This window comes from Musa acuminata, chromosome BXJ2-6, assembly GCF_036884655.1.
Source record: "Musa acuminata AAA Group cultivar baxijiao chromosome BXJ2-6, Cavendish_Baxijiao_AAA, whole genome shotgun sequence".
Lineage (NCBI taxonomy): Eukaryota > Viridiplantae > Streptophyta > Magnoliopsida > Zingiberales > Musaceae > Musa > Musa acuminata.
In genome coordinates this window covers 9,210,743-9,278,944 of record NC_088343.1, presented here as the reverse complement: position 1 = coordinate 9,278,944, position 68,202 = coordinate 9,210,743, and the positions used below count along the sequence as shown (strand labels likewise).

At 40.0% G+C, this 68,202-nt stretch overlaps 9 protein-coding genes and 1 pseudogene across 13 annotated transcripts in view; 5 read left to right on the top strand and 5 right to left on the bottom strand.

Annotated features, from left to right (window-relative positions):
- The first annotated feature begins 2,100 nt into the window (after positions 1–2,100).
- LOC135614662 (sucrose synthase 2) lies at positions 2,101–7,819 on the top strand. 3 transcript variants are annotated; one of them, XM_065112257.1, is made up of 16 exons: positions 2,101–2,248; positions 3,328–3,459; positions 3,648–3,777; positions 3,861–4,012; positions 4,108–4,303; positions 4,681–4,799; positions 4,958–5,174; positions 5,253–5,348; positions 5,476–5,649; positions 5,759–5,875; positions 5,958–6,124; positions 6,210–6,434; positions 6,509–6,827; positions 6,914–7,158; positions 7,256–7,394; positions 7,484–7,819. In XM_065112257.1, the coding sequence occupies exons 2-16, from the start codon at positions 3,362–3,364 to the stop codon at positions 7,535–7,537; spliced, it is 2,448 nt and encodes an 815-aa protein (XP_064968329.1). In that variant the 5' UTR covers positions 2,101–2,248; positions 3,328–3,361; the 3' UTR covers positions 7,538–7,819. The 3 variants fall into 3 exon arrangements, with proteins under 3 accessions (XP_064968329.1, XP_064968330.1, XP_064968332.1); XM_065112258.1 differs by having other exon boundaries at positions 2,138–2,292; XM_065112260.1 differs by lacking the exon at positions 2,101–2,248 and adding an exon at positions 3,024–3,042.
- Positions 7,820–10,220: 2,401 nt separating this feature from the next.
- LOC135613471 (ethylene-responsive transcription factor 1-like) lies at positions 10,221–12,278 on the bottom strand. Its single transcript, XM_065110501.1, has 3 exons — positions 11,955–12,278; positions 10,756–11,622; positions 10,221–10,656 (listed from the first exon to the last, which is right to left on the bottom strand). The coding sequence occupies exons 1-2, from the start codon at positions 12,205–12,207 to the stop codon at positions 10,763–10,765; spliced, it is 1,113 nt and encodes a 370-aa protein (XP_064966573.1). The 5' UTR covers positions 12,208–12,278; the 3' UTR covers positions 10,221–10,656; positions 10,756–10,762.
- Positions 12,279–14,465: 2,187 nt separating this feature from the next.
- Positions 14,466–27,564, top strand: LOC103987499 (1-phosphatidylinositol-3-phosphate 5-kinase FAB1B-like). 3 transcript variants are annotated; one of them, XM_018827595.2, is made up of 12 exons: positions 14,466–14,852; positions 15,015–16,012; positions 18,026–18,757; positions 19,401–19,554; positions 19,659–20,003; positions 20,808–21,695; positions 21,782–22,113; positions 22,202–22,325; positions 22,430–22,588; positions 22,679–24,202; positions 26,107–26,373; positions 26,969–27,564. In XM_018827595.2, the coding sequence occupies exons 2-12, from the start codon at positions 15,417–15,419 to the stop codon at positions 27,296–27,298; spliced, it is 5,451 nt and encodes a 1,816-aa protein (XP_018683140.2). In that variant the 5' UTR covers positions 14,466–14,852; positions 15,015–15,416; the 3' UTR covers positions 27,299–27,564. The 3 variants fall into 3 exon arrangements, 2 of the variants coding, with proteins under 2 accessions (XP_018683140.2, XP_064968328.1); XR_671900.3 differs by lacking the exon at positions 26,969–27,564 and adding an exon at positions 25,493–25,648 and having other exon boundaries at positions 14,466–16,012; positions 26,107–26,246; XM_065112256.1 differs by lacking the exon at positions 20,808–21,695 and having other exon boundaries at positions 14,466–16,012.
- A 1,376-nt stretch (positions 27,565–28,940) lies between these two features.
- Positions 28,941–34,142, top strand: LOC103988339 (proteasome subunit alpha type-5-like; annotated as a pseudogene).
- Positions 34,143–34,312: 170 nt separating this feature from the next.
- LOC103988338 (pectinesterase-like) lies at positions 34,313–36,372 on the bottom strand. The gene is made up of 3 exons (XM_018827594.2): positions 35,349–36,372; positions 35,099–35,259; positions 34,313–35,010 (listed from the first exon to the last, which is right to left on the bottom strand). The coding sequence occupies exons 1-3, from the start codon at positions 36,248–36,250 to the stop codon at positions 34,313–34,315; spliced, it is 1,761 nt and encodes a 586-aa protein (XP_018683139.2). The 5' UTR covers positions 36,251–36,372.
- A 799-nt stretch (positions 36,373–37,171) lies between these two features.
- On the top strand, positions 37,172–44,667 carry LOC135586451 (pumilio homolog 23-like). Its single transcript, XM_065112255.1, has 11 exons — positions 37,172–37,346; positions 38,018–38,315; positions 38,480–38,843; positions 38,915–39,220; positions 39,307–39,474; positions 40,076–40,219; positions 40,448–40,567; positions 40,704–40,883; positions 41,712–41,860; positions 42,588–42,770; positions 43,861–44,667. The coding sequence occupies exons 2-11, from the start codon at positions 38,044–38,046 to the stop codon at positions 44,393–44,395; spliced, it is 2,421 nt and encodes an 806-aa protein (XP_064968327.1). The 5' UTR covers positions 37,172–37,346; positions 38,018–38,043; the 3' UTR covers positions 44,396–44,667.
- Positions 44,668–46,997: 2,330 nt separating this feature from the next.
- Positions 46,998–48,256, bottom strand: LOC135614661 (E3 ubiquitin-protein ligase EL5-like). The gene has a single exon (XM_065112254.1). It carries the CDS (start codon positions 47,918–47,920, stop codon positions 47,135–47,137), a length of 786 nt encoding a protein of 261 aa, XP_064968326.1. The 5' UTR covers positions 47,921–48,256; the 3' UTR covers positions 46,998–47,134.
- A 619-nt stretch (positions 48,257–48,875) lies between these two features.
- On the bottom strand, positions 48,876–49,415 carry LOC103988337 (RING-H2 finger protein ATL60). The gene has a single exon (XM_009406881.3). It carries the CDS (start codon positions 49,413–49,415, stop codon positions 48,876–48,878), a length of 540 nt encoding a protein of 179 aa, XP_009405156.2.
- Positions 49,416–54,810: 5,395 nt separating this feature from the next.
- On the top strand, positions 54,811–63,936 carry LOC103987495 (serine/threonine-protein kinase VIK). Its single transcript, XM_009405818.3, has 11 exons — positions 54,811–55,242; positions 56,738–56,812; positions 58,482–58,598; positions 59,947–60,041; positions 60,642–60,762; positions 60,854–60,933; positions 62,697–62,756; positions 62,856–62,977; positions 63,061–63,146; positions 63,231–63,346; positions 63,661–63,936. The coding sequence occupies exons 1-11, from the start codon at positions 54,862–54,864 to the stop codon at positions 63,785–63,787; spliced, it is 1,380 nt and encodes a 459-aa protein (XP_009404093.2). The 5' UTR covers positions 54,811–54,861; the 3' UTR covers positions 63,788–63,936.
- Positions 63,937–64,990: 1,054 nt separating this feature from the next.
- LOC135614658 (cystathionine gamma-synthase 1, chloroplastic-like) overlaps positions 64,991–68,202 on the bottom strand; it is a 4,968-nt gene continuing 1,756 nt past the window's right edge. Inside the window, exons 5-11 of the mRNA XM_065112252.1 lie at positions 67,190–67,249; positions 66,894–67,097; positions 66,734–66,820; positions 66,532–66,639; positions 65,713–65,808; positions 65,513–65,631; positions 64,991–65,349 (exon numbers count right to left, since the gene is read on the bottom strand). Coding sequence (XP_064968324.1) covers positions 65,223–65,349; positions 65,513–65,631; positions 65,713–65,808; positions 66,532–66,639; positions 66,734–66,820; positions 66,894–67,097; positions 67,190–67,249 — 801 coding nt within the window. The 3' untranslated portion in view covers positions 64,991–65,222. The remainder of the gene's footprint in view (positions 65,350–65,512; positions 65,632–65,712; positions 65,809–66,531; positions 66,640–66,733; positions 66,821–66,893; positions 67,098–67,189; positions 67,250–68,202) is intronic.

Genomic DNA, 68,202 nt, shown 5'->3' with positions numbered 1-68,202 from the left:
CAGCTAACACAAGCGTGGCAGTGTGCAGGTGATCCAAGCCATTACTGGTGCACGGTCGCTGTCTCTCCACCGCAGACACAGGCGGGCAAGCTATCCAAACACCCGCCTTCACATGGCGGGTGCAAAGTATTTACCTCCGATCATGAAGCTGGTGCGAATCTTGATGCGATCGTAAGGTTGTAATTCACATAGATCCTGATCTTGTTTGTGGACTCCATCACCCCCCATGAAATCTAGCTGGTTAGCCTGCCAAGATTGTTAGGTAAGTTAGGTGTTCCAATTCAACTCTACCCAAGAGGACGATCATAATTATAAAATATACACACACATATATATATATATATATATATATATATATATATATCAATCGAACACTCCACGGCGAGCAATAAGCTATCAGGACCTTTATTTATCGTCCTTACCCAAAGAGCATATGCTATCATCGGTCGATAAGTCATCGTCGGTGGTGGTGTAAGGATCTGTGACCTGTTCTTTGGATAATTGCAGGGCCTTTTCGTGCAATTCCAGTAACGTGGGGGGGGTCGCGGGGCCCACAGCGGGGCGGGGTTTCAACCGTCCGTTGCGTGACCCACCCGAGCCTTTTATGATACGTCATTGCGTCGAGATCAAGCTTCGATGTTGGAATGCTGACCGTACCATTGACGAATCATAGGTTACATAATTGGGCGACAAAAGATAAAACAGAGTTAAACTGTAATTATTCTCATATTCTCCAATATAATAATAATAATAATAATAATACTTTAATATTATTATTTTTAATAAATATAAATAAAAAAGGCAACCCCGTATGGCCATAATCATACTTGTTTGTGTGTGGAGCCCGCTGCTTCGACCGACATGTTCTATATCGTGTGGGAGGAAATGGATAAGATCAAATCGACCACTGACTCCTTGCAGCTGCTCCCAATTTGGCTTGGTGCCAGATTAGCTGAACGATAGTCGAACAGAAGGCAGGAGAGGAAGTGATTCGCCCGAAGCTAAGGTAAAAGATGCAAATCTTGCTCGAGTCTTGCAGTTTCACATTATATATATATGGCTTTTGATCATGTCATCGTTCACATGATTCCATAACCTTGGAGCAGGCATAATGACATCATATTTTCATTGAATCATATACCACGCGCGACCATCCATCCACATTATTGTGTTAGATATGTTGTATTGTCATGAATATTCGTGCTGTGACATCAATCACCTTCTCCCGTGAAATCATGTGGCACGCCTGATGTAGCTTTCCACTCGTCATTCACGCAACGGCGTTGAGACTGGGACCCAGAAATTTAATTAGACGTGGCCCTATTTATCGGTACAAATATCTCGCTAAGTAATCAATTCCGATCCGACCCGACCGGTTCTGAGTTTATTTACCGGTCCGATTCAATTGGACCGACAAAGACCGGTTTATTTCTATACGGACACATAGGCCACCGCACGTGAGCTCGGAGAAGCGGGACCCGCTTCGGGGTCGGATTCTGAGCCCACTGGTTTGTCGGGTCGGCGACAGCTCAGCTTGCAGGTCGAAAAACTCGGTCCCTTTTGTCCGGAGTATGAAGGATTGAGTGATATAAATTATATTCAAATATATAAGAATAAATACACTAATTCTGATAAATGAGTAAAAGCCTCATACTGAAATGGACACAAGTAAAGGCTTAAGTTCCTATGCAAAAGGGGAGTTCATGAAACACATTGCGTGTGAGATGTTTATGCTCTCTGCCTCTTCCTTTAAGACCGGTCATCAGTGGGATTAATGTCCTTCCACTGTAGAAACACTTTCCTTCTATGATCAAGATTTCCTAACGAGCCCTGAGAATGCACGTCACATACCTTCCCTCGCCATGGAAGAGAGGGTGAAGAGTGGACGAAATCAAAGTTGAAGAGATGATGATGGAGCAAAAATGACTGCTTGTAGCTCGAGAAATCCAAGGAGGAGGGAGCAAAACCGGATGAGCCCACAGTGGGGAGAGAGAGAGAGAGAGAGAGAGAGAGAGAGGGAGGTGGGTCGATGAAATCGAGAACAGGGTGGCGCCACCTACCATTTCCTTGGTTAAAGAAAGCCAAAGGTGGGACCTTTTTTCCAGTATAAAATGGGGCGGGGAGTCCAGTCTCTTCTCACCAATCCATCCCGACTGCGTTTATTGCGTTTTCTTGATTTCCACTGTTTGCGCTGCGTCTGTCTCCTTTCCTCCTCCTCGGCTTCTTCGTTTTGGTTCTCTTTCCGAGGGTAAAGTTCTCTTCTTCGCGCCTCCGGAGAACAGATTGTTTGTGGTAGTGTTTCTCCCACAAACTTCTGGTTTTGGTAGTCTTGGTGTAGCGGAATCAAAGATTAAGTTTTGTTAGTAACGTTACCTGCAAAAGATTCTGCGCTCTCTGTTCTTGAAATCTTTCGACCACTATATACGGCGGAAACATAACATTCTTGGGAGAGAAATGAGAGAAAATTTCTGGTGAAAGCATCTAATTTCCCCCCTCGTTGTCAAAACGAGGAAATCATGCTAAAATAACTTCATGTTTTGTTGCCTCTGCTCGATTTTTTCGTGGGTTCTCAAGAAGATTTTGTGCAGAGAGAAGGTTTCGCATCTTTCGCTTGCTCTTTTCTACCAAAACCTGCCCAATCTTTTCTGCGACTGCCGTTGCCTGCAATATTTCGTGTCGGAAAGCAGAGAAATCAGAGGAAGCTTCAATCCTTTTGCATGTAGATACTGAAACTCCTCATTGAAAACCTCGGAGAAGGCAAGGAAAAAGACGACTTTGAAGCCTGAAACCCTTTCCTTCTGCCAGTGCGTCATAACACGTTTCAAATGTGAAGTAGATTTCTCCCCTCTGTCAGTAACCCGGACGCCTCTCTCTCTCTCTCTATGCTGACTGCTTAGCAGAGCTGATTACATCTTCTTTTAGAATATTTCTCAGACAAACACTGCTGTCAAGTTCTCTTGTTTTCCCCTGCTTTCTTCAAGATCTAGTCTAGTACCTTTGCATGCACTTGCCAACTCAACCTCTGAACCTTTTCCAATATATGTAATCCTTTCTTCCCTGTCCCGTTCTTGGATCTGTTATGGTAGAATGTTATTCCTGTTTTACGGCAAAATTGAGATTTTTTCCTGGGTATTTTGGCTGGTCTTTTGTGCTGTCATCAGCATCTCTTTCCTCCTCGTTAAACTGTATTATGCTTTCAATTATCCAGTTATTTTTGGATGATCTGCCGCGTGATCTTTCTTAGATCTTTCCCTGTTCTCACTCTGGATCTCAGCTACATCTTCCACATCTGCCTTGCTGACCTTCTCTGGCTTTCTTGCACTGCAGGCTTTTTGAGGTTTGAAGGAGATCAGCGGCAGCGATGCCTCAGCGAACCTTGACTCGCGCCCACAGCGTTCGGGAGCGCATTGGCGACTCTCTTTCTTCCCATCCCAATGAACTCGTGGCCCTTTTCTCAAGGTTTGCAGCCATCTTAGTTAGATCTTGCGTCTTGCTTTTGTAAATGGATGTCAGATCTATGCATGCATGCTTAGATAGCTGCAAAGAATGACTGCTCTACCTGTGAACATCTATGATTTCTTGCACTCGCGACCATTAGCATTCAGATTCGTGAAAACGTGTTTACGATTGCATGATTCATTCGGCAGGTTCATTAATCAGGGGAAGGGGATGCTGCAGCCTCACCAGCTGCTGGCAGAATATGCAGCTGCGTTTTCTGAAGCAGATAGGGAGAAGCTGAAGGACGGGGCCTTTGAGGATGTCATTAAGGCAGCACAGGTATATAAGTTGGACGATGACACATTCTCTTTCATTCCACCAATTCATCTGTTTTCCTGAACATTACATTAACTCCAATGCAGGAAGCCATAGTCATTCCTCCATGGGTTGCTTTAGCCATCCGGCCGCGCCCCGGAGTCTGGGAGCACGTCCGGGTGAACATTAGCGAGCTTGCCGTGGAAGAGTTGACTGTGCCCGAGTACCTGCACTTTAAGGAAGAACTTGTTGATGGAAGGTGGGTGATCCAATATCAGGAAATAATTGTCCAATTTTTTTTGCCGTGAAACAAAAATTTGATCTTCTTGTTGCATCTTTCTTATCCTCTTTCAGCTCACAAAACAATAACTTTGTGCTGGAGTTGGATTTTGAGCCCTTCAATGCTTCGTTCCCTCGCCCTTCATTATCAAAATCCATTGGAAATGGAGTGCAGTTCCTTAACCGACACCTTTCCTCAAAGTTATTCCATGACAAAGAAAGCATGTACCCCTTGCTAAATTTCCTGCGGCAGCACAACTACAAGGGCATGGTATTTATTTCTTCTCTAGATCTATATAGCACATATAGTTATCTCACATTTTTCGCTAGTGGTTATGAATTTGGTTTTAGCATTCTTGTTCTGTCCGGTGAATATATAAATATCAAATTTAATATTCAGGAAAACCTATTTAAGCATCTAATAAAAATTTTAGAGTACCTTCAAAACTATTTGTAGTTAAGGGTAAGAAATTGGTGCCCAAACATAACTAATCATGCTCACTACATAATTGGTACTTTTACACTGAAGATTTAGCCAAGTATAACTGTCAATACTCATGTTAAAATCAAGTGCTGCTCTTTTCTGTGATATCGTATTGTTTAAATCATATATATCATTAATTTTATTGGAGTTTGTGATCCTTGCAGTCGATGATGCTCAATGATAGGATACAAAGCCTTAGTGCTCTTCAAGCTGCATTAAGGAAGGCTGAGCAACATCTATTGAGCATCCCATCTGCCACCCCATACTCAGAATTCAACCACAGGTAAATTGGTAGTCGATCATTTTTTTTCCTTGTTCGATTTTCTCTGGCTGACTATTTATGAAACTGGAATATATAATGGAAGTCTCTCTGTGATGCAAAGGTGGCAACTTTTTTACATGTTGTGTTTGATCAGACTCTTTCAATTTGGCTGGTTTCAGATTTCAAGAGCTTGGCTTGGAGAAAGGTTGGGGTGACACGGCTCAGCGTGTGTACGAGAACATTCATCTGCTACTGGACCTTCTGGAGGCACCTGATCCTTGTACCTTGGAGAACTTCCTTGGGACAATTCCTATGATGTTTAATGTTGTGATCCTTTCTCCGCATGGCTACTTTGCCCAAGCTAATGTCTTGGGGTATCCTGACACTGGTGGTCAGGTATGACTAGATCTCAAAGAATGTCAACTCTCGTAATAGTCAAATTTCTTCTGCTTCTCACAAGACCTTTGTTTGCAGGTTGTTTATATCTTGGATCAAGTCCGTGCCTTAGAAAATGAGATGCTGCTGAGGATCAAGCGCCAAGGGCTTGACATCACACCCCGAATTCTTATTGTAAGATTTGAGAGGAGATTAGATTGGCTTCTTGCACTGTCATTAGATCTTATCTAGTCCTTAGACATTTTAAGGAAATTTATGGTCGATGCACCCTGCCTGAGATTAAATTGCTGGGATGATGCAGGTTACCAGATTGCTTCCTGATGCAGTAGGCACTACTTGCGGACAGAAACTTGAGAAGGTCATTGGCACCGAGCACACTCACATTCTACGAGTTCCATTTAGAACAGAGAACGGAATCGTCCGCAAATGGATTTCCCGTTTCGAAGTGTGGCCTTACCTTGAGACCTATACTGAGGTAAATCTTAGTCTTGTAAGCTTGTTTTCAGTATCTCAGTGGCTTGGGCATGGATCTGCTTTGATAAACTTGTGCGTGAAAGTTTATCAATGATGTTTTTTGATGATAGGATGTAGCAAATGAGTTGGCTGGAGAACTGCAGACCACCCCTGATCTGATCATTGGAAACTACAGTGATGGAAATCTAGTTTCGACTTTGCTAGCACATAAATTAGGAGTAACCCAGGTTTGAATCACTTAGTTTGCAACTGCACATTAGACGGTATGAGATTTCTGCGTCACTGATGCTTATTGTCTTTCACATGCAGTGCACCATCGCCCATGCACTGGAGAAAACGAAGTATCCTAACTCGGACATCTATTGGAAGAAGTTTGAGAATCAGTATCATTTCTCTTGCCAATTCACAGCTGATTTGATTGCGATGAATCATGCTGACTTTATCATCACTAGCACCTTCCAGGAAATTGCTGGGAGGTACTAATCATCCTTTGTTTCAATCGGGATACTAGAATGGCTATTGGAATCTAAGAGAATTTCTTCATATCTTGTATTGTTTCAGCAAGGATACCGTGGGGCAGTATGAGTCTCACACCGCTTTTACTCTTCCTGGTCTCTACCGAGTTGTTCATGGAATCGATGTGTTTGACCCAAAGTTCAACATTGTCTCCCCTGGAGCTGATTTGTCGATATACTTCCCGTACACAGAGAAGCAAAAGAGACTCACTTCCCTCCACCCCGAGATTGAGGAGCTGCTCTTCAACCCTGAAGATAACACTGAGCACAAGTATGACCTGTTCTTTCAACTAAATTTGTCATTCTTCCCGGATCACACAGTGACTAACTCAAGAGTCCTTGCAGGGGTGTGCTGAATGACACAAAAAAACCCATTATATTCTCCATGGCAAGGCTGGACCGAGTGAAGAACTTGACAGGTCTGGTCGAGTTCTATGGCCGGAATGAACGTTTGAAGGAGTTGGTGAACCTTGTGGTAGTGTGTGGAGACCACGGGAAAGAGTCCAAGGATCTCGAGGAACAAGCGGAATTTAAGAAGATGTACGATCTCATTGAGAAGTACAATCTTAATGGGCACATTCGCTGGATCTCAGCCCAGATGAACCGTGTTCGCAACGGCGAGCTCTACCGATACATTGCTGACACAAAAGGAGCTTTCATTCAGGTACTTGCTACTCTTTTTCTGTAGAAACAATTGCATGCCAAGCTGAAGTTTCACCAACCTGCATCTTTTGCTTTGGTTTTATGTAGCCTGCCTTCTACGAAGCCTTTGGACTCACCGTCGTCGAGTCCATGACCTGTGGGCTGCCCACCTTTGCAACTGTTCATGGAGGACCTGGCGAAATTATAGTAGATGGAGTTTCTGGCTTCCACATTGACCCTTATCAGGGTGACAAGGCTGCTGAAATCATCGTAAATTTCTTTGAGAAGTGCAAGGAAGACCCAACCCACTGGGACAAGATCTCGCTAGGAGGGCTGAAAAGAATTGAAGAGAAGTAAGATCCCGTCTTGGTAACCCCTTCTTGTCTTGAAGGCCAATTTCGGATCAGTATCAATTATCTTAACCTCTTCATTAAAATCAAATAAAATTAGGTACACTTGGAAGCTCTACTCGGAGAGGCTGATGACACTCTCTGGAGTTTATGGTTTCTGGAAGTATGTCTCCAACCTGGACAGGCGCGAGACTCGCCGTTACCTCGAGATGTTCTACGCTCTTAAGTATCGCAACCTGGTAAAAGCCTCACACCTGGATCAGTCCATTTGAGAAGCTTATCGATCGTGTCATACGACTAATGTTTGCATTGACTCCTTTCATTTCAGGCAAAGTCTGTTCCTCTGGCAGTCGATGGAGAAGCCATTAATGGCTCCAAGTAGCTCGATCTGTTTGTTTGCATGTCTGAGATTTAGAAGGTAGAGTCTGTTCCTCCCAGACCCTGCATCGGCGGGAGTCTTATCCATTGGGTCCGTTTGTCTTCTTAGGTTTTGTTCTTCACGAGTTTCATGTCTCAACTAATGTGAGGGTTGCGCCTTTTCTTTTCTTTGGCAAGATTGAAACTTGCTGTTGTCTTCGAGGTTTCCAGTGTGAGGTCTAAGGCTGTAATGTCATGCCATGCCATGGCATGCTGCAATAAAAGTACCTTCCCTTTGATTCCAAAATAGTACTCGGACTATGAACATGTTGTGGACGATTTCCTTATTTCAGCAAACATCACACAAGCATTCAAGAATGCAGTGGTCCTCGAATCAAAACTGCAAGAATAACACAGGAAAATTTTCTCTGGTTCAAACTTATTGAATAGTACATTAACCATCAACTCGGGTTCAGATCCAAGTGAGGCAAGCTATGTGCTGTCACTTCAAACTTGTGAATGGTGGATGCATCTGTCGTTCAAGGGAAAAGCAGTCATCAGCTTTGGCAAGCCATCGACTTGCAGGTTCATCTTGAATGGCTGCTGTCACAACAAACACAATCTGCTACCATTAAGCAGTGTAGATTTTGGCCATGGTTATAAAAATATGTTTTTCCATACAGAAAGAGACATCTTATAATCTGATGCAGACAAGCTAACCCTGTAGCAGCAGAAACAGTGTCAGGATCTTATCCAACCATCATCTGGAGGAACATTGATGCCCGGATCTATCTTATACGATATATTGGTGGTCTGAATGTAGTAGGTGGAATCCAGACAGATAGAGATAGAGAGAGAGTTGGAGAAGACAGCTCTGATACATGGTCAATTGAAGGCACAGATGAAGTTGGCCACCTGTTACATGTGCCTCTTGAAGGCCTCAGAGGACACATGGCCGACGATGCTGGGGAAAAGCGAAAGAGCAAACCAAGAAGAAGCACGATTCCAGGATCCACTTCCATGGTTGAATTCTGGAGGGAAGACTTCTTCTCCGAGGAAAAGGACCATTACTGGAGCTACAGTAATTAGTCCTCGGTGAACTGTAACAGGTGATCGGTACAATCTGACCCATGGGACTTCCACTATGGGAAGACTATTATTGATGACAGCAGGCAGCTCAGCTCCTACAGAACAACGAAATCCAGATTGTGATCTAAATTATACCTCCTGAAGTCAAAAAAGCTTCATGGCCTTTCCACAAAGTTTCTGCAGGTGGGTTGTAATCAACTCCATCTCCAATACTGCAAGTGCTGGTAAATGATACTGACTCGCCACCTTGCTGAGTTCTTCCATTTGTTTTCTGTCAAAAGTGGGGGAATAATAGAAGATTGCTGAATCATTCAGGCAAGCATGCATCAAAGACTGCTTGAGTGATCATTTTGGGTGAAGTGTTATTTGATGCTTGCCCAAGAGATGTTGTTGCCCTGCAAAGCAAATCCCTTCTCCTTGGACATGCGAACCCACCTCAGTTTGTGATTCCTTGGACATGGGAATCAGTACTGTTCCTGTTTGGATCAATCCATGTTCTCCTCCTGTGGATCTTGATCAGATCTTTTACAGGGCATGTGTTGTGGATCTGGGAAGAAGACAACGTCACACTCCTCCCTCCATGCACAGCTTTGAAATCAAGTCATAAATGCTACTTGTATGCCTCTGATAACAAATCAAAGAAATGTGGCTTTCAGTTGTACAGTGCACTCAACCTCTGCCCATCAGATTGATTGATTCCTTGATATGAAGATAAAAATTCAAATATCAATAATCAAAATAAAAACTAAAAAAATCGATGTAAGATTTTTACAATATCATTTGATAAGAAATTGATTGCTTTAGGATGGACTCAGGCATAGTTTGTTCTTGTATCTCTTATGATATCTTTAACCGATGTAGGATTAAATATGTTTATCTTAGATCTCGTTAAAACATACCTAAACCTAATTCAAGCGGGTTGAGTAGGCCCGAACGTTTGAGATCGACCACAGATAAGATTTTCTAGCTAAGAGAGTCAGCTTGTGCTGCTTCTGTATGTAAATTAGGTTAACTTATGTGGTCAAGAAAACAGAATCCTAAGTTGATCAGATTCCAAAAAGAGATCAAGGAAACAAAAAAAACACCATCAACTTGAAAGCAATAGTTCAAATTCTTGTGATGAGTAGCACATACATTTATTTCAGTAAACAACTGCAACTTGCCTTTAACAAAAACCCCCTATTGGATGGAGTCTTCAACATAGCTCAAACAACTCTCAAAGTGCATCATCATAGCATCAGAGTTTCTCTGGTATACCAGTAGATGTTCCAAAACTGTCAGAAGAAAAACCAGCTCTTGTGTTTTGCATGCATGTGTGCATCACTTGATGTTTTGGCTGGATGAAAAGATGATGATCCTGCATCATGGTCAAAACTCAAGAATCTGAAAACCATACAGCTTTCTTTGTTGTTTCAGTCATTGCAAAACAAAAACCAATCAAACAAGTGCAAAAGATGAAAATTCAGACAAAACCAGCATCAGCAGCACATTTAATTTAAACTATTGCCAAAGACCACCAAATCCTAAATTGCTACACATGAGATTGCATGTGGTTTTAGAAAACCATCTTTCGTCAAGCATTATCCGTCATTCGCAAACAAAGATCAACCAGATCTAACAAAGGAATAATACGGACATAATTAGGAAATCAAACTCTGTAGACCTTTAATAAGTGAGTTTGAATTCTCACTAACCACAAAAAGTTTTGAAACAATGGCCATTAATATCCAGATTTATTTCAAATTCTCATCATAGACCATACACTTTAATTGCAGCAACCTTGTGTCCGCCATCTCCATGACCTCATAACCGATCTAGTATTTCTGGCCATGACTAGCAAAAGAAACCAAGCATGCTCATAGCAACATGAGTTAACTTGCAAGAAGCATTTGTTCATCATCGAATGAAAAGCTTGTCCAAAAACTAAAAATTGAAACACCTAACTAGGCAATTATAAGAACCATCCTTGAAGACACCTTTGCAAGACAAATCACAATGAATTCATGATAGCCAGCCAATGTTTCCAAACCTCCATATCCTTCATCAACATGGTTCCTGAGAAAGGAAACAACATGTAAGGGAAGGCTTATTTCCAAAATAAGATATACACTTAGCATTGTTCAACAACCTAACTAAGATAATTGTAATTCTTACATTTATTTTAGTAAGCACTGGCCTCCATGGGCAAGCCATCAAAATTCCATAGGTCCAGAACATCCACACCACCCTGCACCAGTTCACCACCAAATAGGATGTCGATTGAGGCATCTGAGCTCCTCCCAAAGTAAGGGGCAGGGAGAAACTTCATGCATGGTTCATAAGGATATAACTCCTCAGAGAGTTCAATTGCAGAATTTTTCTCAGCTGGCATGGTCTCTACAGAGCAATTATGTTTCAGTTTCTTCTGAGCACCACCATCTTCGTATATATCAGGTTCAGTGGGAGCAAGAATCAATGTGATCTCCGGGGTCCTGGCCTCGAGCTCCCATACAAAGTCGGTATAACCAAAAGAATTACTTCCCTCATCAGAATAAAAATTCAGAGAAGCTCCGTCTGGAGGTGCTGAAGAATTTACTGTGATAAGGGGATTCATCATGTGAACAGGCTTGGTTAGTTCCCTGTCTATCATGAACCTTGAACATTCAGACTCTTGGTCACTCCAGTACTTGGATGTCTGATCGAAGTCAAGTTTTTCCAATGCAGTTATTTCTGGAATTTCTGAAGCAGTAGGCTTTGTTGAGCATTTTCTTGAACCCGATGATGATGCAGTTGCTGCTGTTGGGAAGTTCACCTTGGCTTTCCTACCCCGAATCCGGCGGGCTTCAGCATCATAGCCTCTGGCAGCCTCTTCGGCAGTATTGAAGGTTCCAAGCCAGACGCGAATTCCTTTGCGAGGATCCCTGATTTCAGCTGCCCACTTGCCCCATGGTCGTTGGCGGATTCCTCTGTATTGATTCTTTCTCTTTCTTTTGGCTGATTTAGCAGCAGATCCATCAAACCTTACAGACTTAGCTGAGCCCTCTGCAAACCAAGCAAAACTTTGAAATGCTATTATGAGAAACATCAGTGATACTAATGTAAGATCAAGAAACACTCATTTCTTGCAAAGTTCGTTTTTTGGATAAACACACAACACTAAGACACAGCTTCTGATTTTTTTTTTTAATGTTTGCTTTCGATCATTCATCACATTGGAAAGAAAAAGGTAAGCAAGATCCCGTCTTTTCTTAGTCAATCCCCCATACCTACACAACGAATAAAACCCTCATCTCAGCATGGAATGCTACGAACACTACCCATTCCTAATCACAGAAGAAAAACAACCACTTTCTTGAAATTTCGCTCTCAGTTACCTCGGGTGAAGCGGGCTTTGGATCCAAAACCAAAGTGCACGGCGTCAAACTCATCCGCCTCCGTCTCGCCGCCATCGAACTCGTCCTCCTCGGCCTCGTCGTTGAAATCCCGGAAGTCAGCCTCAAAGTCGTCGTCGTCATCCCAATGCCTCCCCTTCTTCAGCTCGCCCTTCTCGCGGCCCACCCACAGATGCTCCGCGGTCACTCGCCGCGACGCCGGAATGAAGTCGGAGATGATGGCGCCTCCACACATCTCTAAAACCCCCTCCTTCCCAAACCTAAAAATCCCTCCTTTATTCCTACTTCTTCTTCTTCTTCTTCTCTTCCCTTCTCACGTTGCATACAGGGGAAGCTCGAGAGGTCCCCATTTTATAGTCCTAACGTGGAGAGGGGATCAAAAGAATAAAATAAATGGCCAAAATTATAATATTACATATTACCCCTTAAAATATTTAACGATAATTCATCCTTAAATCCATAAATTAAATATATTGAACACAGGCTTATTATCATCATCATAAGATTCTTAAGAGCTTAAATCTCATCTCACTCATTTATTTTCATTAGAAAAAAAATAATATACGATTTAGGATCGATGGGTCAAATTTTGACCGATAAAAGAAATAAATAATTGGGAATAAGAGAAGGTGAATCCACCTAACCATGCTTGATATCACAGGCCGCCGCATCACACGGACACGATGGGAATCTTTGAGACTCGTGCCCACCTCTCTCCCTCTTACGATGGCATGTCTCATATATTTAGTCGTAGAGCTGCATGCGTGCACCGGCGACGACGAGTTCACGGAAACCAATCGGAGTTTGCAACCTACGAAAAGGACACAAATCTTGTGACCACAAGTGATTCTTTTACCGCATGGAATAACATTATTACGATGGTAAAAACAATATGTATCGTTTGCGATCCGAATAGACGAAGAAGAAATACATCACTATGGAACATTGTCATCTCGATGGAGGATGGCAATGGGGTTTAGGGTGCAAATATCTTGTGACTTCTTTTGATCATAAAGAAGAGTCAGCAAAAATATTATCACCTCAATCCATCACCAGACACACTGTCAAAAGGCATGCTTTGGCTGGCTCTCTAACTTGAACGAAGAAGAAGATGCTACCCTCAATTGTTGACCATTTCATTGACTTGCAGACATCATTGTAATAGCATAGGACCATACAAGTTTCCTGAGGTGACTGCAACCTGGTAATTATCCACTCGATTTCAACCATGACGGCCATTTATAACCTAGGAAGTGGTTAATGTATATTACCATTAAAATATATTACTAAACTCTATTTAAATGGACCTAAAAATATTCTATTATTATCATTATCCATAGGTTAATTGGTCCAAATACTAACACACTCGTCGTATTTTTATAAGTTAATCTATTCATTTTCGATGTAAAACTAATTGAGACATTATAATTTATCCATATATTTTTTCTCTTCCGAACCTAATAGGCTCATTGATCCATCAACTTCGTTTAACCTAAATTATCGATCAAAATATTTAAAATTAAATTTGATAATATTCATTATATATATATATGTATTTATGATTTGTTGAGCATATTCTTCCTCCTATTACAGTCTCTCCCCACCAAAGGTAGACTTCCCACGTGACATGTTCATTGCTGCCTCAGGGATGAGCATGCCATGTCATCATTGGGTGTTCCCACATCCCCACCTGCAAGAATCGTGAATCCAATTCACAAACTCATTTAATCTGTATGAGTATAACTCATATTTAATGTGTTTATAAAACATAAAAAGTAATGAAAATGTGAATATATATATATATATATATATACTCAATTATGATGTTATTGAAAGATCATATGTTTATTAGACTTGAATCAGAACTTTTTTTTGGTTTTAATAGCATTTTATGTTGGAAGTCGATAATTAGTAATCCTTAACGACGAGCGCATTGTTTCCTACCTTCCGTTTGATTGGATCAACAACTGGGTCCTATCTGTGTCCGACAGTGTGTAACCGTCGAGAAAAAGAGGGACGGAATTGAGGAAAACGACAAATTCTTCCTACCTTCTCTTTGATTGGATTGACAGTTGGGTCCCGCCTACGCATTCCCCTAATTATGGGACTGGCAGGTGACGGGGTAGTCCATTAATGTGCCTCGGTTTCTACGAAGATCGCAATGACTCGTTGTTCTCTACCTGACTTTTTGATTGGACATAAACTTTGGCCCCATCCACATATTACGTTGTATCCAATCATGAGACTGGTAGATTTGACGGTAGGACGTCAACGTGGAAGTAAATCAGCGCTCCATTCTCCGTGGAGAAAACGAGGAGTTATTTCCTCTTTTCTTACTGGCATTATGTCCCACAGTGCGATCCAACCACGAGTCTGGTAGAACTGTGGGTAGTTATGCAACGTGGCGGTGAAGGAGAACTCCATTTTCTGTGGAGAAGAGAGAGAAAAGAAAAATAACGACGCCTTCTAAACGAAATGGAACGAAAGATAGAAAGCTGAGTGGGGGGGAGTGAGTGAGAAGCGGAACGGACGTTGAACAGACAAAAGTCGCATTTTTCATCTTAATTCCCTTTTCTCGTCCCAATTTTTGTTGTTGTTGTTGTTGTTGGAGACTTCGCCTCTCGATTTCTTGTGGTTATTTCGAATGCAGTTTCGATCTCTCGATCCATTTCGACGCGAAGCAGTAATTTGAGGCGGAAACGAAGGAGTTAATGCCGGGGGATTCCTGCCGCCTGACGATCCCCTCCTTGATCTTCGTCCCTCGACTTTGGGTTCGGTTTCTTGGTGTCGTACCGATTCCCACCGTCGACGGGATTGCCTTTGACTTTGGCAAAGCATCCTGGGCGACTCTCGTGCTGTGAATTCCCTGCGCCATCGGAGGTATCGAGTCTGCCCTGGCATTTTGTTTGATTCCGTCGATTTCTTTTGAATTTGGATGAGAAGCGATGCGATCTGTCGCCGTTTGTCATGGGAATCCTGCATTCCGGGGCGGGGATGGGGGTCCTGATGGTGCTTAGGTGGCATTTGCTGCTGTGGGTGCAGACGCTGGAAAAGAAGGGCCTTTTTGTTTGATTGGCTTTAGGAAAGGTGGCATTCCGGACATCGAGTAGCATGGAAGGAGATTGCGTTCCTTCAAACGTTTGGTTCTCGATTGTCCTGGCATTTCGATCGCGAGGGAGATCTTCTACCTCCTCCTTGATGGGCTGCCGCTTGATTAATGTTTGTAGTGTATGATCCTCCGATTGTCTATGTAGCATGTTGGAAGCGCGTCCACTGGATGCAAGAAAAGCTGTGTCTTGGTCCTTCTTCGAGAAGACAACATGGATCGCTTGTTGCACAATTTGAGCGGAACAGATCTTGAGTGTTTGTGGAGTGGAAGACAACAAGCTTATCGGCTGCATATGCATTATTCAGAATGAGTGAGGTGGAGAGAGATCATCCTCGATGGAAAATTCCGACAATGCATTCTCTGAATTGGTTAGCATCGTGAAGTCCTGGATCCCTCGGCGGTCTGAACCGCCAAATGTGTCAAGGAACTTTTGGATGCCCGACCATAGTTGCAGGGTATGTTATGAGTGTGATGCACAATTCACGGTTTTTAACCGTCGACATCATTGTCGACATTGCGGACGCATTTTCTGTGGAAAGTGCACAGCAAATTTTATCCCTGCTACATCTGATAATTTGAGGAGCACTAAAGAGGTAGGTGAGCGTGAGCGAATTCGGGTTTGTAACTTTTGCTTCAAACAATGGGATCAAAGGATATCATCAACTGATAATGCATTTCAACAGTACATCAGTCCTGCTCTTTCCTCAACAAGCATTGTCAGTACCAAATCTAGTGGGACTATTAACAGCAACTTCAATGTTGAATCTTACTCGTCAGGACCTTACCATCTTATTCCTTATGGTCCTGCTCCTAATCCATGCCAATCTGTTCTGTTGGAGCCATGCTCAGATAAGCCAGACCTGCATGTATCTGCAAGGAGCATAGACGCCGTAGAGATTGGTAGTCATCGGTTTGGCTATGTTATGAACAGGTATCCTTGTCTTTCACTTAATTGCTCTGATTTATGGCACTTGCACACGCTATATCTTCCGCCATGGAGAAAATAAATCATTTACTGGGAGAAAATATATGGCAAGATGTTATATGTTCATTGACTTATGCGTGCTAAACTATTTTATAGTTTTTACTCTTTAGGCCAGTTGAGAAATGGTTATATCGTGATGATTTTTTTTATATAATGTGGGCTGTGCATTGCTGATGGAGTGAAGTTCCAATTTTTCTTTTGAGAACCATGCCTATATATATTCATCTTGTCATTTTTTTCTCGCCAGCATTAGGCTTCTTGTAACATTCTACATATATGAAAGTTATTTTCGTGTTCAAACAACTTTTAGGTGGTTCCTTGGTTGCATGACTTTTAATCATCATCACAAAGATGGATTTTCATATCAGCCAACTTGCCTTGTATGTCTCAAGGCAATTCCTTATCTGCATGGTGACATAGGACAACTTATATCGGTCCAAATTTTAGGGAAGAGACATTGATGCAATCCTTCCTGACTAGCTCATGATGGTAGTTGAGGTTGTTCCACTTGTCTTTGATGGTTTGCTACTCTTGTCACATCAGTCATTCAGCAACTTGGAGCCTTGTTAGTTCTTCTAGTCAAAAGTATAAGACAACAGGTCTACTGTATGAGTCTAGGCATTTCGAGACTTAAGTAATTGTGGAAGAGAAGAACAATTAGACTATTGGAAAGGACCTAGTAGATAGATAGTATCTGAGGCTCCAAATTCTCTAAACTCACTTTGAGGAGATGAATTTCACCATGCATCACTTAGACATCTTGTGGAAAAAAGAGTTTTTGTTCATTCAGTCTGCAATGATCCAGATTACAACTCTTCCTGCCCCCATATTTCATGTAAGTTGAGAAAAGTGAAAAAAAGAAAATTATAATTATGAAATTTACATCCCTTGAATCAAGGCTTTTCAACCTATCCTATTTCTTTATTACTCACAAGTTTGCATTGAATCAGTTGATAGACAATCTTCCTCTTTTACATAATTGATACAGGCTTCTTTTTTTGCAGATTCTTTGATCAAGCTTGTTGGATGGAATATTTAATAAATAGAATTCTTCAATCTAGTCCAGATCTGTCTTCTTTCAAACTTTTATTTTGACTTCCCCTTTTTTCTTTTCCATAGACAATCTAGATAAGTCGGAACAAAAGAGATGCTTCCACATGGCAACTTATGATATTTGCAAACCCCGTGAAATATCAATTTCTTTTTTTGCAAAGTACAATAAAGATAAGATGTTCAAAGATAAAAATATGATCAAACCAATTCATATCTAAGTTCATCGCAAATATAAAGGAATTTGGGTTGACTTTTTTTTTTTGCCTTTTGTTCCCAATATAGACTTAGAATGTGCCTCGTTTCCTTTGGGGAGGAATATGAAATCAAGTTGAGAGTTAATGTTGGGTTAATAGACGGTAAAAAAAAATCAATCAGATTTCAAGTGGAGCGTTACTGAATAACTTTGTAGCTTATATCTATAAATGGTCAAAAGCTTGAAATACATAATGATGTTGTGAAAGATTGCTTTTCCAAATGACAACTATTTTTTTTTTGGTATTCAAACTTCTTAATAATTTGCATATTTTCATCTTGCATTTTACTTGAGTGTTAACTTCACTACTTTTTTGGTGTGTCTTACTGTTACTTCATTTTATTCAAAGGTTTTTTTTTTTAAATTAACTAGATCTAGTTATTCTAGCATTGACTTTTCCTCCTTGACTTTCCTTCACTATAGTTCAAGAATCTCAACATGACATTATTTTGTTGACTATGTATTGGCTTCATGCTGAGTGTTTGAAGGACCTGTAAAATTCTATAATGTTCTTTAAACAGATTCATTCTTTTACTATAAGATGCATTCCTGATAGTTGGTAGTCCATTTACCAGAAGTAAGACTCGGTGTTAAATCTAATTATGAGGTTAAAGTGATATCAGCATTAATGAAGTCCTGTTGTGGGTTTGCAGGAGTGATGATGATGATTATGAATATGGGGGGTTGCATGATTCAGAAACACAACATTTCCAGCATTATGATGACTATGGTGGTCAAGATGAATTTAATGGAGTGGATCAGGATTGCTATTCAAATAAAATGATTCCAGCCGAAGTTGATATCAATTTGGAAAACGTCTGCTCCCCAGCACACAACACACAACTCCATGCTACTGTAGATGCTGATAAGATGGATGAAGAAAATGAACCTGATTGTAGCTATGAATGTAATGCTTCTCCTTCCATATATGAGATAGAAAATGCAGATGCAGAGCCTGTGGACTTTGAGAATAATGGACTACTCTGGCTTCCTCCTGACCCAGAAGATGAAGAAGATGAAAGAGAATCCATTCTGATTGATGATGACGAGGATGAGGATAGCCCAACAGGAGAGTGGAATTATGATCATTCATCAAATGGCTTTGGCAGTGGTGATTTCCGGACTAGGGACAGATCAATTGAGGAGCATAAGAAAGCAATGAAGAACATTGTTGATGGACATTTCAAGGTGTTGATAGCTCAACTTCTACAGGTTGAAAATCTTTCAGCTGGTGAAGATGACAGGGGAAGTTGGTTGGACATTGTTACATTCTTGTCATGGGAAGCAGCAAATTTCCTTAAGCCAGACACTAGCAATGATGGAGGAATGGATCCTGGTGGGTACGTAAAAGTCAAGTGCCTGGCTTGTGGACATCGCAGTGAAAGGTGAATAGTATTTTTTAGTCTTTTAACTTTATTTGGCCTTATATATATACATACATATATATATATATATATACATACATACATATATATATATATATATATATATACATACATATATATATATATATATACATACATATATATATATATATATATATACATACATATATATATATATACATACATATATATATATATATACATACATATATCTGCTATTGGTTATTGTGGTTTTATCAACTCTCTGGCTTTTGTGTGTTCCTTTCAACATACACAAGTTATACTAACACGGTTTCTACCTTCTCTTTCTTGTCTTGTCCTTGCTAATATATATAGGAGTTCAAGTCACTTCATATAAGCATACCAACAATTAACATCTTACTGAGTTGATATGCTTAGTATGTTTGCTGTACTTTTTTGTCTAGTCTTTTGGCAAGGTGTTAACAACTCGCTGGATTCTGTGTGTTCTCCTTTTTAACCTGCACAAGTTATAGTAACACAGTTTCTGCCATCTCTTTCTTGTCTTGTCCTTGCTAATGTATATAGGAGTTCAAATCACTTCATATAATCACACCAACAACTAACATCTTACCGAGTTGATATGCTTAGTATGTTTGCTGAACTTTACTGCCTATTCTTTTAGCAAGGTGGTAAGAGGAGTTGTTTGTAAGAAGAATGTGGCACATCGACGTATGAAATCAAAAATAGAGAAACCACGCTTTCTAATTCTTGGAGGAGCTCTTGAATACCAACGAGTAACAAATACGCTGTCAAGTTTTGATACTTTGCTGCAGCAGGTGAGTTATACATTCATGTGAGACTCTGAGTTTGATTTTATTTTATTTTTTGGTGAATATGCACGAGGCTCATTTCGCATTTTGAAGTTAGATGGTTTATCCAGGAAATGGATCATTTGAAAATGGCTGTTGCAAAGATTGCTGCTCACCAACCTAATGTCCTTTTGGTAGAGAAATCAGTATCTCGTTTTGCCCAAGATTACCTTCTAGCAAAAGACATCTCGTTGGTTTTGAATATCAAAAGACCTCTTTTGGAACGTATTACCCGCTGCACTGGGGCTCATATAGTCCCTTCCATTGACCACCTATCGTCTCCAATGCTTGGACACTGTGATTTGTTTCATGTGGAGAAGTATCGTGAGGATCATACTACTGCAGCACAAGGAGGGAAGAAAATGCTAAAAAACTTGATGTTTTTTGAAGGGTGCCCAAAGCCTTTGGGTTGCACTGTAAGTGACAATTACATTCAAGAAATTCTATTCCTGTTACATACATATTTTTGGGTTATGTTGATGTTGTAGAACATGTGCGCTGGTTATGTTATCTCCAGTTAAGTTTTGGAGATCTTTCGAGCATTTGGGTAATTTTTGTTTAGGTGGTCTTGGGATAGCATTTTCCTGATGGTGAATAAGACAATTGGGCAAACTATCTTGCTGGGGACTGCAATTGCAATTTCAGCTATTTGTTTATGAATTTAAATATATTTTGGGTCCTGAACTTAAATTATTCACTCTTTCTCACTTTGCATGATTTTATGTGACCCTTCAGTAATCTTTTCTGTTTTATCTTTTATGATCACCATGATATATTTGCACTGGAATTATGGGGAAGCGAGATTTTCATTAACTGAGTTGCAAAGTAGGATTCACTTGATGATTGTACATCTTTTCCACCCGCGTTGGAGAGAGTCTTGTCCATTGGGACACCCTTTTCTGTTTGACAAGGCCTGTCCAAAGGACAAAAATGTGCAATCTATCATCTTTTAGATAACTTTGACAAGTATTAAATGAACTTCTACTGACAGCTGAACTTTGTTTTTAGGCCAAATGCAATGTTGGTTTTAGTTTCATCCTTTCACATCAGAATATTTGTCTTGCTAACGTATTGCACTTGACATGGATTTTCTGTAACTCGTTGAGTTTGAACTAATTGAGACAAATATTGTGTTCAAGTAATTCATATTAGAACATTTGGCGCATTGAAACTTCAGCTGAAGGTTTATGAATCTCGTTTTTTTTTCTTCGTTCAACTAGGTTTTACTTAAAGGTGCTAGTGTTGATGAACTGAAGAAAGTGAAACCTGTAGTCCAGTATGGAGTTTTTGCAGCCTACCATTTGGCTCTCGAAACATCTTTTCTAGCAGATGAAGGCGCTTTTCTACCTGAACTTCCTTTAAAGACTCCAATAACTGTTGCATTGCCAGATAAAACTTCTAGCATCGACGGATCCATCTCCTTGGTTCCTGGGTTCCCTACTGCTGGTGAGCCACATGGTAGTGTCAGTGTTCAAAGACCCAACACAACATATCCTGTCACAACATCCATAGAGTCCAGAAAGATGGTATTGGAAGCATCACCATGTTCCTTTAAAGGCCACAACTCCAGAGTTGAAGATTTTGCCTCCATGTTAAGTCCTATCTCTGCTGATCATCTTTTAGAAGCATCAAGTGGGGCCTCTTTACCTTATTTCTCGACTTTGGGTAATGTCTCAAATTATTCACCTCAATCTCGTACCACAAAGGACAAAAGTATAGTGTTCTTTGGAGATTGTCATGAGGCAATATCATACATAATTGATGATCAGGCAGTTCGACATGGTTCTCCTCTTCCTGATCAAGCAGAAAATTGTGCTGCTATACCTAAGGATGCCCAAACTGAGAGCAGTTGTATGTTAGAAAAGCAGATTACCTCCTCTAATCCAGAAACTTCACAACAATTTGCTGATGAATTGCATGACTACACGCTACTGAAGGAAGAATTTGCACTTTCTCCTTCTGATCATCTGAGCATTTTGGTTTCGCTTTCAACCCGCTGTGTGTGGAAAGGGACTGTTTGTGAGCGTTCCCAACTCTTTCGCATAAAGTATTATGGTAATTTTGACAAACCTTTGGGAAGATTTCTACGAGATCATCTATTTGATGAGGTGTTTTTTTGTCTCTCATTTCATTATGGGTTTCTTTAACCACATTTTGCCCTTCTATGGTTGACAGTATTTTCTCTCCTTGTCAGAATTATAGGTGTCGTTCATGTGATATGCCATCAGAAGCTCATGTTCATTGTTACACTCATCGATATGGCAGTCTGACAATATCTGTTAGAAAGTTTCCAGAGATTCTCCTGCCAGGAGAAAGGGATGGAAAAATCTGGATGTGGCATAGGTGCTTAATGTGTCGTCGTAATAATGGCTTCCCTCCAGCAACTCGTAGAGTTGTGATGTCTGATGCTGCATGGGGTTTATCTTTTGGAAAATTTCTGGAGCTTAGCTTTTCAAACCATGCTGCTGCAAGTAGAGTTGCTAGCTGCGGGCACTCACTTCATAGAGACTGCCTTCGCTTTTATGGGTTCCTCTTTCTTGATCCCTTGTGTCTGTCTATTGGATTAAAACTTTAGTGTCTCCTTGTTTTCTGATTTTACTGTGTGCATAAACAGGTTTGGTAGAATGGTTGCTTGCTTCCGGTATGCATCAATCAATGTGCACTCTGTTTACCTGCCACCTCCAAAAGTTGATTTTAATTATCAGCACCAGGAATGGATATCTAAAGAAGCAAATGAGGTTTGTAGCAATAGAAAAACACCGAGTTCTTTTCGCTTAGTTTGTTGATGAAGATTTTGGGATGAAGATTATATATGTAGTTACAAAACTTCATCCATGTCTAGGTGGCTGAGAGGGCTGAAAATTTATTTAGGGAAATACATAGTGATTTATGCCAATTTAAAGAAACAATGATTCAAAATGGTAGCATGGAAGTCCCAGAATTCAGACATCACATCGTTGAACTTCAAGATTTTCTGCAAACTGAGAAAGCTGAGTTTGAGGTAATATAGCTTCTTTATTGTAGTTTTTTGTTTTTTCATTGGTTGAGTTGTTCAAATTTTACATTTGTTCTGGGTCATTGGCTCATTTAGGATGTTCTACATAAAGTATTAAAGAAGGAGGTGAGGAAAGGAGAACCAGTCATTGATATTCTTGAGGTTAATAAGTTAAGAAGGCAGTTAATCTTCCATTCATATTTATGGGATCAACGACTGTTATTTGCTGCAGAATTAGATAATTGTCCCAAGGGGATTTGTAACAGTTTCTTGACAAGAGAGAAAGAAAAGCACTGCACTGTCGAAAAGATCAAAGATTTGAATCTAGCATTAAAGCCACAAAAAGATTCCCAGTGTTCAAATGCTGCTCCAGTAGAATTTAAAACTGATGAGCTCTTCGAGCAAGGGACTCAAACTGCTAACAATCCAGAGGGGCTCTTTGGTCATCATGATAGTGACGAGTTAGGTCAGAAAATAAGAGATGTAGAAATGGACTCAATGCAAGAGAAACAAAACCAAACCTCTCTTTATACCAGCATAAGTGCCACTGAAAGTTCAATTCTTTTGGAATCTGGTTTAGTAGGGCGTAGAACCCTTTCAGATGGACAGTTTCCAGTTTTGACAAATTTATCTGACACGTTTGATGCAAGGTGGATCGGTGACAGTGGCACTGCCCTGGCTGATGTAATGATTCAAGATCTGATAGTTCCAATGGAAAACTCAGTTGCAATGCCAATTTCTGAGGGTTCAGAAGAATGTGCTGGAGCTGACATAACACAATCATTTACTTCCATACTACTAAGTAAGTTAGGAGACAGTGCAGAGGACTTCTCAGCCCGGATTGGAATTCCTTTTGTAAATATTTATCGTACTATTAACAAAAACTGGGTAAACAGTCCAAGATTTAGTGATCTCAATGAGTACAGTTCTGTCTTCCGTATCTTTTTAAGGGAGTTGGAGCGTCAGGGTGGGGCAAGGTTTCTTCTTCCTGTTGGCTTAAATGATACTGTCATTCCAATTTACGATGATGAACCAACCAGTATCATTTCCTTTGCACTTGTCTCTCCTGAATATCATGTTCAATTATCAGACGAGCGGGACAGAATTAGAGATGGTACGGACTCTTCACCTTCATTACCACTCTATGATGCAGGGAATTTCTTATCTCAGTCCTTTGATGAAACCTTTTCTGATCCTTTTAAAAGTTTTGGGTCAACTGAGGATAATATTTTATCATTGTCTGGTAGCAGGGGTTCCCTGGTTTTAGATAAAACAATGCATGTCAGAGTTTCTTTTACGGATGAAGGTCCATTTGGGAAAGTAAAATACACTGTTACTTGTTATTATGCAAAATGCTTTGATGCTCTAAGAAGAGCTTGCTGCCCTTCTGAGCTTGATTTCATAAGGTCTCTCAGTCGTTGTAAGAAATGGGGAGCACAGGGTGGCAAAAGTAATGTATTTTTTGCAAAATCATTGGATGACAGGTTCATAGTAAAACAGGTTACGAAAACAGAATTAGAATCATTTATCAAGTTTGCCCCAGAGTATTTTAAGTATTATTCAGAGTCCATAGCCACAGGTAGCCCAACATCCTTGGCAAAGATCCTTGGTATTTATCAGGTATCGATCTTCTCTGACATATCTAATTTTGATCAATATTCTCATGGTGTGTTTTCTTTATCAGGCTTTCTTTGTTTTCTACATTTCTCTATGCATACTTGATATATGCTGGCATTTTATAATGTTTCTGCCTTTATACATTTGAGATTATGCTGGGACTTGAGTCTGTAAAATGGAGAAAGAAAAATATATAAAGATGGACCATCTTAAATTTTGTTATTTGAAAATTATGGGGAATATTTTCTAGTAACATGTTGAACTTTTGAAGCCAACATTTATGCAGTTGTGACATGAATTACTACTATATGGGTGGAATTCCTTCTGTTGATTTTTTATCCATCAAGAGGTTAGGCTGACTAAAATAACCTAGGACCGGACCGTTGTACTCATCACATTTTTTTTTTCTTTTTCCCCAAGTTTTTTATTTGTTTTGTATCATATCTTTTAAGTATTTTTCATGAGAGTCTCTTATATTCACCAGTCAGTTAAATTCTTCAGCGTTTTCACCTTTTCAGAATTCCAAGTTCCCTTTGAATCCAACGAACTAAAAATTTTTGCCTTCTTTTTCCAAGTTCCCTTTGAACTCAAGATTTATACTTCACATTCTACCATAAGAATATCCTAAAAGATTCACTTTTAGGTTTTCAATACAAATTTGTGTACCTCTTTGGTTGGTTTCAAGTACTAACTTCAACACTCTGAATTAGATCTCATCAGTGTACGACAGAGGCCATAGAAAGTGTTGCAAGAATTAGACGCATGATACTATGATTGGTCAAAGGGCCAAGATGTCCAATATTTAAAAGACACAGAAACTAAAGTGCAGAAACCCAACACAAATAAGAGTAAACTTATTATAATCATATTTGAGACTCAATGTTTGTGTTGTGATCATGTTAATTGTTAAGTATTAGTTAAGTTCCTAATAGGAAGGCAAAATTGTTTTTTGCATAGACTGATGTTTTGCACGTAAATTTAGAAGGGTTTCAAAGTTGGGAGACACCCTGCAAACTGTAGTCCCTGTACCCATTGGGGTGGACCAGTGAAGGCACCTATTAATGATTTCCATTTGAAGCGAGTACCCAAGTTAATTGTTAATTTCTCTGGAAGAGATTTCTTTGACCAGGAATATTGGATTAAGAGAGAGTTGGTGAGGTTGATCAGCAGGAATTTGAAACCCACCATTTCTTCTGCCTGTTAACTGTAAAGAGAGTAACTAGCTTTCTTCTGTTGTGTCAATATAGATCCGTATTCATTTTTTCTGATTTTGTTTATCCTACAAACTGGCAGGATGACAATTTTGTGGAACTTATCGATACATTAGTGAAAAGAGTGAAGTTAAGAGGCAGACGAAAATGAAACAAGTAATGAAATTTTAGAGAGAGTCTTGTTTTTGGAGTGGAACTGACAAGACTGGTGAATCCTCTTACACAAAGGAGCATTAAGGTAAAAGCTGTTCAAAGTTGACCATAGCGATATTACATTTTGAATCTTGCATTTGTGATCCGATCTGGATGGAGCACACAGATTAAAGATACTCGTTAAAACATGAGAACTGTTTAAGAAATATACAATCCATTTTGAAACAGATAGTTATATCATGTGCACCATCTATCTAAAGTGATGCTAAGATAGATGCACTATCTTTATCATGGTAGTATCTAGAGTGGTATAGAGAAACTTATCAAGAACTTTGAAGTCACTGACACTTGAATTATTGATTTGTAAATGAAATGACCACAAGTAAGATCATCTTTTAAGAAAATATGATAATTTGTTTCCATTTTTGGGTTTGTGACACACACCAAAGTGTTAATTAATTTTTCTTGTTTCTGTTTTTCTGATTATCATACTTTGGCTGGCTTGTGAAAATACTGATGTTTTAGCTAAATCTTATATTATAGGTTACCTCTAAGAACCTTAAGGGTGGAAAAGATATAAGGATGGATGTGCTGGTTATGGAGAATCTGCTGTTTCGAAGGAACATTACAAGGCTGTATGACCTAAAAGGGTCTTCAAGATCACGTTATAATCCAGACTCAAGTGGTAACAACAAAGTTCTTCTTGACCAGAATTTGATTGAGGCAATGCCGACATCTCCAATTTTTGTGGGGAACAAGGCAAAGAGGTTGTTAGAGAGAGCTGTTTGGAATGATACATCATTTCTGGCGGTAAGCAAAAGAATTTACCTCTTTAATCGATGAGGCAATGTGCCATTGGCTAATTAGTCACTTTTTAAGTTCTTGAATGGGGGAGTTTTGGTACATATCTAATGTTTATCTGCATCTTCTTCAGTTTTGCATAAATAATATACATGTATATGAGCAGTAGCACACACTGTTTGAACACAAGTTCACCTATTAAAAAACATTGTTGTCTCTCTTAGTGAAGATGGATATTCTATGCTAATATTTCTTTTAGCTCATTTTTTATTATTTCTTTTATGGATCTGCTCTATAATGCTATAGCTTTCCACTTGTTAAGTTTCTTATCATTAGTAAATTGTTTTTTTTCTTTTTCCCCTCATACTTCGATATGGATTTGTTTCCGGTGCTATTCTTAAGATCCATACATCCCTTCCATCGACTCTCCTTCTTCCTGATATTTTTTGTAGTTGATCTTTCTGAGTCACCTAAATGAGCCAAGTTTGTTGCTTTGAAACTAATTGTGCATTTTGGTAGACTGGAGTATCTCCAATAGTGTTTTCTGTTTAAAACTACATATGTGATTCATGTCTAACACTCTATATCATCAATGCCGTTACAGTCCATTGATGTCATGGATTACTCTTTGCTGGTGGGTGTCGACGAAGAGAAGCACGAACTAGTGCTGGGCATTATCGATTTTATGAGGCAATATACATGGGACAAGCACCTGGAGACTTGGGTGAAAGCTTCAGGAATATTGGGTGGGCCAAAGAATGTCTCTCCTACTGTAATTTCTCCAAAACAATACAAAAAGCGGTTCAGAAAAGCAATGTCTGCATACTTTCTTGTTGTTCCTGAACAGTGGTCACCACCTACCGGTATCCCTAACAAGCCGGACGCTGAAATCAGCCAAGAAAACCAGCAGGGAGCCACAACAGAAGGAAATTAGGTTCATTTAAGATGTATGTAAACAACAGTTTTCCTTCTTACAGTATCATAATTCTTTTTCTGGTCCTTTATAATCATAGGTCTCACATCGCCATTCATATTCCTTTAAACATTTGTGATTTCCACAATATAGAGAGGGCTAGTCATATCATATGCCACAAATTTAGCTTAGTATTTAGCTGAATTGTGCATGCTCGGACATGTATTTGTAGAGGAGGAACCTGTTTGGCTTCAATAAAAACAGTTGATTGAGGTCATACCTTATAACAGACTGCCGGCAGATGCTAACTCTTTGCCAGTGAGTTGCATTCTTTCCAAGTGTTTGTAACTTCTGATCTTTACACTCTGTATCGCTATTCATCATCCTTGAATCATGATCACCATTCTATGCGCCAGGATTGTGAAAAATGGTGTTTTTATCTGGCATGAGGATCGGTATTCGAAAGCAGCAGGGGCATGGAAAACAATTTCTTTGGCCTTGTGTGAATGGTGTGATTTAAGAAGATGATATTTCCTGGTTTCCTTGAAATCTGATTGCTTTCATGGCATTCGATATGCTTCTCTCCTTTTTCTCCAATTCTTCTCACTTCAGCCTTGGTTGTTCAAGCTCAACAATACAGCAAACACAAAAGTGCTGATACCAAAAGTTTCCGACAACATTTGTTGGCAAGCATGCATTGCCACACAACGAATCAAACACGGAATGATCCTCTCATGATTCCAAGGTTTATAGTACGGGAGGTTTCTGTAATAGATAGGAAAGTAATAACTCAATCGCTGCTGGTGGGCTAATAACCAAGCAACATAACAAAGATAGATATTTCACTGATCCATCTTTTAATCCGCAACACCATCAGAAGAAATCTGAAATCTTGATTCAGCTTCTGCGAAACATGGAGAACTTGCAACTCTAGAAATGTTTTCTCCATTCCTTGCGAAGGGCAACAAACCTGAGATGATGAAATGCATAGCAAGAGAAAGATTGATCATCTTGAAAGAACCTTGTTGCAGAAGCATTTGCCATGATGTTTCCACCAATGAGCCTGATTCAGGGGTCAGCAAATGTTGCAGATCCATCAACTCGTGCGACAACCTGATCGGTACAGATCACTGAAACACCAAACTGTAAAAAGCAGAAAAAGAATTTTAATATCGTCGTTCTATAATTTTGCACGTAACGAGTTATTTCTTGATTTCGTCCGATCATTAATAACTTGATTATTTTTAGATAATAATACGTAGACCAAATAATATAATATAAATAAAACTTTATAGATTCACACAAAAAAAATAAATAAATTACATTATCAAAATAAAGCAAAGTTATTAACCAATAACTTATTTCTTCAATTTTTTTCTTTTAAAAATTAGCATAAGCATTATAATTTTAAATATATAGTATTTTTATAAATATTAAATTTCTTGAATTTTCTTATAAATAATCTTCCTTAATTACTTAAATGTGATTTATTCAATATATGAGAATTTAAAATGGTAGAAGCTTTTTAATTTGAGATGAAAGGATAACTCATTTATCTAAATAAAAGAAAATTAAATTTCATGCCTTTTTCCAAAAAAAAAAAAGGGATAACTTCACTTCCAATACGCACGTGCATATCACGTGCGACGATGTGCTTGCTTGAGAAATGTGTTCTGCTTGCTTGCTCGCGGGGAAGCCATGTTAGAGGAGCACATCGAGAGCTTTGTAGCCCCGCCGCGGCGGATCCGAAGAGTACACTGAAGATGTTCCTCACTAGGTGAGCTCCCTCTGCCTCCCTCATTTTTCGGGCGATTTCTTTCGCTCACCACTGATGAGTCGGATGGGTCGTTCATTGCTTCACTCGTTGGGTTCTTGATCGAAGGACCGAGTACGATCGAGGCGTCAATACCTTCTCCCCCGAGGGGAGGCTGTTCCAGGTGGAGTACGCCATCGAGGCCATCAAGGTCGGATTTCGCTTCTCTCCCTGTCCCTCTTTTTTTTCCTTCCTTTTTTGTTCTCTTTGGGATCTCGAAACCGGATGGTTGTTGAATCTTTGTTCTGGTGATGAATGGGTTTGGCTTCTGGTGGCAGCTGGGTTCGACTGCCATTGGGCTGAGGACGAACGAAGGCGTCGTGCTCGCCGTTGAGAAGCGCGTGACCTCGCCCTTGCTGGTTTGCTCGTTGAACCTTCCCTTTTCTTTCGAGGGTTCCATTATGGAGTCCAAAAATTTATCTTTGCTAATGGTTGTTTGTGTGATTAGGGTTTGGATTCTTCTTGGTTTTTCGGCATTCTTTAACTTTCTTTCTTGAAAAAGATTTGAATTGCATTCCCTTTTTTTACATGTTCCTCGATAGAGTTATCTTAGTGTGGCTTCTCAATATGCACAAGTTTTGTTATTCTTGATTACCGAAATATTGTCTTTTTGTATGAGCTGTACATTCTTGCCAAATCACAGATGCTTTTAGACTAATTTCAGTAACACTGTTTGTATCATTTTAGCTGCTACCTCATCTCTCAACGCTGACTCTGTTTTGGTTTTGAAGGAACCAAGCAGTGTGGAGAAGATTATGGAGATTGATGAACACATAGGTTGTGCAATGAGTGGCCTGATAGCTGATGCACGAACACTTGTAGAACATGCTCGTGTTGAAACTTAGGTCTCTTCTATTTTTGTTTGATGACATTTAGGTTGATGCAGCTGATACTTATTGAATTAGTTATTCATCAGAATCACAGGTTTTCCTATGGGGAGCCAATGACTGTTGAATCCACCACCCAAGCGCTATGTGGCCTTGCTCTTCGATTTGGTGAAGGATATGAAGAGTCCATGGTTGGCATCATTAACCCTTCCTACCAATTAATTTCTGGCAGTATTGATGTGGATTGTGGAGTGCAAATTATGTCCTTTTTATTGTGGTTTTTGTTTATGAACATGAAGAAATTTTGGTTGGCATATATCCGTGAAGGATTGCCTTTGACTTAAGAATGCCTGTTAAGAAATCTCCGTAGTGGAGACTCTTTAGAAACTCCATCAAAGTAATCTGTGCTAATCTAATATAAATCTTATTATCAATGTCAAGAGCTGCTTCTTCTGTGGTTAATCAAGGTAGCATATAGCTTTCATGAACTATGTGCTTATTTATGCATCATATAACTTTTGTGTATCATGTGACTTCTTAATTAGCTTTTGTGTATGTGTGGTTTGTATTAAAATATTGGAAGTCGAATGCAATCGAGTAGGAAAAAAGGATGCATTATCGAGTATAAATAATCAATAGCTGAGCATTTGTTAAGATCAGATGAAGAATATTAAACTCATTTAAGAAGCATGTGAATGCAATTGATGGTATATTATCATGGATCATGTATTATTGGAGGAGTATCAATGAGCAAGCATAAACAAAACATATGCAATCTTATATATCTTGTGGGTCCATATGGGAGCCCATATTAAGCATATGAAAATACCACCCGCTGAAGCTACATAGCCTCACACAAGGTGGTTGATGACCGTATCTGCATGTTCAATAGATTATTTCCTGGAACAATGATGGTTACTGTGATAGTATTATTTTTTTGTTCAGTCTTGTGTAACTTTAATTTTGGGATGCTGATTAGAGCTGCATAAATTAGCAAAAAAGCAATGAGAAGATCAAAAGCGTTTTTTGTGATTAACTGGTCTTTAGGTTTGTATTTGGTTTAATTTTGCTCACCAAACCAAAGCTACAGTTTGTGTTATCGGGTGCTTTTTTTTCCTTGAACAGGCTCAGAGATGAAATATATAGAGATGGAGAGAGACTTTAGTGGCTTTACAAGCTGTCTCATCTCAGACAATTAATAGTCCTTGTACACATAAAGGATCCCTTCAAAAACTTTCTGATGCATCCATTATGCTGTCATCACCATGCCAAATCTTTTGAGAACCATGCAAATGAAAACATACAAGGGCAGATATGATTCTGTTGACTTCAGTCTATATGGTACTTTGGCCCGCAATACTGAAACCGAACTGGTTGTATTTTTTTAAAATAGTCAGAATTGAAACTGAACCTATTTATGCAATAACTGGACCGGACATAACCAAACTTAGGACTCCAGTTTGGTTCACATTTGCTGGTTTTCTCAGTTCACGTGCAGTCTCTATTGGGATTCTAGGTATCATCACGAAAAGTTAATTGTCTGTAGTGGTCTGTGTAGGATTGTTGAACATAGGAAGTATTGACAGACGTTTAGAGAGCAGACTGTGTACTTGCAAACTTGTTTCTGCAGCATATTCAGTCTTGCAGATTAGTAGATACTTGATTGTAATGTTAAACATCAAACTTTTGATTGATAATATGAGAGTTTCTAAATAGTCAACTTTGGTGCAGTCACAACCTTTTGGGGTATCTCTTCTGATTGCTGGTCATGATGAGAATGGACCCAGCTTGTAAGTATACCCACTATTTGCTGAGGATTTATTACCTAAATTTTTCATGAGTACGATCAAAATGAAACTGTCCTGTGTGATATATCTTTTAAAGTCTTAACAGTTTGCTTCTGTATGCTATCTAATAATAGACTTATTTTAGTAAGTGTTGCAGTTTACTTACATTTTAACTTTTCAGTATGTCTATCAATCATTTAAGAGTTATTTGTGTTTGAAAATTTGTGATTCTTTTTTGTTTATCGTGTATCATACTTTGCCTATGTAGTTTTTCTTATGCAGGTGCCAAAGCAACTGAATGATGATCAATGCCTATCTTGCTTCTTCCCTTATTATGGACTTTGAGTAACCTACAATGGAACCTGTTCTGAAAGCAAGTTCTCTATTTCTATCTATAGTCGCTATTTGCTACTATAGCTTTTCCTTGGCCCTTGCAATTTAGTATACTAATTACAATTGTATCCTGCCTTGCTTCTCTTGAAGCTAATGAGTCAATCATCTCTCATTGGATCGAGTCGTGACACAGTATGATATAAACACAGGAGTATTTCAAATATAAGATACTATATTTGACAAAGTGTAATATAATTTTATTAATAGTTTTTAGAACATATCATGATGATTATAAGTAATTAGTTAGCATCAGGAGCTGATTTATTCTAAAATGAAATTCATATGATTACACTTGAGTATCTGGTGAAGACAATTATGACTTATGATAATGAACTAGGACTATTATTATTTATTTCTCTAATCATAACTTGATGCTTAACACAGACAATCTTTCAGATCTTGCATCTGATATGGATCAACCATGATTTCATCCCTGTTCAAATCTTTTGCAACCCGACTAGATAGCATCGAATCGATGTGTTAGTTTTCCTGGAGGCATCATGGATTTCAGTCTCTAATGAAATAGGAAACCTTTCAAATGGACATAGGATTATTTGATTCCTTCTAATAAAGTTGACTTGAACCTAAACCTGAGATAACTTTGAGAGACTTTATTTTGGAAATAAAATGAGAGACTAAGTTCTTCGTGAAATAATAACATTTTCATACCAACTATGGTTATGCATGTGACATACGACTTATCGAGGGGCACGAGTGATGGTATTACTTGCCTTGGTTCGGTGCTGTTCCTTCCCAAATAGGAAGATTCTGCCTTCTACAGGTAATTGCACTTCCACGGCTATTGTACCCAGGGTTCCTTGTTGGCTATACACGTATTGTGAGACTTGCATGCAATAAATTGCAGGTATTATACAGATCCATCAGGCACATTCTGGCAATGCAGTGCAAAAGCAATAGGCTCAGGATCTGAAGGAGCGGATAGCTCTCTTCAAGAGCAATACAACAAGGTTTCAGTAAGCATATCCTTCTAAATTTTTGTCTTCGTTTTGGTTTCATTAGTTCTGGTTAAGTATCTCATGCAATTTTTTGTGCACCGTTGGGTTCTAAAATGTACTTAATGATGGAAGATAGTTGCTGATATCACTATTTGTGGAAGACTTAACCCTTCAAGAAGCTGAAACCATAGCCCTTTCCATCTTGAAGCAAGTCATGGAGGAAAAGGTTTACTAGCTATCTTCTTCATACTTGTTATGCATGTGACATACGACTTATCGAGGGGCACGAGTGATGGTATTACTTGCCTTGGTTCGGTGCTGTTCCTTCCCAAATAGGAAGATTCTGCCTTCTACAGGTAATTGCACTTCCACGGCTATTGTACCCAGGGTTCCTTGTTGGCTATACACGTATTGTGAGACTTGCATGCAATAAATTGCAGGTATTATACAGATCCATCAGGCACATTCTGGCAATGCAGTGCAAAAGCAATAGGCTCAGGATCTGAAGGAGCGGATAGCTCTCTTCAAGAGCAATACAACAAGGTATCAGTAAGCATATCCTTCTAAATTTTTGTCTTCGTTTTGGTTTCATTAGTTCTGGTTAAGTATCTCATGCAATTTTTTGTGCACCGTTGGGTTCTAAAATGTACTTAATGATGGAAGATAGTTGCTGATATCACTATTTGTGGAGGACTTAACCCTTCAAGAAGCTGAAACCATAGCCCTTTCCATCTTGAAGCAAGTCATGGAGGAAAAGGTTTACTAGCTATCTTCTTCATACTTGTTATGCATCGAAACCTTACTGATCAAGATAATTTGCTTGTGCAGATGACTCCAAATAACCTTGAAATCGCAAGGGTTGCCCCAACTTATCACCTTTACACACCTACTGAGGTCGAAGCTGTCATTGCCCGCCTATAATGCTTGTACTTGTACTCTTCCTCATTCATTTTCCTCTCCATTTCGCAAGATTTTCTATAGCACTTTGATGTGTAGTTTTCTTGAAATTAATCGTGCTGAGAGTCACAGGATTCAAACATTTGCACCTAACTCCAATTGAAATCAATGTGATTTCATTAGATTTAAATCAGCTCTATGTCATTTGATATTTGTTATAAGATTTAAAACCATCCAACCTCAAACAATTTGACGCTCTTTTTTTAGCTTTTTGCCTTTATCAAAATTACACCATCTCAGAATGCCATGCGCAGCCTGCAGCGTCTCAAGTGAAGCTTCTTGCGTCGGCGACGATTGAGAGCTCAGGAGCGCAGGCCCAGGCGAACCAGCGACCCCGTCGCCGGAATCCAGCTCGAGCCTTGTATGAAGTTCTCGACGGTGTACCTCTCGGCTTCCTCCTTCTTGATCACATGGACGCCAGGCCACGTCACACGGCCGCTGGCGTTGGCGCCGGGGCCGTCGTTGTTGTACTCGCCGTAGTAGAGTGTGCTGAGGGCGAAGTCGCCTTCCCACGGCATGTAGCCCTCGGCGTGGATGAACCCGTCGATCTGCGACTCCATGATGATGGTCCTGGAGAACTCCTTCCACGGCCGGGCCAGGTAGCTCCGGATGGGAGGGAGGGAGGCGTCATTGAGACGGTTGTCGGCCTTGATGCGGCACTGGTGGAGGACGAACCCGGTGGTCTCGCGGCGGTTGAGCCGGCCCTGGGCGGTGATGATGTTCTGCTGGTTGGGGAGGGGGCGGCGGACGACGAGGAGGCAGTTCTGGAAGACGGCGGAGGCGTCCCCGAAGATGAAATCGACGGTGCCGGCGATGACGCAGCCACGGTAGAATTGCCGGTTGGTGTGGGCGTAGAGGGTGTCCTGGTACGCCTCCATCCGGCAGTTGACGAACACGGATCGGTCCGACACCACCCGCAGCGCCACCGCCTGGTGCTTCGCTGCGCCGGCCGTGTTGCGGAACCCCATCGCCATGGCCACGAACCTGTCGCCCATCGCCACTGCACCAAGAAGGCGAGCGAGTCAGAGCAGCAATATTGCATGCTGCATCGAAGCATCAGGAGCACGAAACGTCTTCTTCTTGCTTACCAAATGTTGCGGTCTGAAAAGTCCTCGTCCCATCAATATAATTCCTGCTTCCCGTGACGATCGTCCTGGTGGAGCCATCGCCATACATCGTCACGTTGGCCATCTTCTTCGTCACATTCACTGTTTCCTCGTAGACCCCTGCTTTGATGTAGATCACGTACCTGTTCGACCAAACAACAATCGATGATGGATCGCCCAATGTCTGTGGCATCGGCATTATAAGCACATACTAGTTAGTCAGTAGACTTGCCTGCCTTTGTGTTTTTTGGGCATTGCAGCGAGGGCCTCGGAAATGGTCTTGTACTTCCCACTCCCATCCTTGGCCACCGTCACGTTCGGCGTGAGCTTGACCCTTAAGTGTTCCTTGAGCATCCGCCGGTCGTCTTCCCCGACCCACGAGGGGTAGCCGTTCTTCTTCAGGCCCGACGTCACCGCCTCATGCTCCTCCGATGCCGACAGGAGGCGGCGGTTCGACCCGGGGAGGTTGATCAGCGACAGGAAACTGGACGCGTGACCGATCATGGCGAGCGCGTTGCTCGTCAGCTCCTTGCTGCTCTTCATCGCCTCGTGCATCTTCGTCTTCACCTCCCCCTCGGGAAAGCCGTCGATGCACGTCTGCTGGTACGTCATCACCGCGCTGAGCCATGTGCGCATGTCGTGCGACCGGCTCGGCAGGTGGTCGATGCCGCTGGCCACGATGCTCTGCAGCGTGGCGTTGATCTCCGCCTTGGAGTTTTCATACAGCTGCTGGCAGTCCTCCACCGCCCCGCGCACCCGGCTGTCGTTGCTCTTGAGCAGCTTGGAGTGCGCGAAGGCCTTGCTTACCTCGTCGAGCACCACGGTGACAGCCGCCTTTAGCAGCACCTTGGGGTCGGAGGTGTCGGAGGTGACGACCTTCGACATGCTTGACTCGCATGCCCGCTGGTAGTCGGTGGAGGAGCAGATCATCTTCACCGACTTGGACGATGAGTGCATCGCCCGGGTGTTGAGGTTGGAGTTGCCGCTGTCTTCGTAGTTGCTGGTGGCGACGGCGCCCACCACGAGAAGAAGCAGCAGGGAGGCGGAGGCACCGGCGAGCACGAGCTTCATCCGACGCTCCTTGCGGTCATGGTTCCGGCTTTCCGAGTGCTGGGCGTCGTACAAGTTCGACATGGTTGAGGAGGCTCCTCCTCCTCCTTCCCTCTGCCTGGAGAGAGAAAGGGATCGAGATAAGAACTCTTGGGTTTCTTCTTCTCCTTCTGAGGAAGGAGGCCCGTGAAAGGCTTCGAGGCTTCGAATTCTTCGACAGCTTCCTCTCGCCATGTTATAGCCATCGAGACCTGTCTAAAAATGGAGGGAGGAACGTGTGGTGGGCGTTATTACCGTTGCATTGACCGCCAATACCTTCCGGTGCTGTTGACTTTGCAAGCGATCACAAAAACACCCTTTCTCTTCTCAAAATGACATTTATGTCCTTCCCCATTGTAACCTTATCATATCACTTAAATTTATCATTGAGGTACTATTTAGTAATTTGGAAGACCAAGAGAAAGATAGCCATCCGCTCATTCATCCAAGCCTGATGGTGGTGGCCTCTTTATGGCCATCGAGTTGAACTAATCCGGATCTAAATAAGGTAATAGATGTTGTAAATCAATTGCACAGAGGGGAATTTTGATTTGCGATTGAGAGTGAGATAAGAGCGAGTCGACTTCTTGGATTTGGTGCGATGCGAGTACATGATCAAGAAGAAGATAACAGATACATGTTATTCCCATAACGTGTAATGTACATACATATATCATTAGAAACTGATGCATATTTTATCCTTTACGTGTTGGGTTTGGGTCTGGGTCTGGATCGGATCAAATCCGGATTTGGGCAATCCGGTAAGTACAGTGCGGCGCGATTCGATGGGGTTGTCTCGAACCGGAGTCGCGACAGACCGGCGAGAGCAAGCCGATTGATCCCTCTGCTTTAAGATTCGAAAACAACACGTATCAACAGATAAAGGAGCTTAATGTAAGGGGTAACCTTGCTCGTATTATTACTTTTTCTTGTCGTTCCATCGGCCGAGAGATAGGCGTACGGGTTTTAGGGTTCGACTTCGCCTCCGAAAGGGAGTGGAATCGGCTAGAAATCTTCCCCCTCCGGCATATTCCCAGGTCGGAAGCTTTCGTCAGACATCCCTCTCGAAACCTGTTCTCGTGCTCTACGCTCTGGTATCTTCGGTGGCGGAAGTTTCTTTCGTTTTCGAATAAGGATTAAGGTTTGTGCTCAAGCAGTTCAAAGTGCTTAAAAAGCTGTTTTTTACCTCAATGTCCAGAACCTTATCAACGACGCTGTTTATACAACTGTAATCTCTTGCAAATAATTTCCATGAGAGTGAAGAAACTTAGATGTAGGTTGATGTCTTTGTCTTGCCAAGCTAGCTTTTAGTGCTAATGTGCTGATTCATATGAATGTCGCTGCAGAAATTTAGGTTGAGGCTTATATGTGTACGTATGTGTATTGCCAAGGTAGCCGGCTTTTTTTTGTTTGTATGATTGTTGCTACTCTTTCTGAATGTATTGAACCATTAAGTCATGAAAAAAATGAAAACATGTTGTCAATGGTACCAGAATGGATCCAACACATTTTAGACCTAGTGATTAGGCTTATTTCTAGTATAGTTCTGCTGAGATATTGGACGTTGTGGCAATGGAAATGCTTCTGCAAATTTATGGTGGCGGTTTTTGACAACTTAGATTTCTCTTATAGGATTTGTCAACCACTTGCATCCTTTTGACTTGTACTAAACGAAACTTCAATGCACTTTGTCATCATAGCACATCATCATTTAAAGAAGTTTCCATTCAGTTTGTTCATATAGTGTCTTTGGGTTTGGTGATTTTACATGATCTAATATCCTTTGTTTTTTCTTTCTCATTTGCAATGAAGATTTCGAGTTGAATAGCTTGTTCATCATGGGTGAAGAAGACAACTTATCCGAACGAAGAAAAAAGAAAGCGCTTAAAAACAAAAACCATAGAAAAGCTCATCTCAACCTTTCCCAGAAGAGTTCAGCAAGCCAAAGCCCTCTGAAAAGGAAAAAGGATAAAAAACAGAGAAGAGGTCATGGCGCAGCATCTAAAGATGGCACAGCTCAAGGTTCATCAAATATTCTTAAGAAAAATGTTAAAGCTGGTGAGTCTTCGAATCATCGTCAAACATCAAGACAGCAAACATCCTCTCTCAGGTTTGGGCCAGCATCTTTTTCATTCTTTCTTCGTGAAATCAGATGTAACAATCTGGGTTTACTTGGTCAGTTTGGTATGCTCATGAAAGATGAGTATCAAATTCATTTGCATGGTTACTTGATTTATCATGAATAAGCTCTCTTCGTCTTTTTACTTTTTGCAGGAAAATGGTTGATCCAGAAACCATAAAGTACTTTGCAGAAGTTGCAAATTTATTTCAAAAAAATGAGATCGACCTAGAGGAGCTGCCTACAATTTGTAGTAATGCTTTGGAAGAAACTAGAGGAAAAGAAGTTGAGCTCGCAACAGACATGACTATAAGTCACACTTTACAGAATCTTTTAGAAGGCTGTGATTTGGACAGACTATGTGGGTTTCTTCGAAACAGCGCAAAAGGATTTCCTTTGATTGCGACAGATAGATTTGGATCCCATGTGGCTGAGACAGCACTCAGGTCTCTCACGAAGCATCTAGATGAAGAAGGTTCTTATTCTTATATTACTGAGACACTCTCTAAGCTGTGTCAGGTAAGTCTTTTATATAATTACTGGTTAGTGCTTGATGTCCTCCATTATTCAGTAAATCTGTCTTCTCCCAGGTGGTGATTACTGATGCCGTGAGTGTGATGTGCAGTCGTTATGGCTCTCATGTCTTTCGAAGTCTTCTCTGTCTTTGCAAAGGAGTTCCATTAGACTCCTTGGAAGAGTTTCATGTTAGCAAGCCACAAGCCATTCTTGCTGAGCGGTTGAATAGTAGACCTGCTCAGTCAGGTGGAAGCAATTCTAAGAACTTTCAATATGGTTTTCCAGATATATTCAAGTTTCTTGTTAGCGAAATGTTAAACCATGCAAAGGATGATATTAGATCTGTGAGAGTCAACAAGTACAGCAGTTTTGTTTTGCAGGCATGTCCAGTTTATACCATACAAGATTACTATGAGCTAATAGCAGTTTGCTGACCTTTATACTTGTTTGACACTTTCATGTTCAGGCTGCATTGAAATTGTCAGTCGGGGATGATCAAGCTTTGTCAAATGCAATCTCAATCCTTCTTGGTAGTGACACAAAGATTAGTGAAGAAGGAAAATTTTTTAGCACTTCAGTTAAGCAAGAAATTATGGAGCTACTTGAAGATACTGCATCCAGCCATCTCTTGGAGGTAACTACTTCATTTTCTTTTTGGTAATCTGTTAAGTTTGTTTAAAATTCATGTGTAAACTCATCTAAATGTCTTGCTATGAATTCATTTCTCACTTATGAACCTTATTATACTCGGGGAACATAAAGTTTTCATAGTCAATTTTTGGTATGCTTTTTATCTTGTGGAGAATTGTCTGAACTTTAGTCTTAATTGGCCGCCAAGATAATTTTGAAATCGTAAAGTTCATATTAGCTGGCTATATCCTTAAAACTGCAATTTTTTTTTCTTGGTTATAGTTAGTGCAATCGGTTTTAGTAGCCTATTAAAGCTAAATGCAGTTTTTGTTCTTCTAAGTTAACTGTCTCAGAAATTGGTCTTTTTTGCCCCCTGAACTGCAAAATTACTCTTGCATTTAGTTTTCTGCCCAATTTCCTGCTGATTTCTGTTGATTAATGTGGACTGAATAATATTAATGTTATCTGCTGCTTTAGAGTCCAACTCCACTAGGTAGGCAATTCTATTATGATTTTTTTGCCATGTATTTTTAATCACTTGATTCCTTGTGCAGTGTGCTGTATTCTTGCACAACATAGACATGTTAAGGCTTTATGATATGCAGGTCATTGTTGAAGTTGCACCAGACACTCTGTACAATGAGTTACTTACTGAAGTGTTCAAAGATTCGCTATTTGACATCTCATCCCATCACTGTGGAAACTTTGTTGTGCAAGCACTAGTATCTTCAGCAAAAACTAAGGATCAGGTAGGAACAAATTTTAAGTGATTGTGTTTTTTTTTTGCTAGTATTATTGGTTTATACACCATGATGTTAAGCCAAGCTTAGAGGCTATAATGCACTTGTCAATTGTAATTCACATACGCCAACTTCTCTAATCTTTGTTTGTAAACAAAATATTTTGGGCCATACACTTACCTGAGACTCTGTTCAAGATGCCTTACTTGAGAATTAGGTCTATTTTGCTATATGCAGATGGACTTGATTTGGAAGGAGCTTGGTGCAAAATCTAAGGAGTTACTCGAACATGGGAAGCCAGGAGTAGTGGCTTCAATCTTAGCTGCAAGTGATCGACTTCAGACCCATCAGCATGAGGTTTCTCTTCTTTTGTAATTTTTGATTTGCAGATATACATTCTAAAGTAATGCCTTTTTTTATTTTTTCTGCAGTTTAATTTTTTATATTTTTTATTTATTTTCTGCAGTTTAAATTTTTTATATTTGTGATGCAGTGTTGTCAAGCCCTTTGTGCTGCAGTAACTTCAGATTTAGAGTATCCAAGCTGCACTGTTCCACATATACTATATCTTGAGAGCTACTTCAGGGATAGGGCCAGTTGGAAATGGCCTCTTGATGTTAAGATGCATGTATTGGGTTGCTTGATGTTACAAATCATTTTTAGATATCCTAAAGTATGTTGAAGCCTCTATTTGATATTCTCTTTTCTAATATTGAGGTCTATTCACCTAATGTGTTTTATTTTTTAAACATTATTTTATTTTTATTCTGAGGTTTTTTGGGATGACTAGCTTCTATGATTTGCATGTCACAAGTTTCATGGACATTACTTTTTATAATATGGTACGTTTGAGAACCAGTATATGTTTTAGTTTGTTGTATCTCCTATATTCCATGCCGCCTTTTGATTTTTCATTTTGGTCCATTGCTTTCACCAACGTCAGAAGAAGACCATATTGTGGCACTGTATTCTTCAATTGAGGATAGGTGTTTGAGCATGATTTTGTTGATATACAAATTTCTATGGACATACATACCTGCAGAGATACTAGGGCCCTCTTTTTTTCTATTTTTAATTTAGAAAGAAAAATATATTCTTGCTAACTACCAGTTTACATGCTCCTTGATATGTGAAACAACTTCCCGTTCTTCTAGTGTGGCTGTTGGTATCTATTTTAAGCCATTTTTTTAATCTTCACGAGTAACATCCACTTGTCTCATAAACTAGTAAAAAGTACGTCATCAGTGCACAATACAGAAAACACTTCTTTTGGCAGTAACAGATTTTTCTGTTTTGACATTAGGTCGTGTTTTTGAACATTGTACTGCAGAGATTAGGCTAACTGCTGGTTTGTTCGTAGATGATTGTTTGTTTGTTATGTGTTAGTAGATGGAGAAGAGCTTTCTCTGCTTGTTGTACTTTCATTTCCTTAAGTGTTGCAACTTTCTCTATCACATTTGAAAAAAATATAAATGACATTTGAAATTTGTGGTATCAACAGCAATTGATTCAGCCTTATGTCACAAGTCTTACATTGATGGATGCTGCTCAGATTTTTCAAACTGCCAAAGATGCAGGAGGAAGTCGTGTTCTTGAGGCTTTTCTCTGTTCGGATGTTTCTGCAAAAGTGAAGCTTAAAGTTATCACCAAGTAAGTCATGGAGCTGAAGTAGAATCCAATATGTTAAAAGAAAAACTTTCATTTGTTCCGTTGGTGCCTGCTTTTGGCTGTATGAGTTTATAGACTTGCACCTGGAGGTGTTTTATATTTAATACACAGTTCATCAAACTGTATTTTAATCCTTGGAGCTAGAAATGTTTTATTAACTAATTCACACAGGTGGAATTGCAATATACTTGAGGGAGTATATAAATGTTTTATATACTAGAAATGTTTTATAGATGTTTAAGGGAGTATCCTCATCATCAGATGGGCTGTGTTCCAAGAACACCATTAACAAAGCCCAAGAATTCAATGTGCCTGATGTCAGGTCTAAGAATGGAGAAACCTGATTCTGGACCATGCCTACATCAGTAATTAATTGATAGCTTACACATTACTGCATTTTCTGAATTTTTATTGTAGCTATGTCCAACTACTATGTAGCCTGCTTTTGTCAACTTCTATGGTGAATTGCTGTGATGTCTATAGACTTGGAACAAAATTGCAGCAATATTTGTAGATTAAAGGGAAATTCTTTCTGTGAAAGTTCAGTATATGTTTTTGCCCAAATTTCTATTTAATTCTACAATTTTGTTTTCAGCTTTAGAAACCCAGAATGAAAGACCTTTAGACACATATTTATGGTTTCCCTTTTCCCAAAAAAATTATACTGATGACTTGTTTTTTTTCCCTTTTTTGTTGGCTACTTTTGAAGACTGCAAGATCATTATGGGGAACTTGCATTGAGGACTTCCAGCTCGTTCACCGTTGAGAAGTGCTTTACTTCTGGTAACACATCCTTAAAAGAGACTATAGCAGCAGAGTTGCTGGCAGTGCATGATGAACTCTCGAAGACAAAGCATGGTCCATATTTGCTGACGAAGCTAGATATTGATGGGTGAGCTCCTTAGTCTTCTTGGTCTGTTGACTTAATCTCTATATGCCTACCAAAGCCTAGTATGGTAATCTTTTCTGTTTGAGCTAACTGACTCCTACAAATGTGCAACAAGGTTATAAACACTTTAAAACAAAATTAGTGTTTTAATGGAAAAAGCAAACGACAGGCAACAGATAATAAATGGCTGCCTTGTTCTTCTCCTGGACCTTTTTTTTAAAAGGGAAGTGAAGAGTTCCTGAAAGTATAGTTTTCTGAAAATGAATGCAAAGTTGTTTATGGAAATGAGCCTTAACAGCGAACAAATTGCTTCCCATAATTTTTCCCCATTTCTGCAAACCAAACAAACAGATCCTCTTTGGCAAGCTTTCCCTTTGAACCAAATGGCTGGTACAATCATAGCTGATTTTGAAAGCCATATGGTTCAGTGTATATCAAACTGCTGTTGATGAGAGAAGTACATGCACCACCTCCCTGGCCTTTTGACATGAGTATTGATATATAAGCTGCCGCATATAACATTAAAGGTGTTAGAACTGAAATAAACTAATTCTTCTCACTCTTCATGAACTGGTTCCCCATTATCTTGTGTTCCTGAAACCAGAATTCAACCGGAAATTATATGTTGTTTCTTAATTCTTCTCCTGGTGTTTCTTCTTAGACAAGAAGGTTAGAGAATTCCATCTGAATTGATGTTCATACCTTAAAGTGTATATAGTACCTCAATTGACCTGAAGAAATTGTTTGTTTCATATTCACTGATCTGCATTCCAAGGCCGATTTAGAACAAATGTGTCTGCTGCTAACTTATATGATTCATACATATTCTATCTATTTTTACATCCATCCTAATTCCTCAGCTATGTATTGATATGAACTTTAATGTCTGATTAATATATGTAGCTCCTAATTTGAAGCACATGGTTGGTATGATGATTTTCTTAATATCCGACCATTCACACCGCTGATGAGTTCTAAATCAATAACCAAAGATTTGTTTCTGTTCCTGCACAAGTTTGCCACGTCTTATCATATATGTTGCTTAAAAATGAAAATCTGTAGACTATTCTGATGTTATTTGCCTTTACCACAGATTTGCAAGCAGACCCGAGCAATGGAAACAAAGCCAAGCATCAAAAGAAAGTGCCTACAGAGAGTTCCATGCTGTATTTGGTTCCAAGAGTAAACCTCATAAGCAAAATGTTGAATCACCTGAATCATCTCTGGCATCCTCCAAGAAAAAACATAGAAGACATGAGAAGTTGAGTGATGATGCTGATGCTGCAATGGCAAATTCAACACTGGAATTCCCTGGCCTTGAGATCTCAATGGCCAAACTGGGGTTCCCTGTTAAGGAAAAAAAAGGACACATGAGACGAGGTACCATGGATGCATCTGGTGTAGAAGAACCTGATAGCAAGAAATTTGTTAGAAGCAACACAAACACCTCATTTGTAAAGAGATCCGGGAAGAGAAAATCTTCTGCATCTGATCTTGCTGATCTAGCCAGCAAGTCAAGGCTGAGCGCAGGAGAAGTTCAGCAGCTTTTTAAACCAACAATTAAGAATGAAAATAAACAGTCTGGGAATGAGAAGGTACCTTTTCTGAAGAGGCAAAAGAGGTGGTGAGATTGTCGCCATATCGTACTAATGCCGTTTAATGGAATTTCTTTTGCGGTTAAGAAAGCTATAGGATATGAGCAACATGGCAAAGCTCAGTGGCAGAGGAGCTCAACAGGGAGAAGCACAAAAGATGTTTTCCCTTGACAATTGTTGTAGAAGTTTTTCTTATTTTTTTGCATATGACACAGTTTTGTAGATTGATGAGTTATTGAGTCTTTTTTGTTGAAAATAATTTGTGGTTCATCATCTTGCAAAATTAGGAAGCCATGTTTATCTGATTCGTTACTTTGTTAATCTTGAATCACCGATCCAAAATATTTAATAATGTGAGTATAACACTAAAATTGTTCATTTGTGACATGAGACTTTGTGACCCCATACAACATGTTTTGTGAGTCATGAAAACAGAATAAGCCAAAGGTGTTGAATATGTTTCTTACACAGTGATATTATTGATAGATAACATCATGTATTTATCGTCATTTATTTATTATTGATGATAAAAATTTAATGAAGGCTATCATATCATGTATCATAAGAAATAGTATCAGAATCAGTGTAATAATGCACATATCATTTTAACAACATAGTAATAGCGATGGAAACCAACACAATAAATAGAGAAAATAAAGATAATATTTGAGGTATGTAGAAAAAAGATATTAAGTTCCAAAAGAGTGCATCATCTTCCACCATTATCCCCAACCCAACAGTCAACAACATACGGAAACCATCGCTTTCTCAAAACCACGAATGTGAAAAGGATCCACCGAGACACCAAAAAGAGAGCCGCTGCGGCGCCGGTGGAATTCTGCATCACCTCACCCCAAAAAAGCAGCACCGGCAGCTGAGAAAAAGCTACGTATGGCCAATCGCCCGTACATTGTACCAAACCACATTACTGTCACCCCACTGATATCAGTATCGAAGCAAGGAAGTGCACGCCACTGTGTGATTTGGTATCGAAGCGAGACCCCCCTTTGCAAGCTTAAGTCAAAGAAGACAACCCTATCCAGCTGGAAGAGTCGTCTCTTTGTTTCAACGATATTACGATAACATTATCAAAATCTCTATCAACTAAATTAATTAATTGACTTAATTGATAAAAAAAATCAATAATTTATACTTGATAGGTTTAGAATTAAATAATCGACTCATTTTAGTTCTATAAATAAATTCAATTGACTTCGCGTAACATTTAATGTACTTATCGAGGTTCATTTAATGACAGTCCACAGCAGATTTATAGACCAATCTAATTGATTAAGTTGCTGAATACTGTCGATTTGCCACTATGCTTATCTGCTGACGTCTCCAATGAAATGGACTGTCGCCCGCTGGATGAGAAGATGTGTCGGCGGCTACTCGTCGTTTTGCGCCCGCCGCTTTGCGTGCTTCACATCTCTCTCTCTCCTCCTTGCTTTGCGATGTTGACTTCCACCCGCCGCGTTCATCGCGCTGGATCGCATGGATTTGCCGTACAATCTGCACGGCCAACAGAGCATCAACCGGCCGCGCCGCCGTGGTCCACTGCCTCACGCGTCTCTCTCTCTCTCTCTCCAGCCCAACAGAGGCGGCTGCTCCACCGGATCGGCCTTCCAGCTCATGCACAGTGTCTGTGGCCCTACCGGTCTCGTCCTTCACATGCAGAGATTCCGCGAAGGGGGATGAGTTTCCCGGCATTGGACATGACATGATGATGATAGCAAAGGCCGGCACAGAGGTACAGTTCGGTATTATGGATCATCTTCCTCCAAAAGAGCACGAGGAAGAAACCCTCAGCCTGTTTGCGATCAAAAGCCAAAAGGATAAGAACAAAGTGGCTTGCTCAGTGTACAGTTGAGGGATGGGTAGATGCATAGATACATAACAGAGTTGAAAGGCCACACAAGTTGGACAAAACTGTGGTCCACTGTGGAAGATTGAACTCACAAAAGCAGGCAAAGATGTGGTGAGTGATGGCCATGGCCACTTGTTCTTTGTGCCATGTTAGGGTTCATTCGAGCTTGTTGCACTGTAAGCTTCACATCCTCTCCTTGCTTAATAGCATTCCTAAGAACTTCCCAAAATATGGGAATCTCCAGCTTCAACACACAACAAAAAATATCAAGACAGCCATGTGCATCTTGGCCTCCTATCTCCATCGACATCTGTAGGTGATTCTGATTGAATTGTGTAATGGATAACTACAAAAAGTAGGTTTAGGTAACATCACACAATGCAAATTATCTTTGCTGAGAAGAGAGAGAACAGTCTGCATGCAGTCATCTTCCAAGACTGGTTAACACACAGTTTATTTGCAGAGGAATTCCAACAATTCCATGGATATTTCCAACTCCTATAATGTGTCCACATCAGTTCTTGGACAAAGCAGAGGTTGGCTTGCTTGAATGGCCTTCTTTTTATTCCTTCCTGTCTGGTTCACCATGGCCTAACCACAAGGTAGCAGTCAAAACCTACAGCTGTTCTACGATGAGTCAATCTGTGTTCCAATTTGTTTCACATCGATCGAGATTGAGATGGTGATCTTAGTGCAGATCCATGAGGCTGAAACACGATCCCCGAAGGATTCTGGGCAACAAAGATCACTCACTGTATCGATCAACGATGAAGGAATGCTCTGCTTTCAATCTACAAACATGGAAAAACCATTTTGACCATGAAAACTTGCAGTGGCTCGACATGCATTGGCTACTGCCTATACAAATCCTAATGGGAACTGTAAATGTTGGATCTTTCTCTGTTTCAGTGACATGAACTCGTCGGTGCTTTCGAGATCGGAGCATTTCGCTCCTGCTCGACGTCATGTCCTCTGGGACTAGAAGCGGCGGCCACCCTGCTCCCACGAATCAGAAGCCTTCGCAATGACCTCAGCGTTGCAGTCGTCGTCGTCGTCGTCGATATGGCCTCCTCAGGTAGACTACTCGCAGGCCGTGGCGAACTTGGAGTTTGGAAATCGTCCACCGTGCTTCTTGGTATCTCGATCACCAACGCGCCCGGAGGAGTCCCTGAAGACGATCCCGACGAAGTCGAACTCTGTTCTCCGCTGTAATCCTGGTTGCGCGGTGATTCAGCGACGGAATCTGGCTTTTCGGGCTCCTCGAGCACCGCCGAGCTCCGGCAGACGGGGCAGGTGGAGTGGGAGCAGAACCACATGTCGATGCAGTCGAGATGGAAGGCGTGGCCGCACCTTGGCAGCAGCCGCGCCGCCTCGCCCTCCGACAGCTCCGAGAGGCAGACCGCGCACTCGACGCCCTCCTTCAAATCCCCAGCACGGAGCACCACCGGAGGTAGCGCCGCCACGATGGCTGCGGCGTCGAACCCGGTGGCCGGCTGGGCCGTCAACGCCAGTCGGGTGCGCCCGCCGCCGGAGACCGGGATAGCGCCCCAGTACCGCTTAGCCCGGAGGTACAGAAAGAAGACGAGGACAAACAGCACGAAGCAGGTGATCACCCCGGCCACCATGAACCCGGTGGTCGTCCGCAAAGACAGCCGACCGACGCCTCCCATCGACTGCTCTGATTCCGACATTGCTCGCGGGCTCTTCTTCTCGAGATTTACCTGCAACGCTCTCCTCAATGGCAAAGAGAGGATGAAGAGAAGTGATGTGCTTGTTGAGTCTTCCAACACACCGTATATATAGACACAGAGAGAGAGAGAGGAGGGGGGGGAAGGGAGAGAGAGCTTTTGCTTTTGCTTTATTGCTGCTGCTGCTTTATCTTCATCATCATCATCTTCTTCTTCCTTGTTCGATACGGTAGTTGGGTAGTCGCTGTCTCGCCCGGCCGTAGTGGGTGACCCGACGAGTGCAGCCACTGTAATCTGATTCACGTCAGCAGAGGACTGTCAAGCTTCCTGATGATCGAGACGCAGGATAACATTGTATATTTGATGAGCTCGTTGCCTGAGGTTAAACAACAGGAAGAAGAAGAAGACCGCCTTACAATATGCATTCCTCGATTGGCTTGCAGATTTCATATCTTGTACTAAAAAGTCGAATCAGGTGGAAATATTTCTCATTCTATACATGCACGAACGGCGAAGAGAAGACAAAGAACACGTCGCCGCTTCCTACCTTACTGCTGCTGCTTGCGTTGCTCGTATGGATTCATGCCTTCCCACCTGCCGTGCACTTCAAGCATCGATCGAATCACACCAGTTAAATATAAATAAAATGGAGTCAAATAGGATGGATAGAGTTGATGCTCTAATCGTAGCACATTTCTGGAGGTCACAGTCATTCAAACATCCTGACACTTCCGATCGAGGAAGAGTCCAAATCGAAATCAATTAGGTATAGGTTAGCATCAATGTATGACCAGTGGAGTACTGAACTAATACAAGAGCTGGATAGGAATCTTTTGTGTTGCTTAGAGATATCCATGGCATATACTATAATGCTGTATTGGCATTCGTAACAGCTGCAACATGTCATGCGTTGAATAAGCTTATTTATCATATGATTCTTCTCTCTCTGTACAAGATTTTACTGCAATCCATGTCTCGATCCTTCATGTCTTACTGCAATCTCTGCCACCACTGCGCAACAGCCTGAAGAGGAAAGCGGCGATGATTCAGCGCCAGAATTGGCGGGTTCGGGGGTGTCGAGGACCACCGGGCTACGGCAGAGCGGGCAGGTGGAGTGGGAGCAGAACCACATGTCGATGCACTGTAGATGGAAGGCATGGTTGCACCCGATCAGTAGCCGTGCTTCCTCGCCCTCCGACAGCTCGCCGAGGCAGACGGCGCACTCCACTCCCTGCTTGTATCCCTCGCAGCGGAATACCATCGAAGGGAGCGCCTCGATGGCAGCAGCGGCTTCGAGGCAGGGTCGCTGCGCGACGACGGCAGCAGGCTCGGTGGGGAAGACATGGTTCGCGTCCCGGTGCCGCTTGGCGCGGAGGCACAGCAAGAATACGAAGATGAAGAGGATGAAGAAGACGATTACGGCAGCTACTATGAACCCTGTGCTCGTCGCCAAATGCAGCCCACCAAGGCCGATCACCGACTGCTCCTTTTGGGTCATTGTTCTTGGATCTCGATCTGGATTACGAAGCCTACCCGAGCTTGGATTCTTGTTGTTGGAGGAGGGAAGCAGTGCGTGCGAGATTCATGTGCATGGATGGTGCTTGTACAAATGACTCAATGGAATCAGTAAAAAAGAGAAAGGTGAGAGGGTTAGATTTCTCTCCACTTGCTGTCCTTTTCTTTCGTGGGCGAAGGAAGACATGTTGGTTCCTCATATCTATCCTCCAAATCTAGATTGGATTGTGAGAGGGGCATGCAACTCTTTGACTTCCTTACGGTTGATGGTGCTTGCTGTGAAGATTCCCAGCTTTCTGTGCACGTGAATGGTGGTAGTCCTTGCAACGGTTCGGTTCACGGAGCTAATTGCATATTATCCGCACATATTTAGTATCTTGATTTTTAAACTTAAAAATTTACATTGAAATCTATATAATTATAAAGATAAAATATTTAATTTTATTTATCATAATATCAATAGAAGATAAGCATAAGTAAAAAGATAATTTCAATGATGATGACGATTGGTGGTATCATGGATAGTTGTTGTGGTAGTCGTGGACGAGAACGACGCAATGGTCGATCTTATCGATGTCGATTTGAATATTGATGACAAAGAGGAAGAGGAGACAGAGCGGTGAGGCATCTGCGTCAACACCATAGCGCTCTATCTTGTCTTCCTCCTCCAGCGTCGCTCTACATCTACATTGGCATCGGCGGAAGACAAGTGAGGTATCTGCATCGTCGACGAAGAGGAGGGAGGAGGAAGAGGAGACAGGTGAGGTAGAGCAGTGCAATGTCTGAGGAGGAAGAGGAGGGAAGCGAGGCATCTATAATGCTGTCACACTGCTATGTCTCACTTGCCTCCTCTTCCTCCTATAGCGCTGATGCAGATGCCTCACTTCTCTCATCTTCCTCCTCGAGCATCACTTTGAATTTACATCGACGTCGGAGGAGGAAGAGGAGGTAGAGTAGTGAGGCATCTGTGTTAACGCTGCATCGTTCTATCTCCTCTTTCTCCTCCGACATCGCTCTACAACTGCATTGACATCGGAGGAAGAAGATGAGGTAGATGAGGCATCTACATTGGTGCCACACTGCTTTGCCTCATCTTCCTCCTTCGATGTCGGTTTACATCTACATCAACATTAGAAGAGGAAGAGAAGGTAGGTGAAGCATCTGTGTCATCAATGTGAGGAGGGAGAAGAAAGAGGAGGCAAAGCGATGTAGTGTTAATGTAGATACCTCACATGCCTCCTCTTCCTTCTCTGGCATCGCTCTGCATATGTGTCAACGTCAGAGGAAGATGAGGCAGAGTGGTGCAGCGTCAACACAGATGCCTCATCTGCCTCCTCTTCATCCTCCGGTGCTGCATCACTCTACCTCACCTACGCCTCCTCTTCCTTCTCCCCTTTCATCATCAGCAACGTAGATGCATCACCTGTCTCCTCTTTCTCCTTCGGTGTCGACACGTATGCAAAGCATCATTAGAGGAAGAAAAGGAAGTAGAGCGATGCGGCACTGATGTAGCTACCTCATCGCTCTGCCTCCTCTTCCTCCTTGTTATTGATGTTTGGATTGACATCGGCAAGGTCGACCACCGTGTTGTTCTCGTCAATCACTATTACAACAATCACCCACGATGTCACCCTCCGTCACCACCATTGTAATTATCTTTTTGCCCATCGTTTTTGTGTCATTCGTGCATGCACTATCACGTGTTGTATCTTCCGTCAATAAAGTCGATAGCATTACGATAAATAGAATTAAATATTTTACTTTTATAACCGTAGAGATTTCAATATAAATTTTTTAAATTGAAGTCTAAGGAAGTCTAAATATTAAGGATAATACGTAATCATCTCGATTTGATGATTTATTGATTCGACCTCGGGCAATTCAATTCCGATTCCTAAATAAACTCCTGATCTTATGTTTGTGAAGGAAGACAAAAAAAAAAAAAAAAGTAAAAGGTGCATGTCTTTGTCCTGATATGATGAGTAGAAGTTCAAGTTTCAAGTAACTTGGCGAAATGGTAACTGTCAAGTTCAAACGTGTTCTCACCCAAAAATAAAAATAAAAAATCTATCATAAAAATAGATACATCGTAATACTTATTACTAAAATAAATAAATAAAACCCTTATATTATTACTTTGTTATAAATAAATATATTATAAATATTAGTGTCTAATTTGGTCATGAATAGAACCAGTTGGACATGACCCTTCTTTCGTAACCTTGTGGCATTAGAATCTTGAAATGCCGATCATGATGTGAAAACTCCTAAGCTGAGGATTCCGGATGTGACTTTGGGGACGTTTAGTCCTGCAAGTCACATAAGAAACTTATGTTGGAGGCTTATCTAGCAAGAATATTCCGACACTTAATAAACGTTAATAAGACTTGGACACTTATTTGTTATGTCATGTTCTTCGATGTCGATGTCATACGATGGTATCTAATATCATAGGAAGGTTTCAAATATAATGATGCTATATCTCATAATAAAAAATCACCTCAATTTCATTCATCGGGACTTGAATTATCTCAAATAATTTATTCTACAATAGACTCATCATTTAGTTGAATATTCATAATATCAAATCGACTTAAACATGTGATGTGATGAATTTTATTGAATATACTCTCAATTTGTTTTACGAAGAAAACAAACGAACAAAATATTTGTCAAAATTAAAATCTCTTTTTTATGGTGATTCAAATTATTTTTGATAGAGATAATCCTTACACTATCAGCTCCCCCCGTCACATAGGCCAGCGAAGCAACACATGAGCACAAGCCACCTATTCCCTGCAATGATTAACATAAGGTCACGATGCCTGTCCCAACCTCCCAAAATGGGCCCACGAGACTTTTTCCTGGCACCATAGTCAATAAGAGAACCATGCCCTCTTATTAATGACCGGTGATATGGCCCGACATGACGAGCCTTCCCTTTCGAATAATCAGCAAAGAGACCACGTCTTGCCTAACCCAAAAAAACTAGGGGGTCTGGCTGGAGAAGCCGCCTCGACAATCCGCCCCAATCGATGCCCTTGGGAGCATACGTTGGCCAATCAACCCCATCAAATACCTTCACCATGTAGGATAAAGGGGGGCCTCATGAGCACCTGTTCACACCACCAAACACTCAAGTATAAAAGCGGAGTCTTGAGTAAAATAGAAGCAAGTGGGCAAGAGCTATTTATTCTCTTACTTACATTGTTAATCTTCGTATTCATCTCACTAACTTAAGCATCGAATGAGTCTAGTTGGGACACTCCCAACATATACTTGTTGTGCAGGACCTTCGACGTCATCCAAAAATATGATCAGGAGGTGATCCATCTATCCCAACAGGGTCTCTGTATAAGATCGTCATGCTAACCCTCCGTGTCAACGAGAAGGAGTCATCGTAAAAGACCTATACTTTTTGTAGTTGATCAACGATTACCATCTATGCGTGAACATTTTCCTTTTATATTTCTTTTCTACATATTTTCGGTGCTCAACTTACGGACAAACTCACAAAGAATAGAGAGAGAGAGAGAGAGAGAGGAAAAGAAAAAAAAAGAAAAAGGAGGGCTATGAGATGATGAGATTCTTTGCTTCACATGCACGCATGCATACGCTTTACCTACTTGTGCATGCGTGGGAGAGCCCATCACCCACTCCCACACAGTGCATCTCAACCAAAAGAAAGCGTAGGTTTTGAGGAAGAGGATGAAGTCTAAAGTAGACAGACTCACAAAAGTTGCTTTTCTAGTGTCAACTCTACAAGCGGATTATGCTTCACCCACCAGAGAAGCTATTTCGTCTTAGACGAGATCTTACAGTGGTCGGAAATAATTCAAGAATCAGAGAGAGGGAGAGAGAGAGAGATACATATAAAATGAAAAAGAGGATCTAATTTATCACTCTATTATCAATTTTACTTAGAAGTCGTAATTCTCTCGTTTTCATTATCCTCTTAAGCTTGGAGTAACTATTTTTGGCCCCTCCATATTTTGGTATTACAGATAAATCCCACCAAAAATTTACATTTTTTTGTTTTAAAACATTAAAATCTTTCTTAGTTTACTATTACTATTTTATTATTAAAATAAATCATTTTTAGTACTTCCATCAGATTTTTTGTTTTCAATATTCCTTAAATGGATAATAATGTCAATTTTAGTTTTAATATCATTATTTCAACGATTAACTTACCAAGATTAATTATACTGATACACATGTTTGAGATTTGTAGGTGTATATATACATATATGTTAATACCAAAAAATACTTTATATATATATATATATATATATATAAGAGAGAGAGAGAGAGAGAGAGAGAGAGAGAAAGAGAGAGACGCACTAAGACAATTAGCGGATGGTATGGATAGATAATGTGGGTTAGTGATCACTAAGTTGGGCATTGCCTTTAATTAGGCAACATTGGTGCGTGCGTATTTATGAGCCATCCATCGCTCATGTCGGCTTTTAATAGTGCCAGTGAAGTATAATAGTCGACTTAACGGAGTCTCCGAATCACGTAGCTTTCTTGATCGGCACATCAAGGTGGCTGCCGACATATCGACGGATCCCGTGTCTCATGTGCATCATCTTACGTATCAATCTCCCCATCCATTGCTCGGTATTGTGGGCTCCTGTAATGATTCACCGTTTCCTACCAATGAAAAGGCTCACTTACCCTGGTCGCTAGCTCCCGCAGGACGGGCACATACTTGGGGCCCACGAAGCGACACCGAGTCGGTTTGTGGGTCCGATTCAGGTCGAGCCGCGACTTTTCAAGGCACAATCCGAAGCAGATTCTAACTTTCTCCGATTATAATATTTAAAATAATTCATAAAATTAGTAACAAATATTCTCAAAGAAACCCCCCAGTATTTAAGAATATTCTCTTCCGACTGTTTGTGATGGCATCCTTTTCTTATTATATTTCCTAAAATTAAGATGTTTAATTTCGATAGAATATCTTACCATGGAATTCATCTCGTTGTGCTATGAATTAAGCTAAATAATTGCTTTTATTTTTTATTTATTTTTTTATTATTTAAAAGAATTTTTACAATGAAAGATATTTCTTTCAAGAAATAGTGCGTTCGTTTACCCACGCAGAAAGATGTATACTTCGAACTTCACCCGTCCCTGCCTCCAATCACAGAGCAGGTAGTCATGAGGGTGAGATGTTGGGGGTGACAGAGCACTGACCCTTCATCTAGAGTCAAGTAGATGCGAATATAGAGGTTTACAGGGGCTCATGTGCAAAATGCCTGAAATAGAGAAATGTAATTTTGGACATTTTATGGGAGCAGATGCGAAAAACTCCAAAACAAAGGAAGAGAAAATAATAATAATAAATAGAAAAAGAAGGGGGGTGTCTGTCTTCTTCCAAATTGGAGGGCCAGATCGTGTTTTCCCCAAATAATAAGGTCGAGATGGATCGCAACGGCATCGGCGGCTCCTCCGAGGCGATGAGTGGCGACAGCAAGGAGGGGTACGCCACCGGCGGGGGCGAGGGCGCCTCGTCCGGGTCGTCCTCCGGGGCGTCGTCGCCGCCGCGCGCGGGGCCGGTAGGGGGAAAGCAGCGCGACAAGGCGCGGGTGAGCCAGACGTCGCTGATCCTCTGGCACACCCACCAGAACGACGTAGCCGCCGTCCGGAAGCTCCTCCAGGAGGACCGCGGCCTCGTTAACGCCCGCGACTACGACTCCCGGACGCCGCTTCACGTCGCCGCGCTCCATGGCTGGATCGACGTCGCCAAGTGCCTCCTCGACCACGGCGCCGACGTCAATGCCCAGGACCGCTGGAAGAACACGGTGAGCTACATCTATACCCTTCGCGTCTGGATGTCTTTCCTTTGTGAGGAGCGATTAATGATTCGAGTCATGAAACAGTTGTAGTATAATTGTCTTCTGAGCTGCTAATCAGCATCATCATCATCCTTTCTTCTTCTTCTTCTTCTTATTGCAACACCTTCCCTGTAACAGACGTTTATGGAATCGATTAATTTAGGTTAATGAATTGTCAATTCTTTGACCTCATAAAAGAGTCCAGGTTGTTATTCTACTGAAATTTAATAGTCAAAAGTCGTTAGTCCTGTACATGCTTGAAATTCGTTAAGATGAAAATCATGATGTGTGTAATCTAGTCAACGAGGCAAAAGGAAAAGGAAAAGTGTGGTTGATAATGATAGAAAATGTAGGTGAAGATTTTGTGAAATTAAGATGATAATATGTGGATTTACTAAAGAGAGGGCCACTTGAAGGAACTTTGTAATATGTTATAACCACGGAGGTGACATGGAAATGCATTGAGATTGCAGTTGGGCTCTGTTAGGTATTCAACAGTGTTGGACATTGACATACTTTTTTTATTACTTTGAAGATGTGTTTTTTTGTTTTTTTAATTCATTTTTTTACCCTCAGAATGATTCTTCTTTGTTTCTCTTCTCAAGCCATTTTCGAGGATTGAACTCATACTAGCACCATTCAGATATTTGTTTCGGGAGATACTAAAAAAGGAGAAAATTAAGGTCTCAAAGTGTGTGATAATTCTCCAGTTTGGAGCCCTTGTAGTGGTCGTATTAGATATAATGAAGTTTAGAGAAATTTGGGCCTGAGATTTGTTTAACACACATTTTGAGCTTCTCGTCCACCTGATGAGGTTCCTCACGGGAGAATGCATCATAAAGGTAAACAAGATTGACAAGCTACAGTTTACTGACTGGTGGAACATTCATCACAGCAATTTGAAATTTAAGGTGTCTGGCAGCATTTACTTTAATGTTAGACATGTAAGGAATGAATAGATCCCAAGCATCAATCAGGAAGTTTGACCTCGCATTATCATTAGCAAACCTTTCAAGCAAGTCTGGATGACTTTTCAATTATTATTTTTGAATCTTAGCATACAATATCCATGGACGAAGATAGTGTTCAACATCAGTTGATCATTACTATGTATCTTTCTCCTCCATCTCAAGAGAATGCCTGATGGATTTGAGATTTGGAAGTTGAGTAAATAATAATCAGATTGGGAATTGGCGAGAACATTAAACACAAACAGGAAATATAGGCTGATAACGTATTTGTGGTCTGCTCTTGTAAAACTTCTCGGCTTATTATATGACCATTCACGGGATAGATTGAAACTACAAGTTTTAAACAGTAACACTTGGTATTTGAATTAGATATCCGATGATATTATTTCTATTTTCTCTACAAAAGTTCCATGTTTCGGTTATTATTCTTTAATACATGAAAGAATTTATCTAAGGTGGGTTGGTCCTTAACTTTTATCTGTTCTTGATAGCCATTGGCCGATGCAGAAGGAGCGAAGCAGCCTAGCATGATTGAGTTGCTGAAGTCATACGGTGGTTCTTCCTATGTAAGTTTACTGCAGTGGCTACACGATTCCATTTTTATACAGAGTAAATACACTGAAGTGGTTTACCTCAATACATCTTTGTTGTGGAATTCCAGATTTTTTTATATATCAAAAATCTTAAAATAACCTTGGTTGCTTATTTTTCTTTTGCAGTTTTGTTTATTTCTGGATTGTGTATACTCAATGCATGATCTTAGTTGCATGAGTAACTAAATTTGGCTTTAGTGTACTCTTGCAGCTCCTAGCTATGCTGCTTGTCTATCTTCAGCTGAATAAAAAAATTTCAATGACTGACCTCTACATTGGTTTGCCATTGTGATATGCTGTAAATAGCTACATCTTTTTCTTGTTTGTAGCATTTTAAGTTTTCTTTCTATATCACTTCTCCCATCTTTATTATAGTAGCTTGGGATACTATAGCATTTGGCAGAGTCATACTTATAATTTTCTTTTATATATTAATGATACCGTGGAGGACTTTAAAAGTTGCACATCTAAGCTGTCTGATAAAATCTTTTATTTTACAAAAGAGCTAACCATACAACACATAATACCGAAGTTTTTTTTATATTAATTTTCGCTCATTGGGCTACAGTGTCAACTTGTTGTCCTTTGTGATTATTCTAATGTTCCGAGTTTATGTAGGACATTATCTTCAAATGGATCTTCTCCAAGATAGTCAGTTTTAGGATGAGATTTCTCTTAGTGAAAATTTCATGATTTTCAGATGCCTTTCTCCCTCACTCCTTATCAATTTGTTTTGTCCATAAAACCCGTTTCATATATATTTTTTATCAGAAGTTTCTGCTCACAACTGGAAAGATTTCCTTTTCAGTATGATAATTCATGCCAGCAGAATCATAGATTCTTAGATTCTTTTTTCACTGACCAAAAATAAATAGGCATACTTTTCATTTGACTCAAAGCTCCAATTGTAACTCAAGCTCAGATTAATGTTTTGTTCTGACATAACTGGAGTATGAAGGAATATTGACATCTGTAACGAGTGTTGATAAATGGTTTGGTTTTATCATAAATATCAGTGCGATGGTTGGAAAAGAGAAGGCTTGTAACTAATCATGCTGCCTGGTGAAAATAACACAGACCATCACTTGAGGGAACAATGTGTAAAATGCTCATTTTTGGGCATCTTGTATTTGGATTATTGGCTACAATCTGGCAAAGATGGGCTAGGCACGTAGCCAGTCACTAGGTTTCAAGCCTACTTCATCTGTACTGGTTGAATGAGTGGCTCAAACCAAGCCGTCTTACAAAATGGGTCTGTCCATAAAGTCCTCTCTGTGTCTGACCTCTCAAGACCTATCAGTGTCAATGGTCAATCACTTGACAATCAAATTGATAGAACATCACTGAATAGAACTGGCATGTGCCTTCTCTCTCTCTCTCTCTCTCTTCCCACCTGCATGCTTGTGTCAGCCTGGATTTAGTTAGAGCTGTGCCTATTATATGTTCCATGCCAGCCAACACTTGACAGTTATTTTGCAGCTAATATAGTAAATTAAATCAAATATTTAATTTGGTCCTTTTCTTGTTGTATATCAAAAACAGTTACTGTCTTCACTACCTAACTTAATTGAATTTTAATCATTGCATATGGGGCTTTTAAGAAGTTTCTTCTGACAGTTAATGTTCTATGTTCACATTGCAGGGTCAAAATGGAAGCCATTTTGAACCAAAGCCAGTTCCACCCCCTCTTCCTAGCAAGTGTGACTGGGAAATTGACCCATCCGAATTGGATTTTTCCACAGCAGCAATAATTGGAAAGGTTTACTTCTAATGCGCTGGCATTTAATGTTGCATTACTCTCATGTTGAATACCATTAATTCAATGTAGTATTCAGATTTTTTTCGCAATATCATGAAAACTTTTCTGCCAACAGTTCTGTACAATAACAGAGGCTGTTCAAAAATAAGAAAGTGAATTATGGTTTGTAATACTTCAAAATTTGTTTTCTGTCCAGTGATTGCATCTTATTTTATGGTTTGTTGACACTTGATTATTCTTAGAAGTTAAAAGTTGCTCCGCATATGCTAGACCAAGTTCCAACTAATTCATTGCATATGGACAGTGAATCATGATTGTTGTAACTTAATTATTATGCTGGTGTGGTTTATTGGAAATGCCTACTGAAGCTGAGAGATGGATTTGTAGATTTGTAGCAAGATTCATGGCTGACAACAATGGTAAATGCTTAATATTTATTACACCAATGCTAAAAGCAATCTAGTACTGAAATTTTATTTCTCATATCTGATATGAATGTGGATATGGTAAAACTAGAAAACTTAATTCTTACAATAAGGCAATTTGATAAGATCTAGTTAGCTTTGTGGTTTTCGTGAATATATAATATGAACTTTTTACACCAAATACACAATGTTATCTTTGGTGACTTTAAGCAAGTTTTGCCATTAGCAATATGGTGCAAGATAAAACGATTATGTGATCTAAAAGTAACTGAAAATCAAGATCTTGCCTATCAGCATAGAGGTTTTATGGTAGATGACAAGCAAATGTTATGATTTAAAAGAGGAACAGAAAGAATATTTTGAAGTATTAAATAGCATGTAATGAAGAAATGCATGCTTAATGTGATAAAAATGTTATTATTGGATATAAGGAGGAAATTTCTTGCTGATTTAGTGGCATAACTAGCTGTTCTTTTCTTTACTATAAATCTTCACGTATGTTGCTTACAGAATACACATTCATTTTTACTGTTGTGCTGCTTAACAAACATCCCAGCCTAAGACAAGGATGATTTATAGCCAATTTTATAATGGATCACAGAAGTAAGCTGATTGAAGATCTTTAGTGATGAATTTCAGACTTGAATCGGCTGAAGTATGTGGAAGGTCGATTTGTATAGCTGATTGAGAATGTGTGGCCAAACTTAACCCTCCACTGCCCACCCGTTTTTCTCTCTTATCTCTTCTCTCTCCTCCCAACTATGTTTTGCTATTTCACTTGCTATATTCTGGTTATTCTGACCAACAAGCTATCTTTTAGATTATCTCGAATTTTAATTCGGTCTTGTAGCGCCTCCGGTGCTGAATTTAGTTGAGTTTTTGCTCGTTGCTTATCCATGGAATGATGTAGCTCACACTTGCAGGGTTCTTTTGGTGAAATTATAAAAGCTTATTGGCGTGGAACACCTGTGGCTGTGAAACGTATTCTTCCATCTTTATCTGATGACAGATTGGTGATGTAAGAATGTTTTATTTTGTTCTGGAAACTTTTATGATTGCTTTGTTTATTAGAGTATAACTAGTTCCTTTTCTTCAGTGAAAAAAATTACACTTGGAAAGAAAACCTATCTAAGCAGATCTAGTCCTTACTGGGTGTGAAGTTTATATCAAACATCGTGTCTCTTACAAGAATCTGAGAACTGTTTATGAATTACTTCTGAGTACAATCATTCATTTTGTATTGACACTTATTCTTCTTCTTCGATCTTACTGAGATGGTGCCATCCCCTGACCATTTACATCATTCATGATATAACGAACCTATAAATAATTATATTTTCTGTTTATGGATTCCTTGCTATGATTTCTTTATATTAAATGAGGCTCTTGTTGGGTGAGTTTTTTGTTTACAATTTTTTTGTCCCTATTTATTCTGTTAAGCATAGTGTAATTCTTGATAGGTGTTTGCTGGTGTTTAAGCACTTGGGCAACTGTTTTCCAAGCCCAGTTTGTGATCTTTTGTTTTATTTTTCTGGTTTGGTCAACATTTAAATATCCATTTTATCAGAAGGCATAATACAGTGAGAGACAACTTACCAGTTACCATGTTATGATTCAGCCAGGATTTCCGGCATGAGGTAAATTTGCTAGTAAAGCTGCGGCATCCCAACATCGTTCAATTTCTTGGAGCTGTAACAGAAAGGAAACCATTGATGCTTGTCACAGAGTATTTGAGAGGGGTTGAAAAACGATATTCCTAGCCATGTTCTTCACAAATGAAAGTAACCTTATCTAAATGTCTAAGCAAGGTTTATTTGTGTCTTATTTCAGGGTGATCTTCATCAGCATCTGAAGGAAAAGGGCCCACTCAGTACAGTAACAGCTATCAACTTTGCCTTGGATATTGCCAGGTAATCAGGATCTTCATTTGCAAGTCTCTATAACTTTTATCATGTTTTCTGAAGCTAAATAACTTTTATTTTTTTTTTCTTTAGTGGTGGAAACTTAATATTCCAAATAAACACCTCTGCATATTATGGGATATAATTTGTTACTAGTTGAGAACTCTGCTTGTAATTGCTTTTGCAGGATCCTTTTTTGTTCACAAAATGAACAATCTACTCGTTATTAAGCATAACTAAAAAAGTTCCTAGCAGAATTTATGATGAGAGTACAAGTTAGAGTAAAACAGTTCATCCATAAGCAAGTTTCCAACATGATCGGCAAGCCAACTGTCTGCATTTTGAATAAGTTTAGCTCAATTAGGAGTGTAGTATTATGTTATGGCTATGGTGACATATCAATACGGCAATAAGTTTGAGTTAGGAGTATGGTATTATGTTATCGCACCAGTGGCGTATATATACAGAAGGATCAGAGCCTTAGAAGATATATTAGATTGTTATTTTTTATTGCAATCGAATTATCATTTGTTAATGGTTCATTCTTCTCTTTTCTCTCTCTTTGATCCTTTGGCGGCAAATTCTCCGCCTATTGAAGAATACTCTGATAGGAGATTTATTAATGACAGATAGGATGGTCATATATTATCAGAGGTAAATTCTTTCTTCAAGCTTCCATGATGAAATGATGCAGCAAAAAGGAAAATAGATAGATGCATCATGTCATGTGCATAGTTTGTTCCTTTCAGTAATAATTTGATCTCTCCAAAGCCCATCAGACAAAATCCCTCTGTCATTGATGTTGCTTCAGTTATGTATCCAACATAGAGAACCTTTAACTGTGTTACTACACATGACAAAGTAGGAAAACAATTGACCATAATATATATACACAAACACACACACACATGAACAGAAAGGATATGGTATTAACCAAGGATTACAATACTAAATGATACCGCCCGGTACGCAAATCGTCCGCTACCAAGCGGTACCGTTGGTCTAGCCCCGTGTTGGACGATACGGGACTGTATCGGGCGGTATTAGCCAGGCTGCGGCGAGGGAAGAAGAAGCGTCAAGGGAGAAGAGAGAGAAGGCACTCAAAGAAGAGGGAGAATCGGGAGAATCTCGACGCTTCCCAATCCGGTGCCGCCCTCCCTTGATGATCCTAATCCAGGAGGTAACGGAGAGGCGGCAGCTCGGTTTCTTCTTTGCCGAAGGCTGGAGACGTCTGCGACCTTCGATGTTTTCGCTGAACGCCGTAGATGAGGAGAATACCGTATTCTTCTCCTCGACTAACGCGACGAGGAGAAGAAAAGGAGGCGATGCCGTCGAGGTAGCATACGCCTCCTTTTTAATTTTTTATATTATATATATATATATATATATATATATATATACACACACACACACATACCGAGCGGTATGCCCGTACCATATCGTATTGAGCAAAGCTTGATATGCCGGTATGATACGAAATTACGAACCTTGGTATTAACATGAGCAATATTGATTGTTTTAGCAAACTTAGTCGATGAAAAAAAAGCATATCCGTGTTCCAGCCAGCTGAGTTGTAATAGCAGCAAGCATAGCCTTGCTGATCGTGTCACAGAACAGTTCCTGCCATGCTATGCTGACACACTTCTGTCACAATGAGTGCCATAACCCTTTGTACCTCAATAATATATTTTCTACTATGTTTGAGCTTACAACTTTCTTTCAGTACTTTATATATGGTAGTTCCTATTGTTGTTTCTGGTCCTATGAGACAGGGGCATGGCATATCTCCATAACGAGCCAAATGTGATCATACACCGAGATCTAAAACCAAGGTTAGTTCACTTGGCAATATATATATATATATATATATATATATATATATGTTCTTGATGTAGACTGTTTAGAGCTTACTCTACTGTTTCTACTTTCAGAAATGTCCTTTTGGTGAACTCAAATGCGGATCATTTGAAGGTTGGAGACTTTGGACTAAGCAAACTCATCAGAGCCCAAAACGCACATGATGTGTACAAAATGACGGGAGAAACTGGAAGCTGTGAGTGTGGAACCAAATTTGTCTAAGCTAAGTAGTACTTTTGAACACTTAGGCTGATTTTTGTTTTGCTTTGTGAGAATCAGATCGATATATGGCTCCTGAAGTATTCAAACATAGGAAATATGATAAGAAAGTTGATGTGTTCTCGTTTGCTATGATATTGTATGAGGTAAGTGTTTTTCTGATTAGTGATTCAGTGACTGATGATTAGTTGACTTAATGGTTCTTGACAAATTCGTGATTGTTTCCTTAGATGCTCGAAGGTGAGCCCCCATTTTCAAATCATGAACCATATGAAGCTGCCAAGCTTGTTGCAGGAGGAAACCGTCCATCGTTCCGTGCGAAAGGATACATTCAGGAACTTAGGGAGTAAGTATTATTCCCTATGCGGTCACTTTGCCTTTGGCTCGCACCCTTTTTATTTCTGATGTGGTTTTGCTAAAATTGCCACCGAGTGGGTGCCAAATTTTGCTATATCTTACATTCTCATCGATAAGAATCAGAAAACAGATAGGCATGGAAACCATCTATAAATATTTCTCTAATGTGATTTATTTTTCTTTCAACCAATGTATTTCGTGGTTTAGAACATAATTGAAAGTTGAAACTCCAACTATCGTCATCGAGTTATTATTATTCGAGAGACAGGAAATAACATCCTTTTTGGTGTGTGAGTTTTGCAGCTTGACAGATGAATGTTGGGCCGCCGATATGAACAGGAGACCCTCCTTTCTTGTTATTCTCAAGAGGCTCGAAAAGATTAAGGAGAACGCATCACAAGAACACCATTGGAGCATTTTCAACCAGTAGGCGATCTCTCTCCAGCTATGCATCTTTGTGTTCTCATATACTAGATTGTGTTTTGTATGTTAAATTAAAGGAAAAGAAAATTCCCAACTCTGTACCACCACCACTCATTATGGAACAATAAAAAGGCTTCGATCTTACCTGCTCTCACAGATGACGGTTCATCAATGAGTTGATCGATCGTGCGCCTCTGCTAATACTCTCGCTTGCCATCGGCTGCAGCAACCCTCCTTTTCAGGGTCTTACACACACACTCTCTCTCTCTCTCCTTATCTTGGATGCATAAATGATTATAAATTGCTGTTGATTTCTGCATCAGTTCTCCATTGCTATTGCTCTATGGAGAATTGCCCTTTATCATTGCAAGTTACATTGCTACTGTAATTATGTTGGTCTTATCAAAACAAACTGAGTGAGAAACCATGACACTGTAAATCTCGGTCAACACAAGAAATTTAAGAACTTGAAAAGGTTTAGAAAGTCGATTATAATATTTTTCCAAAAAAACTGTACTTTATAAAAGGATAAATTCTCCAAAATTTTGAAATTTTTATTATTATTCACAGAATGATCCATCTTGGCTTTCGTCCAGTTGTCTTCATCTCGTAGTAATATGGGTCGTTGTGATCACTTTCATAGCCGTCTTCATCTCGTTGTAATATGGATTATTGTGATCACTTTCATCGCCTTTTGAGAATCATCTGTCATCTTTGCTCTACTGTGATTGCCTTTCATCTCATCATGGCCACATTTGGTCCACCATGATCATTTTTATTGTCTTTTGAGAATCAATCTTGCGATGACAACTATCATTATATTGACCACCGCTCCACCATGACAACAATCCCCACGATAATAACCACATGAAACCTCCCTCCCCTAATTATTGGAGGTTGTAGGGGCTATGATTGTGGTGGAGCAAAGGTCGACTAGCGACAACATCGCTGTGGGGTGGGGTGGGGTGATTTGCGATGTCATGATCTTAAGCCTCCTAACGTCTCAAGACGATCATAGTGAGACGAAGGTAACAATCGACAATACCCACCTAAAAGAGAAGGTGATGACAACCAATCATACAAGGATAATATCATCTTGTAGAAAACATGGGACACTGGACAAGAATAAAGTAAAAAAGAAGAGGTTATGTGAAAAATAAAATTAAACATTTCATGGATTATTTTGAAATGAAAACAAACCTAAGCAATATACTTTGAAATTCATGAAATATTAACTATAAGTCTTTTAAACCATCACATACAATTTGACAGCTAAATAACAAGACTTTTCAAGTAATGTAAATAAGATAGATGATATTACGTTCTCATTGTCCTAAGATACTCAAGTCATTGTTTAGATAGCATGACGATAACACGGAGGAAGAAGACATGGCGTGATCAGCTTACACCACCAAACTCAAACCACAAACGAACATGCTACATTAGATCTTCTCCAAGGCCTGAAGGATGTCAGCCTTCAAGTCCTCAAAACCCTCGACCCCAAAACTGAACCTAACCAGGTTGTCCTTGATCCCATACTTGGCTGTTCTTTCCGGTCTGCTGAGGTCCCTGCACACAGATGATGCAGGTCAGAACTCATATGCTTGGACTATGTATTAAGTAAGCAATCAATGGGTTTCCAACCACAGAATGCTCAACATACAACCTATTTCTACATGTACTCAGCCAACAGAAACCTCACATATAGTTAATTGCTCACTGAATTAATTACCAGTAAGACATGATGGCAGGTTGATCGACGATACTTTCACAGCCTCCAAATGATGGAGCAATGTAAGGTATCTTCAAAGAATCAAGAAACTTCTTGGTAGTGCTCAAGTCACCAGCTATCTGCATCACCCATGTAACCGTAATGTTCAGATGTGTGAGATATTTATAGCTCCTGGCTACGGAGCCAAAGATGGTCCTCACCTCAAAACTGACCACGCCACCAAAACCAGTCATTTGACGCTTGGCAATGTGATGTTCTGGATGACTTGGCAGACCAGGATAATAGACACAGATTATCTAACAAAAACTATGTTAAAACTCAAACAAAAAGTATAGCTAAGAACTCGTAAAACAGTAAAAATAATTAGTGTTTCTATTGTTGAACATTATTTTCTACAATCCACTCCACCAAATAATGACAGCTACTATAAAAATCACGAACCAAACCATGATAAACATTAAACATGGAATCTACGCACAATAAAAGAAAGGTCTTCCAGGAGATTCGAGATACAGAAATTTCTATCTATTTACTTTTATACATGTAAAAGAAGCCTAGTAGAAACCATACTTTCACAACCATATCCTGACTTTCACAATCATTAAATAACCTTATTCAGTGGTAAACTGGGCACCTGCACAATCGCCCTCACCCACCATCTATTAAAATGGCATGGTAAGGTTCAAATGTGACGTCCATTAGTTGTTCTATGAAGTAGAGCAAGAAATAAAGAGTTGAAACAGATGATTTCTGTTAACAGAGAACAGTATAATACTAATATTCTTGTGATATACCAAAACGACATTAGAAATGCTACTTAAAACTAGTTAGATTAAACAACTAAAACTCATGATCTGAGCACAAGCAACTGCGAGCCTGGAGGGTAAGAAGGTTGGAGTTGCAACAGGTGGTTTAATTAGTGGGAATTATTATAAAGCAAAGGAACCCTGATCATCTTCCATTACCATCAAATAAAATATATAAAAGAAATAAAAGGAATATAGTTTTCCTTCACATACCTTAGGATGCTCCTCTAAAAGTTGGGCCATCCTCAATGCTGTACTATTTTGATTCTGTACACGCAGATGCAGCGTCTTCATACCTCTGAGGATCATATATGCGGCATTCTGAACAGTGGAAATTTGTACAAAGTTGCAGTTACGTTCAATACAGTTTAAATTGGCAATTCCCTCATTGGCGTGGTAGCAGAGAGTCACTTACAGAATTAAGGACACCACCAACAACATTATGATAGAGCCGGATTTTGGAGATTAGCTCCTCAGAACCACTAATGCAACCTCCAATGACCTAAAAAAGGAAGTAATTTTATAATTTATGCCAAAAAAAAATTAAAACTTTTGTCATGCCTCATTTAACTTACATCATTGTGACCAGCAATAAATTTTGTGGCAGAATGCAATATTAGGTCAGCCCCTAAAGCTAAAGCCTTCTGATTAACAGGTGATGCAAAAGTGCCATCTATGCAAACCAATGCACCATTGTTATGGCAAAGTCGCGAAACCAACTCAATATCAATACATCTGAGGAATGGATTAGTTGGAGATTCTGTGAAGAAAAGAGTTACCTGAGCAAAAGATTTTGTTAGCAACAGACCAACTAGGGAAATTAATAAACATAATATATATATTATATCAAAAGTGAAGAAGCATTACAAACATTATTTTGTTCCAATGTGCTTTTTAGGGACTCAGTATCAGCAGGATCAATGACAGTTGCCTGCATTTCAAGAATACTGAAATCAGAAGGATGCAAAAAACAGCATAGACATATATAACAGATCGAATGATGAGATACAATAGAACATTGACAAGAAGGTTAAGCAAAAATAATTCAGAAGGCTAATATCTTTTAGTAATGCTACACACATGTACGAGTCAAAGATTTGATCACTGTGACATAATCAATTAAACTCTATAGTGATTATCTTATTTCCTTCATTCATTCAGAAGTCCTGGGACCAATTATTTTATACTCAAAACTGAACCCAGTCTAAAGCTAACCTAAGCCTAGGTTCGAATTAAACATGAAATTAATTTAATAGGCTCTAGTGAAGCTCCACAAGGCTGGCCTATGTGATCTCGGGAAGAAAGCAAATTAGAGAAAGAATGGGCTGGGTTGGACCTGGGTTTGAAGTACGCCTACAGTTTGAAGATTAGATCTAAAACTAGTCCAGAATAAAACAAATCTTGGGCCATGCCAGACCAACAGTCATGATGGAGTTCCTGGGAGAAATAAAATTGTGCCCAGCCAGGAGTAGGTTAGAACTCATCAAAAAAAGTCTAACTGTGCCTAAGGGCCTAAACCTTCAGCCTTTACTCTTTTGGGTCACCACAGTTTGGTCATTGGATAAACCCAGCTTATTGACACTATGATGTTTCTTCACATGCATATGTATGTTGAGCATTTATGTCCGAAGGTGTTTAACGAAAAATTAAATGCCCAGCATACGGTCAATATACAAATGGGTCCAAGAGATCATTATCAAATCAACCAAAATTTGCACTTGTGATTAAAAGAGTCATTGTAGGAAGTTTTCACCAAATAATAATGGATGTCATAGAACATATTTTAACCACTGCACATCTTCCAGCCATGCCAAAATGATAAAGCAAGCCTGAAAAGCATCTCATACAAGCTCCACATTCTTTTATATAGAAAATAAAGAATTT

What these genes read in the sequence shown, in the direction of transcription:
- LOC103988337 (XM_009406881.3), bottom strand. Translation starts at nt 49,415, where the DNA reads ATGACCCAAAAGGAGCAGTCGGTGATCGGCCTTGGTGGGCTGCATTTG.
- LOC103988338 (XM_018827594.2), bottom strand. Translation starts at nt 36,250, where the DNA reads ATGTCGAACTTGTACGACGCCCAGCACTCGGAAAGCCGGAACCATGAC. An exon ending in CCCAAAAAACACAAAGGCAG is followed by an intron (nt 35,260 to 35,348) that starts GCAAGTCTACTG and finishes TTGGTCGAACAG; the next exon opens with GTACGTGATCTACATCAAAG. An exon ending in TTTTCAGACCGCAACATTTG is followed by an intron (nt 35,011 to 35,098) that starts GTAAGCAAGAAG and finishes TTCTTGGTGCAG; the next exon opens with TGGCGATGGGCGACAGGTTC.
- LOC135613471 (XM_065110501.1), bottom strand. Translation starts at nt 12,207, where the DNA reads ATGTGTGGAGGCGCCATCATCTCCGACTTCATTCCGGCGTCGCGGCGA. An exon ending in CAAAGCCCGCTTCACCCGAG is followed by an intron (nt 11,623 to 11,954) that starts GTAACTGAGAGC and finishes CTTGGTTTGCAG; the next exon opens with AGGGCTCAGCTAAGTCTGTA.
- LOC135614662 (XM_065112257.1), top strand. Translation starts at nt 3,362, where the DNA reads ATGCCTCAGCGAACCTTGACTCGCGCCCACAGCGTTCGGGAGCGCATT. An exon ending in AGCACAACTACAAGGGCATG is followed by an intron (nt 4,304 to 4,680) that starts GTATTTATTTCT and finishes TGATCCTTGCAG; the next exon opens with TCGATGATGCTCAATGATAG. An exon ending in GAAGATAACACTGAGCACAA is followed by an intron (nt 6,435 to 6,508) that starts GTATGACCTGTT and finishes GAGTCCTTGCAG; the next exon opens with GGGTGTGCTGAATGACACAA.
- LOC135614661 (XM_065112254.1), bottom strand. Translation starts at nt 47,920, where the DNA reads ATGTCGGAATCAGAGCAGTCGATGGGAGGCGTCGGTCGGCTGTCTTTG.
- LOC103987495 (XM_009405818.3), top strand. Translation starts at nt 54,862, where the DNA reads ATGGATCGCAACGGCATCGGCGGCTCCTCCGAGGCGATGAGTGGCGAC. An exon ending in CATACGGTGGTTCTTCCTAT is followed by an intron (nt 56,813 to 58,481) that starts GTAAGTTTACTG and finishes TTCACATTGCAG; the next exon opens with GGTCAAAATGGAAGCCATTT. An exon ending in CACCGAGATCTAAAACCAAG is followed by an intron (nt 62,757 to 62,855) that starts GTTAGTTCACTT and finishes TTCTACTTTCAG; the next exon opens with AAATGTCCTTTTGGTGAACT.
- LOC103987499 (XM_018827595.2), top strand. Translation starts at nt 15,417, where the DNA reads ATGGAAAATTCCGACAATGCATTCTCTGAATTGGTTAGCATCGTGAAG. An exon ending in TGTGGACATCGCAGTGAAAG is followed by an intron (nt 18,758 to 19,400) that starts GTGAATAGTATT and finishes CTATTCTTTTAG; the next exon opens with CAAGGTGGTAAGAGGAGTTG. An exon ending in CTGAGAAAGCTGAGTTTGAG is followed by an intron (nt 22,589 to 22,678) that starts GTAATATAGCTT and finishes TGGCTCATTTAG; the next exon opens with GATGTTCTACATAAAGTATT.
- LOC135586451 (XM_065112255.1), top strand. Translation starts at nt 38,044, where the DNA reads ATGGGTGAAGAAGACAACTTATCCGAACGAAGAAAAAAGAAAGCGCTT. An exon ending in CACTCTCTAAGCTGTGTCAG is followed by an intron (nt 38,844 to 38,914) that starts GTAAGTCTTTTA and finishes GTCTTCTCCCAG; the next exon opens with GTGGTGATTACTGATGCCGT. An exon ending in CAGCAAAAACTAAGGATCAG is followed by an intron (nt 40,220 to 40,447) that starts GTAGGAACAAAT and finishes TGCTATATGCAG; the next exon opens with ATGGACTTGATTTGGAAGGA.